General features: G+C 47.0%; 2 protein-coding genes across 2 annotated transcripts in view; both read left to right on the top strand.

Moving 5' to 3' along the window:
- The window catches only part of LOC119456208 (methanethiol oxidase), a 162,729-nt gene extending 154,799 nt beyond the window's left edge, over positions 1 to 7,930 (top strand). The window contains exons 10-11 of the mRNA XM_037717837.2: positions 7,196 to 7,341; positions 7,458 to 7,930. Coding sequence (XP_037573765.1) covers positions 7,196 to 7,341; positions 7,458 to 7,620 — 309 coding nt within the window. The 3' untranslated portion in view covers positions 7,621 to 7,930. The remainder of the gene's footprint in view (positions 1 to 7,195; positions 7,342 to 7,457) is intronic.
- Positions 7,931 to 14,721: 6,791 nt separating this feature from the next.
- On the top strand, positions 14,722 to 66,321 carry LOC119456207 (methanethiol oxidase). Its single transcript, XM_037717836.2, has 11 exons — positions 14,722 to 14,900; positions 25,953 to 26,119; positions 28,624 to 28,809; positions 32,244 to 32,361; positions 34,567 to 34,749; positions 36,582 to 36,763; positions 40,268 to 40,346; positions 45,632 to 45,753; positions 47,104 to 47,169; positions 57,881 to 58,026; positions 65,238 to 66,321. Exons 1-11 carry the CDS (start codon positions 14,894 to 14,896, stop codon positions 65,398 to 65,400), a joined length of 1,419 nt encoding a protein of 472 aa, XP_037573764.1. The 5' UTR covers positions 14,722 to 14,893; the 3' UTR covers positions 65,401 to 66,321.
- The last annotated feature ends 5,768 nt before the right edge of the window (positions 66,322 to 72,089 follow it).

The following is a 72,089-nucleotide window of genomic DNA, read 5'->3' as shown; positions in this document are numbered from 1 at the left end:
AAGTGCCGCATTACTGTATAACTGCGATGTCACATAATGTACTACCATCGCTGGAAACTTCAGTGCCAACAGCAGTGCCATAACACAAAGCGTATAGTCGGCGGAGGAAACAGTTTTCACTAGCACACACGGAGATTTTGTGTCTGCAAATTCACCGCTCATCTTGAGACACGTGTGTCCATTCTTCTGACCTGACTGTGCACTGATGGCCATGCACAGAGCTTGGCTGGACACATCGGGCTCAGGCGAACGCTGATGCCGGCGCGCGTCTGCTATCACTCAGAATGGCATGTCAGTCATGATTTTTCTTCTCTTTCTCTGTCGTGCGGTGTCAGCATATTTTAGTTTCATACTCAAACGGCCACAGTGCCTCCCAGCCAGCGCGAGTTCTCCAAAGCGACGAAGCACGGGGAACCAGCAGTGTGTCGCAAAAAGAAAAGAGAGAGAGAGAGAGAGAAAGAAAAAGAAAACGTAAGGAAAGCAGCGTACGCGTCATATTAAGTCTGGACTATAGAAGAAATACCGAAGGAGAAACCTTTCTCTTCTCTGCATAGGCTATTTTCGTCCGACAGAACACTCCACTGTTTTATAGCGATCGAAGAGCGCAGCTGGCGCATGGGCGGATAATGAAACCAATGGATCACTTTCGCTATGTGTAAAAAAGAATGCTGTTGGCTTTACGCACCTTTGAAGCTTGCACGATTTGCTTCCTGACCGATGATTAATTACGTTCAGCGCATGATCAGTGTCTGACGTCCATAACAGTGCAACATGAATCAGACAAAAGAAAGGTATTTCGCCTGACAGGTGCAATACCTTTACGGTCTGCGGGCAATTGTGTTTAGAAGGCCTAATATCTGGCCGCTTTAGGATGACTTGGCGTATATGGCAACGGTTCTGAACCGGATCTGTGGCGACGTTCACACATTACCAAGCATTCTTAACGCATATGAGCAGCAAGACATCGAAATCAAAACACTAAACCCCACCAATGTAATTAGTTTGTTTTTGTAACAGCGCATTCCTTAAATTGTATTGTTTATATCATTATGTTTTCACTAAGCATAGAACTACGATGCCATTTGTCTTCTCTTGCTTTATTATGTACGAAAATGATGCTATATCTACTATTAATATTTTTTCGTACTAGTGTATAATAATTATGTTTTCGCTTGTGTGTTTATCCTGCTACTTTATTTATTCACTTTTGCTTGTATAATTATTCGCTTTTTGCTTGTATATTAACCCTGTCATTGCTCCTACAGGGTGGACGGTGCTTAGTCAAGCTGCAGTATCCGCAGCTTTTTCGCCGTCTCCCCCTTTTCACCGATGTTTTTGTTTTGGTGAAATAAACAATGACAATCAATCATCAAAGAGCTTCGGTGGCACCACGTATAGTTGCTTGTTACGTACAAGTAGGCGGAGCATCCTTGCAGCATCTGTCCTTAGACAGCGGGATCGATAGGCGGTTGTCTTCTTCATGAGCTGAACGAGCAGCTTGATCGGCACGTTCATTGAAAATGATTCTACAGTGACTTGGTAGTCACTGAAAGATGATTTCATGTCCTTTCTCAGTCAGGTGGTGTATGGCCTCTGTGATGTCGAAAACCAACTGTTCCTGCGGACCACGCCGTAAGGCTGACAGTAAACTGTGTAGTCAAACTCAGAGTGGAATAAACCACATTTTATGCACGCCCGATCATACACCTTGGATCCAACCTTAAGTTTTCGACTTCCACCAAGACTTCCCCGAAGAGACGCGACCCTTCTGTATAGGCTATGGTTGGGCGTCGCGTTTACCAATGCCTACGCGTTCCGCATAGGGATGGCTGACAGCGCAGCATGTGGCGATTGTGGGGACACGGAAAGGATTCGTGATGTTTTTTGTCAGTGGCCACAATACAGTGAACACGCCGCGGTGGCTCAGTCAGCTGAGGCCTTGCGCCGCTGAGCACGAGATCGCGGGATCGAATCCCGGCTGCGGCGGCCGCATTTCTATGGAGGCGAAATGCAAAAATGCCCGTGTGCTTGCATTGTAGTGCACGTTAAAGAACCCCAGGTGGTCAAAATTAATCCGGAGCCATCCACTATACGGTGTGCCTCATAATCAGAACTGGTTTTGGCACGTAAAATTCCAGAAAGAAGAACAATACAGTGGGCAGAGACAATCGCTTTCCATCGTGCTGGACCAGTTGGACGATCAGCCTCTATCGGAAGAAATAATTCTGCAACATCGACGCAACATCGCATCAGAAGGCCGTGCAAGTGCTACTGCGCTTCTTGAAATCGACCGGCCTGTGTGCACGTCTGTGGTCGGAACGCCTTTTGTGTGAGCTATTCCTGTGGGATTTTTTTTCTCGCTCTCTCTCTTTGCCCTCTTTGCAACCCCTATAGCCCCCACCCCAGTGCAGGGTAGCAAACCGGTAACTCGCTTGTGGTTAACTTCCCTGCATCCCCCCCTCTCTCTCGTTACGTAGCTATGTTTATTAAATATTGAAGAGAGCGCTTAGCGCAGCACAGCGATGGCAACATGTTGCAGAGCGTTTAGTATACGCATCCTGGGCGCCAAGGAAATTTCTCACCAGCCAGCTCGGAAAAAAGAAAACGCGAAAGAGGAAAAGAACTGCAAACATTAATAAAACGTTGTCGAGAAGCGCGTTCCGACTAAAAAAGTAGGCCTCCTCGGAATTAGAAAATCCGTGAGTTGTAAAAAATATCCAAGAGCACGTGCGCATCTGAAAAAAAAAGAAAGAAAACGTTCTGCATTGATATTTTATCTAACGTAGTTTTACTTTGCATGATCTACAGCTTGTTCTTTTTTCCCTCCTTAAGGTGTTCAAAAGATGGCACGTATCACTTCCCACGTGTCATTCTACCTCGTCATTCATAGCAACGATATTGAACGCAGTGCACAACAGTAAAATTTGGAGATGAAACTTACTTTCTATACAACAAAGAGGATCCTCAAACATAAATGGCCACTCACTCAATAAATATATTTTTGTCAACCGATACTATCGAAGATCCAAAGGGTAGAGAAATGAAGACACTCTGACGGTGCGTAAATCCACAAAGAAACGCAGGCCGAGCTATAGAACACGCCGCGATAGTAGGCAGTTTCATGTCGCGAGTTAACGTATGCCTACGCCATTTATACGCCACGCCACGAGCACATCGTGCGAGGGCCCCGCCGTGCCTGATAAGCGCATTATAACAGCTTCGGCAGCTGCTTACTGAACGCCTGTAACTAAAAAAGAAAAAAAAAAGATGGCTTGAAGCACAGGAGAGAGGCGGGGAGGGAGCTGTCGAGTTATGCCATAAACTAAGCCACATGCGCTTAACCTCCTCCGAGGTCTCCTTGCCTCATTGAACACATCTGGCTTCACTGCATCCGCAGATGCAAATTCCGGCCATTTGTTTTTCCCGCTTGTGGCCTGCCCGCATTCAAACTCTTGCGGCAGACGCATTAATCTTCTCTGCGCGAAAAAAAAAAAAAAAAGACAAATAGCAAGACCAAACAAGCTTGGAGAACCGAAACGCGATGGCCATATATAGTTCTCGTGTGGTCGGCCCCTTTCCCCCCGCCAACTCTTTCCCACCGAAAGCAGTGAGTTCCGCTGCGGAATACTCCTAACGACCGCGCGCCTTTCCCGCCCGCGCATTCCAAGAGACGCGAGCTTAATCGGCCCGCTACTGTTTGAAACTAACCGCATTGCTGCTCGCCGACGCGGCTGCCGTTGTTGCGGGAAAGTTTTCCTTGGTAGAAACCGCCACTGCCGCGCACGTTTCGTACGTGAATGTCTAGAAAAAAGTGCGGAATAAACCGCCGACTTTCCGAAGAGAACGCTTTGCGAAACTGCGGAGAGGAAACGTTGCGGCTAAGAGCATGCATCCTGCTTTGCCGTCGTGATTTGACAATCGCATTGCGAGTATGTGTGCGCCCAACTTGCGTAACAAAACGTCGTGGCCCGCATACGCAAAAGTTCGCTTTCGCAAGAACGTTTCCACTTTGGCCGCCGGCATTCGAATTTCTGTCATTCACGACGGTGATCAGCGTGATAACGGGACATATCTGCATGGGTGCAACTTATGTAAAAGACGTTAGCCAGGCCTTTTCGAAAAACTCGCATAATCAATCCAGAGGATCTGTGTCGACGTTAATGCGATTAGCAATTAAACAATGCAGCCGACAAATGGTATTGCTGAAAACATCTTTATTTGCAATCTGTGGTAGAGGAAGTATAGGGTGCATTAATCGCATTAATAAACGCATGCGCTACAACTCCAGAACAGACGACAGCGTGTACACCTTCGCATGAAACATAGAAATCCTTACAAAACGCGCCCTCCCAACCGCATCCAGTATTGTCCCGCTGGCGCTGTAGAATTAGGGTTCAGCATATATGTGACTTCGAATCAACTACGGCGCGATTGCACAGGAGTCTATTTCTGGCGTAAAAACTTATTCATTGTGATCTAGAAGAGCCGGCGTTCTAAGTTTTGTCAATCGAACATGCACATGTGCAGTGCACTCACAGCAAGTCGAAAGAGGTTAGAACGAAGTATACAAGTAAGCCCTCCGTTCTTACAGGCGGTCATTTGCGGCGCATCGCGCTAGAACGTTAGGTTGCTATGCTTAAGGAACACGGGCCCGTGTGACGCGGTTTCGATTAAGTATTTTATTTTTTAAGGGAAGGTCGCGCAACACGATTAGACACGGGCTAGACAGACACGGACGCGCCGACCGGAAAGTGGGCGAAGTGTCCCAAGAATTTTAATCGCATTAAACAACGAACAAGCGTGCATGCGGCGTGACCACGGTATACTCAGCCAACCAGAAGCCGCCCTACAATAGTTCATCGCATTTAGACGCTGTCAGCGTAAACTACAGCCTGGCGACAAAAAATGCGACTGGCGACATCACCAAAATGTTCATTCTTTCACGCTCGTGGTGATATGAAACATTAACAGCTGAGGGAGAGAGAGAGATAGAGAGAGAGAGAGAAAGGCTGCGGGTTAAATGATAGACTAGCAGGACTTAGCCCGGTTGGCCACCCTGCACCTGTGATATAGAAAAACGGAGGAAAAGATTAAGAGACAAAGTTGGGAGTTGTTGTGCACTGAATCCCCGACGTATGCAAATTACCAGCACTGTGTCACAGGCAGTCGTTTCGTACGGTTGACTTCAGGAATCGCATCAACGCTCTTGTGACGTTCCGCAGCTGCGCTGCGCATGACCACACTCCCAAGATTGCTCAAAATTGATTGCAAGGCACATGTGCATACTAGTTAAATAACAGAGCGGTTGCGTGCGCTAACATGGACGACATAGTCTTCCCGCAGGGACGCAATATTTTCTGAAAGGAGATGTTCTATTTCCTCCTGAAGTTTCTTAGTGACACCAATTTACTCAGCGAGTGTTGACGCTTGGCATCATAGTCTCTAAACTGTCGCCAGTGACTCGATGTAGTTGTAGCGCTCAGCCGGTACCAAGTGGTCTTGGTGGAGGGGCTGGCGTCCTACCTCTGCTTCGTCTGGTCTACATCACGACTCCTTCCCTTACTGATTTCTCTAGGCAGCAGCAGGCAATTCCTGTCGTATTCACGCCACATATGTATAACATTGCGGCAAGTTTTGCCCAACCCATGTTGAACGGAGACGCTCGGTGGAGCAATTGCCGGCATGCCTCTGCAAGGCTATAGCTCCGCCTGCAGTTAACGTCACTCTTCACCTCTTCTTCATGCTTAAAACCACCAAACTCAAGGTATAATTCTCGCTACGCTGTGTTTTATATGCAAAATATTTGATTTAAACGCGGATAAATTTAGGGTTAAGCCCATAGTAGCGTTTTTGATGCGCTGGACCGAGTTTTTAGTTGGAGGTAGTTCAGTAAACGAATTACTAAATCAACAATTCCTATCGTACATTTCGTTTACTTAATTAACATTTCGTAGTTTCTCGCACTAATGCGCTCTCCATGGCCAGAAATAAAGATAAACGTGTTGGTCTTATCTTTCTTGATGTGGAATTGTGTTTGGGCATTGTCAAGGTTAAAGGTTGGTGTGCTTACAATCTTGCTGATTTACCAAACTTCCTCTTTGGTCTGTCTTGTTCCCTGTAAATGACACTAAGCACAAGCACTTGCAAAATCCCGGGAGATCTTCTTTTTCTTCTTTAGCGCAAACTTTGTCCACAAGAGACCTCGTTCCCCTGCATGCATGGTTGTCTGAATGCGTCGGGCCATTGCATGGGGCCACCATCATAGCGGTCGCGGCATTTCAAAAAGTCTACTCCCGGAGCGCACATTTTGCGACTAAGGATTAAGGTCTATATGGGACCGCCACTTCCCCGAGTCCACCCGAAGCTATGGAGCTCCAAGCAATGACGTGGAGCGGCGCGTCCTCATAGTCATCGTCCTGCTCGGCGAAGCGTACGCCACCGATGGCTCCCCCGAGGTGCCACTGCGCGCTCCGCTTATGAGCGGGTTTGGCCAGCGCCATTTTCTTCGCGCCCGGCACTCTCAGCCCCGCAGTTAGGGCAGTGCTTCCATTAGTGTCGTCGCCTCTGGTGGCTCCCAATTAATCGAGCGGCCAGCTCTCGGCGCGTGCCCAAAGCAGCATTTCGCCGGCGCGTCGGGGCGGAACAGAGGGGCCGACGCTGACGCCTACCAGCTATCATCGCAGTTACAAACCACGAAGCAACAAATGTAGCTTTGTTTGTCTGCGCGAAGCAAAAATAAGAGTGAGAATTGTCGCGCTTCAATTGGCGTCTAGGAATACGTCTTGAAACCGTGCATAGGCCATCTTAATCGCTGTACTTATAATCCGATCATAAAATTATAATACTAACTTGAGATACAGCTGATTAGACAGTGCGCAGTTATCTTTCCGTGACTTCAATGACTATAATTGTGCACGACGTCATATCGGCTGACCAAAACGTCAATTACACACTATATGCACTAGATTCTTTCAATTCCCGCCTTCGTCCGTTTCGAACACGATCATAGTTTGTTTTGGGAAAGACGCTACCACGCCGTCATCAACTCAATGAGCACCGCTGTCGCCATTGGAAGCATTATCACTACAACTACCGCAACGCGTTCAACAGTTAATCACAAATCGATTCGACAGCAGCGATAAGTATAGACCTGTACAGCTCCTGTAACAGGTTTTTCCCTCTCATACCGCCGCAGAGCCAGCCCGCACGTTGCACCATACAGGGCAAGCCTGTGCGGGGAGCCGCTCAGATGCTGCAACTGAGCTTGGACGGCAAGCGTTTGTACGCCAGCACGACCTTGTACGGACCGTGGGACAAGCAGTTCTACCCCGAGATGTGGGAGTAAGTAAACGGCGGTGCTCGACACAGCGTCCATTTACGTCGGATTGAGGCGATACGTGGCAACTAGTATACTGTTTTGTATGACTTATGAGTAAGTATTGACCTTCTTGTTGCAGGGAAGGCGGCATGGTGATACGCATGCACGCGGACACAGTCAAGGGAGGCCTGACCATCGACCAAAGCTTCCTGGTAGACTTCGCCGACGAGCCCGACGGACCGTCGCTTGGCCACGAGATACGATTGCCTGGGGGCGATTCAACGTCCGACATATGGACGTGACAGGCTATGCGTTCACAGCATCCGGTCCTTGTGCACATAATATAGATATGGTTTCGTGTTTTCCCCTACAACAGAAATGCAGAGATTAAAAAAAAGTACGCCGAAGTAGGTGCTTTCAGAAATTTGGTTTCTGCTGAAAATATCACTATGGCCAGGGATTTAGGTCAGAAAAAAAATAAAGGGAGGATCACACTCTGGAGTTCGATCATTAAACGGTTTGAACGCGTGAGTAGTCCAGAATTGGCACAAAATTGGTTCTAATTTATTTGAAATAAAGTGGAACGTGGATTAGCGCTCATTATACTTAGATACACTGATTTTACAGCAAGTTTTGCTACGCCACTGTCACGACTCAGAGTCGATGCGTTAGCTCCTCCTGAGAAGTGACATAAGGGGGTGGAGTCTGGTGCCTGGCTTTCGCCAATGGCCGCCGTGAATGAGACGGAGGCCGGATAAAACAAGGAAAGAGCAGTAATTTTATATGATGGCTCAACAACAATGCAAACTGGCGTAATTAAGTAGTAGCTGTGAAGAGGTTACAGATAACAGTAGAAAAGCGGCAATGGTAAAGAACAATTGTAACAATATAGGACATTTACGATGTATAATTGTAACATAAACAAATGAATTATATATGTATCTCGGTACAAGCTAAACTTGAAACAGTAATCGGGAAATACAAGATTTAGAGTCCACAGAATCAAAAGTGACATACAGTAAGCGCACTGACGGGGGGGTTCGGGGGTTGTAACCCCCCCCCCCCCCCCCCCCCCCCCTGAGGCCGAGTTAACCCCCTTTTTTTGAGTGCTGCAACTAAGATGTAAGACGCGCAATCTTCTGCACACTCGCAAACTTGCGCAAAAAGCGCATTTTTTTGACAATTTCCCGTGAAGAAATTGAAATTTGCGTACTGCGTACTGCGGTATACAGAGACGAAGCTTTAAGAGGATCAGCATGCCGGAGCGGTATGCTAAGCAGGTCACATCTTGTCAATCTAGGCACCCTCAGTCGAGTGCTGTGAAATGATGTGCCACCGCTTCCCATTTTTCCTGAGAGGTTTACTTTGCTACAAACGTCGCCGTGCACTGCGGTGCTTGTTTAGAAGTTTAGAATGCGATGACTTGGGGCAGTGTGATGTTTAGGTTAGAAACAGCAATGGTTTGCTTTATTTTGTCTTGTTTTACTCTCTGCGCTGCTTTTAATTTCGTGACGTGCGTGTTCTTCACTTTAGCATCCATAAATAACTACGTGTGGGAGAATGATAGAGCGAGGAACGCTTATATACGGCGTGAACTTCAGAGCGAATTTTTCCAAATACCAGTTTTCCGACTTGAAAAAAAAAAATTGCCCTGAAGAAAATAAAAGTAATTATGAAAAGAGAAGCCAATACCAAATGCATTTTTTATAACGCGATTTTCTCGAATATTGCTCGCTCGAGCTCTGATCGCTTACCTATTATATTCGCACCAAGCAGCAAGCCCGACAGCTGGCGTTGATTGCTACGTATGTAAGCTTAGTACGCAGTGAATGAGGAAGTGGGCCTGGCAGGGCTTTACCGCGTGACCACAGATATGTTCTAGTTTCCTTCGTCGAAAGCAATGCCGGCTCGGACATATACATAAAGAATAGGGTTAGGCATGTGCTGACACGAAGAACTCTGCACTGAACGTAAATATTCCAAAGGCACGAAACGTTCAGGTTAGATGTGTACAGGTTCATCGGGGCGAATCGAACGAACGATATGAATAACTAATAAAACGGGCCCGATCCAGCGGTTCAACTGCTGCTAACACACAGGGTCGCGAGGTGTTATCTGGCTTGCTCCTAATCTGATCTATTATTTCGCCTAAGGAGTAATGAACGTTCGACTAGATGCGCCCACGTGGCTGTAGTGGAAAGAGAGCCGCCTGACGCGGCCTCTCGGTTACGATGACTTCCATGCCAGTTCGGTCGCTCCCTGTGATACAGAAGTTCACGGTTGGTACTTGCTGTAAGTTGGTCCCTTGTGGGTACACAAATCCGCGGACGTGTGGCTGGTTTCATCGTATAGGAAGGTTTATCTATCTATCTATCTATCTATCTATCTATCTATCTATCTATCTATCTATCTATCTATCTATCTATCTATCTATCTATCTATCTATCTATCTATCTATCTATCTATCTATCTATCTATCTATCTATCTATCTATCTATCTATCTATCTATCTATCTATCTATCTATCTATCTATCTATCTATCTATCTATCTATCTATCTATCTATCTATCTATCTATCTATCTATCTATCTATCTATCTATCTATCTATCTATCTATCTATCTATCTATCTATCTATCTATCTATCTATCTATCTATCTATCTATCTATCTATCTATCTAATATTTTTCTGATGCCTCACAGAAAAAGGCTGTATAGTAGAAGTTCGTAATGCAGAGTAGGAGACGTCGGTGAAAAAACATATTTACATAAAACCAACCGAGCAAGCTAAAATAGCAGATTCAGAAAAAAAGAAAAGAAAAAGTGAAAAAAAAAATGCAGACATGGACAAAAGAGCAGCCATGCAGCGAATATCAAAGCGTGTTTTAAACAGGGAATGCATTTTTGGATGACTGCGAACGTTGGTCCACTAGAAATTCAGGCTTTACGATGCACTGCGTCGACTACGGATTCTAAAAAAAAAAAAAAACATTCAAAAAATAAATTTCAGGGTGTTACGTGCCGAAAAAAATATCATTATGAGGTGCACCACAATGGGGTACTCCAGATTAATTTTGCATTTCCTGTTTGATACGTGGTCGCAGTGGTTTCAGTCTGTCGAACCATCTCCTTCGAATGCGTGAAGTTGCCGCAGTCGAAAGAAAGAAACTTATGAATATTTATAAGAGATTAGACATTTCTAGGAGAAAATGTTTCGTGTCCCGCTCCACTCAGTCGTACGGGGGCGCGACAGCGCATGCGCAACACTATCAGCCGTAAAAATGGTTCCGTGAACGTGGCTTTCGCTCGCAGGCTCACCCCACCCTTAGGCAGCCTTTTATTAGTGACATGTCTGACGCGAAAAGATGCTCAGGTGGAGAAATTGCCAGCCAAGTCCGACAGGCTAACCCCGCCTGCAGCAACACCAACACCACTTGGTACAATGTGCACATAAGTGTCCATCAACATACAATGCTGAAGTATCTTCACACGTAAGGGATTCGTTTTATCTGACGGCTACGAAGTGCAACCACGACAAAAACTAGTCCCAGCGTATCACAACGCACCGAAGATAGAATAGAGGTATTCTCTCGATAGCTGGATTTACTACACCTCGTAAATTCCCCAAGCTCATTTACATCTCCATGCCAATGAGCCATCCGCCCAAATATCAGCATCAAATTTTCGCGAAACGAGATTCTTGATTTAGCCTGCAGGTGGAGACACGAGCGGCGACCACCCCGACAAAGATCCCCACGTCCTAAAACGGTTATCGCGCAACTCTCCTGACTGCAGCAATATTCGCGCACCATGTCACCCATGCCCAAAGCATACAACCAATACAACTGTCCCGAATTCCTCTCTGGTGCGTCAGCTGCAAGAAAATGCGACGAAACAGGACAATACGCTGCGCTATCTAGCTTCTGAATACGAAAGCTCGATGCATGTGACACCAACTCTAAACAATGGGCCCTCTTGCTAACACAGCTATTGCTACAACGAAACAGTCGTGTTAATCAGCGTGATTCAGGTCTCTGACGTCGTGGTCGAGCTTAGTCTGCAACACGGTGTAAGATATATACTGTTTAGATGAGGACTTCGCGAGACGCGATTGACCACATACAGTAGCAGTGGCGCGCGTCCGCCGGCCCGGTGACGGCAGCGGATACCTGTCAGCAGGACGACGCAACTTCAAGACAGAAAAGGTTTTTATTGGTTTAATATCCCGTTGGTATAGCAACTGGCGCTTCGCGGGAAATTTGAAATGATTGAGTGAGCGCGATAGTGAGTCACCGTGGTGACCCACCCACTATATAGGCGAAAGCGTGGGGGAGAGGGCATGCGCGCGTTCCTTGTCCGCGCAAGCTCTCGCCTGCATTCTAACTGAAGTTGCCTCGTTCGGCCGATAGGTATCCGCGGCCGTCACTGGGCCCATAGACGCGCGCCGTTGCTACTTTATCTGGTCTATAGCGTCTCGCAAGCAGGCCGAGAAGTGTCCCCACCTAAAGAGCATATATCTTGCACCGTGCCCTATTCTTTACCTCTCTTGTTTCTAAACGCGTCCTGACTGCGCACGCACACGCACACTACGCACTCGCGACGAACGTGTGAGTGCGTAGAAAAAATGTGTCGTGGTTGAAAGCCGGCTAAACCAAGTTTGTCGAGCGATAGCACAGTGTTGCTTGCTTTGGGAAATGACACAGACGCTGCTCGGCGCCGTCAGCAACTACCGCATCTACAATACACCACAAGACAACACACAGACGCTGCTCTGCGCACATTCATGCTGCGTCTCGCTTCAACGCGAACTAAGCGTCGAAAGTGCAGCGCATTCGAAGCTGCCAGCCCTCGGCGCACTTTGTCCACATCGCAGATCGCTTTGAACATGAGGCCCGCGCAACCGCGCACTTTGTCCACATCCCAGATCGATTTCAAGATATGGGCGCACACGCGGCGTACGCAGCAGCCGCCGGTAGTGGCAGGCTAAGTCCCAGTTTGACCTTGGCTGTGGGCTTGAAGGTCAGATTTACGAAACCATGCGTTTGATGGGTTTGTACCTGGAGTAGTAGAGCTATAGCTGTACAAAATCTTGGCTGTCTTAGTTGTCGGGAGCCAGGAAGCAGGAAAGAAGATAAAGTTTATTTCCTTCCTCCATGGTTGGGAGCACGGTCGGAAGTGCGTCAACAAACTCTAGAGCAACCGTCCCGGTGGCGCAGTCTACTTCGATTATACTAGAAGTATATTAGACTTAATAATGTCTTTTATTTCTTGATTATTAAATACAGTTTTTTTAGTCTGCAATGTTTTATATCGCTACATTGCAGTGCCGCAGTTACAAAAAAAAGAAAAGAAAAAAAAAGGGTCCGTACGATAATTCAGTTGTAAATGTGAGAATTTGCGTTTACAACTCCATTCGCCTATAAGTCTCGGAAGACTAGTATGTTTCAACTGGGTGTGTGCGAATATTAGAAATTTCGAATGCGAATGGAATAGTCCTTGCCCTACTATTCGTACTGCATTCGAGAATTCACTACTCAAATCTGTCGAATGTTCGTTTCGTTCGATTACTATAAGGGACAACAACAGTTCTTGCAGTGTACAGGTGAGAATGAATGACGCAAATGGAGAGTCTCTCGATGATTCTTGTTTATCACTATACCGCAGTAGTTGTGCAGTTGTTGTGAAGCCTGCGCGTGTGCCACGCGGAGAAGCCGATAGCACAGGTGGTGGTGGGGGCGGGTTGTAGCAACAGGCGGGTTTAGCCTGGCGATCAAGGCCGGCAATAGCGCCGCCCGACAGTCTCTTACAATATCACTGCGATGTTTCACCACATGTCCATCAAACCAGTCTCTCTTAAGAAACCGATAAGGAGCCGTGAAGTTTCTTGCGTGCTATAACTGACCATTCGGGGAACACAAGCTGTTGCAGGATAGCATTGTGCAGCGTGTCTCCATAGGGCGGGATAAAGTTCACTGTGCCAAACTGGTTTGCGAACCGTTATAAAATTTTATTTCTCCGAACCGGAACAGAACCGGAACGAAATCGAAGCGCACTGAACCCTAACCCGAACTCAACTGGTAATCCTTTCGGTTCGACACCCTGGTTTTAAGGGAGTTATTTCGCATTGCATATTTCGCATTGAATAAAGCTTTACGTGTGCGATATAGAGCATAATTCGCTTTACAATTGGGTTCGTTAACCAGGTTTGACTGTGCTTATCTTTAATGTTAAACAAAACTAACGCACTCACACACCCAGAGAGAGATAGACGCGCGCCTCTAACCTTCCAGCCACCGAAGTCGAAGCAATGCCATCGGGAAGCCAATTTCGGTCACTTGAGAACTGTATCAGGAAGGCGACGCCGCGGCCAGAGGACGCCCCGGTCCCTCCCTCACCTAGAGACGTCCCAGACCGGCCGGCCAGACGCACGACTAACGAGGAGAGAGAGGAGAGGGGCGTAGAACTCGATGCCCCTTTCCTGCCTACGGAGGAATGTGGTAACGCGGGATGGTCGCCACGGAACGTTACTGCACGCTTTCTAAGCAATTCTGGGCAGCGCTATAGTTGGGTAGCACAGCCGCCGTCGGACGTAACCTGAGCGATGAAGAGACATCTAATAGGCGGGGCTTCAGGTTACCAAACACTAAGGAGAAAACATTCGATGCTTTGGATGAAGGACGCATTAAGCTAGCACCATATGAGACACCCCAATCAGAAATATCCAACACATTCCGCAAGAGAACCAAACGCCACTTTTACAGCTTGATTCAAAGTTATCTTCCAGCTTTAAACAAAGTTTTCTTGCTCTTTTCCGGTGCAATGACAGCTTTTATTATTATTATTTTTTTTTCATAAGGCATGTTCGGACTAAGTGTGACAGTGACTGAACGTGTGAGCACGCACTCGCGCGCAACAACATGGCTGATCTACTGGCGAGTCCCATCAGCGACGGTGGCCTATTCACTGTCAGGAAATTCAGACGCACAATATTCAAAGTTTATAGGGCGAAATACCCGAGCCGGAATAAGAACCGTACGGTATATGGCATGGCCGGATTTAAGTTGGGGTATGATTCTCCTGATATCGCGTAGAAAGATGGGGAACCTCTTGCGATTCCAGAAGTGTAGTTCATGCTTGAACATGGAAAGTTTTGCTACGTTCAAGCACATTTAGCTCTTCCGAAAGCGTTGTTTGATACCACGGAGGCCTACTGCACGGAAATAACATAACGTGAGTGCAGCTGTCTCCTCCGTTGAGTAGGACTGCGCGTGCGTCGCCTATTCGCAGCTGCCGGGCCACTTCTCGTTGTTTTATCTCCCTCTCCACCCGACCTTCGTTCTCGCTTGCGCGAGGACGGGTAACGGCCAGGCCACGTGGTTGGGCGCTATCAAACAATCCGGCGGCGCTGCAGCTGCGTTTTGGCGCGCTCTTAAGGTGGCAGACACTGACGCCGATAGGAAGCGTTGCAGACAGGCAATATTTATTCCTGCGCGCTCTCGTTCGACTCGTCAGTCTTGTGTGGGGCATTCGAGCGCTGCCATTTGAAGACTTCAATAGCACCTACACGGAAGCATTATGGCAGGTGAGATGGGTTTCCCGACTACTGTTTTCTTTTCTTTGCGATGGAAAACAGGCTTTTTTTTTAAAACTGCACGACGACGACGACGACTAGCGCAGTTAAACTTGGAGCTGTAATAAATGTACCTCGACTGCGAAACACGACGCAGTCCCATTCCTGCTTTCCTGCGTGCTGGCGTGTCTTGTGTCGTGCATGGTGGGGCAGCCGCTTGTGAACAAGGTGTAGGAGCCCCGCCCCTTTTTTCGCGGGAGCGTTGCGGCGGTGAGAGTGTTCGCGTGCACGAATTGTGTTTTACGCGCGTTCAGAAGCTTAGGTTCGCGGAAATGCTCTTGCCGTGGCCTCCAGGAATCCATCGCGAATTGTCTCACGCTGCAATTATTTCGCTCGTAAAACGTCGTTCGCGTGTTCTTGGCCATTTTGTAGGGTTTAGGATAAATTTAGCAGTGCGAACCCATCCTCAGTTCACGGCGGTTAACTCTCCTTCGCCTGCTCTGTCAGAGAGAGAACTGTTGCGTTAAAGTGCCGTACTTTGTACACCTGACGCTTCCAGTTGACTGAAATGCCTGGAGCGAGCGTCGGAAGCGACTATTAATGCTTAAGCGGCACGGCTGCGCCGACATTGAGGGCGTATTGCTTTAAGCGAAGGCCTTTTCCTTGCTGTCACGGCTGAGTAAAAGTTTCCTGGTGCAGCCCACGCCTTGCAGTTTGCGACTCAAAGCGATAATTACCTCTAGACAGGAAGCATGTGATTAATGTGGCCTGCTCGTGGTCATGCTTGCGCCAATGCGTGCGTGCACCGGCAAAGAAACACGATTATGACTGATGTCTCTGTCTTCGTCGGCTCTTATCGCATCGTTCGTTCACTTTCACACACAGAATGGGACAGTTGCGTCAGTTGCTGCTTCGACAGCACCCTCCAGTGAGTCGCTTTTTCGCCGGTGCGCTCCCGCGGGATGTATACACTGACATCTATAGAGTAGGATGCACCGGATGATATTCCGTGTTTCTGTTAGGTGCCGAGTTCTTACGGATATTTCGGCAGCCAATGCACAGAAAACTTCACAGCCTTGTTGGAGTTTTGTCTGCCTTACTTTAACTTGGCAAGCAGTTAATGCGTCCAAGGATGACCGGGATGAAGCCATACCCACCACTGATTCGTGACATTATTTCGACATCGCATGACCGCCCCCTCCGAAGAGCAAAAGCTGCACGAGTCTCCTCCCTTGAACAATAATTTTACCGTGCGACACAATTATCGCTCCGTTTGCTTCCATGCTTGTCTTCAGCTTTCTCCTGTTTTCACTTGTGACTGCCACGTAACCGCAGCGTACTCTTGTGAAAATGTGTTTGCTTAGCCTAGCTACTGATGAGGGACCATGGCAACCTCCGCTTAACATCTCAGTCGTTACTGGTATGTTAAGCAAAGGCCAACTGGAAAGCAGATGCACGATTCGTGGTCTCTTCAGAACATTACCGACTTTTTATATTTGATTGACCTAGAGAGGCTCATGCTTCTAGGCGGATCACGATGTGTGACGGACATGCAGGTAAGCACAACTGCTTCGTGAAACTGTCATATGTCCGTTGTGTGTATGCGGTGAAATAGAAACCTTCTGACCAGAGACGTTTGTGAAGTCCGCGTGTATTTTTTTTCCCGACTTAGTGGTATTATGCATTGTGTTGCGTTTTACACACGATAAAGAAAGTCGTTTCGCCCGAAAGGCAAATCATGAACGATAGCGAAGTATTCGACAACTATCCAAATTACGGCTCGTAGTTTTATTGGCCATATATAAATTGCAGTAAACGTACCCTTACTAATAAAATTACCTAACATGTTGTCACGCGTCCGCAGGCAACCATGAACAATTCTCACCCGATGACAGCGATCACTCGCTGTCACAGCTCTGCCGTGTTGAAGGGAGCGAATGCTGCCTGAGCCACCTCGTTTCAGCCCGTCTCCGACACTTCAGATTACGCGACCTCAAACATTATCGGCACACGGAAAGAACAGCGCGCATGAAGCCACCAACCATCCTTAACTTTTGCCCCCGCCGTAGATTACCTCCAAGCCAGGCGCATACACATATGCGCGCTGAACTCGCAAAAGGCAGTGTACGTTAACGTAGACTGGGTTCTCACGCACGTGTATATAGGCACACCTGGAAATGAACGTACCCACGAACTCACTACTGCGCAGTCAAGAAAGGAAACAATACTGCACGCAGATCAAAGCAACGAAAAAGTCCATCACACGTTTTACCTTCAATTGTATACCCCTAATTCCACCGTGCTCCGTCACCATCCCACCTCACCTGCCGAGAAAGAAGTCATTTTACAGCGCCTCCAACTTGGAGTCATACCACACATCGTGGATCATTGGCGAGAGCGTCCCCAGAACTCCCAGAAACAAGAGGAAAGGCAACAGCACAGAAGCGGCCGATGCGGCACATCTCCTTTCGAAGTGCACTGCCACAGAAGACATTCGAAGAAGGCACCTTCATCGACGCCTACTATCACCTGTTGACCCGGAGGGCCTCCGGGCATGAGTTCATGGCCCCCATTTTAATTCACTGGTCCCCTATATCGGTGATTCCGGTCTGGATTGACTGATATAGCAGATGCGAAACCAACCTAGACCCGGATGCCAATATTTGATTATTAAAGTAAAGACGTTTTCACAAGATACTCCGCGCGGACAGCCATCCGCAGCCACTACCCAGCTATACGGAAGACGCATACTATATTGCCCCATAGCGTACCCTTGCTCTCGTTACCTCCAGTATTCGGCGCACATCAAGCCATCCTTTTCAGCTCACCGTCGCACAATCTTATCGCAATTGGGATTTACACGGACCATGATAACGACGGCGAAACTTTGCCGGTAGTGTCCATACAATTGCTAATGCAATTAATCCACGATTAAGATACTCCCTAACGCGCAATTTGAGCGCAGCTGTATGCGTGCTTTCATTTCGCGATATATTGGCTGGCGCGGACAATCTGTCCCGTGCGGCACGTTGCAAACGGAGCGAAGTGTGACGCGACGGCCTCGCTAATCGCGAGATCGCGAGAGGAGGCGCGTGGGTGACGCGTGGGCTTGATTCACAGCAGCAGCCGCCGCAGACAACCTCCGCTCATGCAGCGCTTTGTTTCCATACAAACAACGCGCGCTACTCTGGCGCCATATCGTACCAGCGCCGCAAAGCCCCTCGTGCGCGGCACTGCGCTTTTTTTCTCACGCTCTCGCCATACCCTCCTCCGCCTCATGGATCCTCCTCCTGGCGCTCTGTTCGCTCTCGCCGTTTTCTTCCTCCCCCTGCGCTCCACGTTCGCTCTTATCTGTGGCTGTGTTCGTTCGCGCGGTTACGCCTACGCTCGCCGCAGCAACGGGAACTTAAGAGCTGTCGTGTCATGGTTGGAGTGTCAATTTCCAGAAAGGACAAATTAACAAAAGTTGTTTGCTCCTCCTCCAGAAAGTCAAGTCCCGTGTATTGACATTTACAATGCTTTTCTTCGACTTTCTCAATCTTCATCAAGACAACGCGAATGATGATGGTTCTTATTGCGGACAGAACACGGCAACATAGGTTTGAGTCTTTCCGCTGCAGAGAAACTCATTGGGTTACGTTCAAAGGTTGTTTGTAGATTCCTAACCTTGTCACCGCACTTTGCCCAGTTACGTGTACTCCTACATTTTCTTTCTCAAAGATAAGCTGTTCGAAAACAGGCAGGCTGACGGGGACACCATGTACTCCTATGCGGACGCGACTACACCGATCGATTCTCGTACACAACTACCAGAGACAACCACAATTACCGATTTCATGGTAGAACGATGACCGAAGTCTGGCTTCCACATAGCCCCGTCTTCCATATACGCCGACATGCATCGGTGTTCGCTGTCTGCGTCTGCAATGTTTCCCGCAGCGAAAGCGCGTGCAATTGCAGAAGGGCCATCAACGGCTCGTTAAGCGTAGCGCGGCCAAAGGAAGAGCGATGATGATAATAGCCGGTTGCTATACTGTGAAAAAAATTCCCGACCGGAGCCTGTAGCCACCACACGTATTTCGTCCAGGCTATCAACGAGCGTGCGCCGTCGCGTCGCAGCTAGGGGCACAGTGGCGATGATTACCAGTCACTAAATTTTGGGATGCTGGAGTCGCCACTAATGTTCGGGATATTGCAGTCGCCACTAATTCCGGTGTGTTCTCCGGAGTGGCTGCTGGCACAACCCAATTGCTTCGCCACCTCTACATACCGACTAGAATAAATTTCACCTCTTGTGCTTTCGGCTTGCATTTGTTTCTTACAAAAAGTACTAGAGGGAGCTTTTGGCGCTTATGTACACGGAACCTGCAAGTATATAGCGGCTCAGCGGCTGTCCAGACGACCACTGCGTTGAAGACCCAGCCTTTAGCACATAGCTTCACTAGCCGTGCTTTTGAAGCATGGCTGGTAAAATTGAGCCAGTAAAACACCACCGATGTAGGTAAATTTAAAAGCCAGTAATGAAAAGATCGAAACCTTCGTTATTTGTTGCTGCGGGCTTCATCCACAAATATTAGAACAATATATGCTGGTCATTGATAATGTAGCGCCTTAAAATGGAGACTGAGATTAAAACCAGGTTGACCTGAACACAACGCAAGTAGTACAGCAGTATGGACAACATATAACTAAAGAAAGGCCCGGCTACATTGCGCTATGCCGCACTCAATTATTGCAGTAACGCCATAAGTTCCACTAGAGGGGCTGTGTGGTCTACCAACAATTGCTATGATAGGGATCACGAGTGATGTGCTTCTAAACGAAACTAACACAAGCACGGGATGGGACGATGAACCTTATTCAGAAACGGAACAGGGATACTTTAGACCTTTTGCTTTCCAAGTCATTAGGAACCATAACGCAGAGAGCGAAGTGTAGCGAACGCAAGAACCAAGCCTGATGCAAGAGCCCCCCCCCCCCCCCCCCCCCCCCCCCCAGGCATCTATCGGCCCTCCTCAAGTGATTCCAATGAAATCATGTCTGCCTAATGGAATCGAAAAGCATAATACATAGTCCAGTGTTAGTACGTAGAGTGCGACGAACTGTTCAATGAACCCTTGCATATCATAGCCGCTTTCCATTTGTGGGGAGCTTCACTGGGCGCCGTCTGATGACGGGTGTCATCAGAGCAAGGCTGATGAGACGGCAGCACGTCAACTGTTTAGTTTGCATTAGTTTATTTGGTCAGACGGGGGTAGGCGCACGGAGCGCTCTTGCGGGGCCTTTATCCGATCACTGCACAGAGAATGAATGGCCAAGCAAGATTCAGTTGGAGCTCGCATCCCACGTAATTTTACCGTGGTCTCCGCCTGTATTTCACATGACGCAATACCATCCCTCAATGCCATAAAATCCCGTTAACACCTTGTTATATATGCTCTACAATAACATGAATTCAGAATGCGATATGCTATGACGGATTATTTGATGACGATTTTTTTGATATGCTACATTGTAGGCAACGCTGAACTGTGTTCCATGCGCTCTCATATAGGTGACGACTATACAGGCGAATAAATTCCTTTCTAATCGAATATGGCGCGTTGCAGTAGTGTAAAACAATTTTCTGCGTAGAATATCTCGCACGACAGGTCTGCTCAACTGCCTTTTTAAATATCATGCTAAGAGCCCAGGAACATGACGGGCACCGACAGTGATTTCAATTGTTATGTATTTGCACAAAAGAGGCAGCTGGTTTAACGGCAAATTTTTAATCGTTTCAAGACTGTACCCCACCGGGTTTGCCTCACACATGAGGTCAGCGGGAGTCCCCTGAAAAGATTCACGTAAGCGCTATTTTCGCTCATGGAAAAAAAAAAAAAAACATTCAGATAATTGAACCATGTAGAGCGTGGGTACAAATGGGTGTGAAATGGGCAGACCATTGATCACGGAGTAAAGCCTCCACAAGACCTACGAATGGAGGTTGCTTTCACGAATCTAAGGGCAACGCTAAGTCCGCTGTAGATTTTCACGATTTTCTGTATTTGTTCTCAAACGCTGAATACTAACGGCATCATGCAGTGCAAAGTATCCCTTTAGGAATCTCGCGTTGACATCTCAGCGCCAGTGCTAGTTTAAAGTAATGAAATTCAAAAGTATTTTCACGTGTTTGGGCAGTTATTGTACCGAAAAGATTTCTGGAAGACTAGCTATAGGATGAGCCTCTGCATTTTCTAGAATGTAATGTACTCATCGATTACTGGTAATCTAGTCCCGGACAAACGATGTTACAATTCCTCATGTTCACGGTGAGCTAGGTGCGGGAGCTTCAGTACGCTGTGACGTTACAACTCTCCTTACAATTCTTTTTCAAGGCTTATCAAGCTTCATTGCACCATAATGAAACATGCATATGCAAACACCGACCAAACTAGACTTAGTACCGCAAATGTTTTCGCCGTTCATTGTTGCAAATGTTCACTTTCAAGCCGAACTTGTTGCTGTTCCGAAAGTGTCGTTTACCACTCAAGCTGAGTTAATCTTCCTATTGTCTTCGTTGAAATTGGCAGCGCGCGTATCGCAGTAACGCGAGAGAAACCGCGAACCGATTTGAAGGTAACGGAAAAGATAGCAAGCTAAACAGAATTGCGTCTGGTTTTCCACTCTGACGGCTAAGCGGAAAGTCTGTTCGACGTGCTTGGGAGATACTACGCATCCTGTCACAGCCTGAGGGACCGGTGGCCCGTGCTGCGCAGCTTGCGCGTGCCTCGAACCAAAAGAGGTAAACAATGTATTGCAGACTAAGCTCGACCACGGCGTCAGAGACGTGAATCACGCTGATTACCACGACGGTTCCTTAGCGAGAGGGCCCATTGTTTAGAGCTGTGGCACATGCATCGAGCTTTCGCAGTCAGCGGCTAGATAGTGCAGCGTGTTGTCCTGTTTCGCCGCATTTTCTTGCAGCTTGCGCACCAGACAGGAATTCGGGACAGTTGTATGCTTTGGCCATGAGTGACATGGTGCGCGAATATTGCTGTAGTAAGGAGAGTGGCGCGATAATCGTTTTGGACGTGGGGGTCTTTCTCGGGTTGGTCGCCGCTCGTGTCTCCACCTGTAGGCTAAATTGGGTATCTAGTTTCGCGAAGGTTTTATGGTGATTGATGGTTTATTTGGGCAACTGGCTCATTGGCATGGGGTGTAATGAGTTTGGGAAATTTACGAGGTGTAGTAAAACGAGTTATCGAGAGAACCTCTTTTGTATTCGGTGCGTTGCGAGACGCTCGGCCTAGTTCTTGCCGTGGTGTTCTGTAGCCCTTCGTAGCCATCAGATAAAACGAATCCTTCTCGTGTGAAAATACTTGAGTTGTATGTTGATGAGCACTTGCGTGCACATTGTACCAAGTGTTGGTGGGGATGCTACAGGCGGGGTTAGCCTGGCAGACTTGGCCGGCAACTTCTCCGCCTGAGCATCTTTCCGCGTCGTAATATCAAGTCGATCCGTCCAGTCCCTCGCAGAAATGTGAGCCGGATTCGTGACACCCTCTTGCGCACTGTTTGCCGTCATTCTGGGACAGCTAAATGTTCACGTTAGTGAGGAAACCGAAGTTTTCTCGTGCGGTCCAGAATCCTCTTCCAAACAGGAGCGCTTGCAGAACGAGGTGATGTACTCTATCGCCCACTTCGTTGCAGTCAGTGGAGGAGCAATTAAGGAGCACGGTGCAGGACAATAACTATTTGTCGAGCCCACTACACTACTCATCGACTGAAGTGTATCAACGCTAGAGCTCGTGTGTGCGTGTCTGCGCTCGTTTGCTCACTTCCTGATGAAAGTGTGGAAATCGGACGACGAATATTGCCTACGTATTGGATATCTTAAAATGAAAGAATACATTATTGAATGAATCAAATCAATGACCCTAGCTGATTCAATTCACTTTTTGCGAACTTAAAGGGGCACAGACGATTTGTCGTCAAAATCGGCATTCGTGGTTGAAAGTGACTGCCATTTCGAAGTGCTGGTTATTACGCAGCCTGTTTGGTTGATTGCCATGGATACACTTGTTCTTCAGCTGAAATATGCCAGTGAAGACTGCAACTGCCATGCAATATACCGGTCCTTAATTAAAATTTTTGTGGTTCCATCGCAGTGTAAATTGCGCTCGTCATTGAAATTTAACGGAGTAAATGGTATGGGGTTGACGGATGTGATGTTCCACCTGCTTATGATATACAAGTGTAATTTGTATTCATGCAACTTCTTGTTTTGAAGCTTTGACCCTAATTTCTGGGAATTATTTCCCGCTGCGCTTTCGAGTATGCTTTCAAGAAATCTTTATGGCTGGTGGTGAATTCGGCAAAGAATGACACTCGGTTTCAAATAAGAACTCAAATTAGGTACACATATTGACATAACCCTTAGATCTAGGAATTGCTCACTTTCAGAGTGTACTTAAGTTACGCTAAGTGAATAAACCTTGTTAAATAGCGCACCAAAGATCTAGTTCTGCCACAACTTAAAAAAAAAATTGGCGCTGTTTCGCACTAGTGGCGCAAAGACTGGGCAAACAGCGATGCTGGCAGTCCCACCTAGCTTCGTCGGGAAACGCTTCTCGTGCGATCCGCACCGCAGTCTCTCGCTTTTCGCAGTCGCGCACGAAGCTAAGCGTAGACAAGTTCGTGTCCAACCCGACTATCACACACTCGGCAACTGTGTCCAAACTCACTGTTCAGAAACTCGCGGGCAAACCGTCCATCGGCACCTCCCGTGGCTCTTCCGCACTTGCCGCTGGAAATCATCACTTTGGCGACGATTCTGGTTACTCAAACGGGTTTGCTAGCTATCGCAGGATCGAAACTCTGGATCGTCTGCCATTCGCTGTCGTTTAGTCGCCGCTTCGCCGGCGCGATGCTCCGAATCGGCCCGAAGTCGTTTCACCCGCTCTCAAGTTAGTGGCGCGCTCTTTCGCGCCGCGCTTCCTCTTCCTCGGGAGTGAAGGTCTTCGGTAGCCCCATTTCCCTCCGCAGCGATGTCGACGCGACGGCGACGCCGAGCTATATACAGGGTGTTTCAGCGAACACTTTCAAAAATTATTCAAGGTTGCCTGTGGCAGATAGCACAATTCTAGTTCATGAGCTGGTCTACTCGAAGAGGCGGACATTACTTGCACAAGAAATTGAAATGCATAATCGAATAATTAACATAAATTCACTAAATAAGTTAACTAATTACCTGATGGTTCATATTGCAATTTACAAATTGTAGCCGTGGAGTTCGCAAGGCGGATCCACTTGGAACGAATTCTCGGTATGACAGCAGTTTCGAGGTATCAATTCCCAAACTTTGCGGAGAAATGCATTGGCGTTTCAGTTAATTTCTTAACAAAACGTTGCTTTATGCATTCACACACAGAATTAACTGGAACGCCAATGCATTTCTCCGCAAAGTTCGTGAATTATTATCTCGAAACTGGTGTCATCCTGAGAATTAATTCCAAGTGGATACGCTTTGCGAACTCCACGGCTACAATTTGTAAATTGCAATATGGGCCCTCAGGTAATCAGTTAAAAACTTAATTAGTAAATTTTTTTATTAGTTGATTAGGCATTTCAATTTTATGTGCAAGTAACGTCCCCTTCTTCGAGTAGACCAGCTCATTAACTAGAATTGGGCTATCTTCCACCGGCAACCTTAAATAAATTTTGAAAGTGTTCGCTGAAACACCCTATATATATATGTAATTACATACCCCACGGGAACCTGACGCCACGGCGCCGACCAATCCGCATGGCGTGCATGGTGACGTCATGGCTAGGCAGAGCTAAGGCGAAGTGGTGCGGCGCGCGCGATGACGTCATGGCTTGGCTCCCGCAGCTGTTGCGAGGCTCGGCGCAGCTGGTGCGAGGCGTTGCTAGGTGACGCACGTGACGTAATCACTCGGCGAGGGTTTTTCGGCGTACACCTAACGGCGCAACCACCGGTTTAAACAGCCACGGTGGCCGCATTTCGATGTGGGCGAAATGCGAAAACACCCGTGTACTTCGATTTAGGTGCACGTTAAAGAACCTCAGGTGGTCAAAATTATTCCGGAGTCCCCCCCACTACGGCGTGCCTCATAATCAGATCATGGTTTTGGCACGCAAAACCCCATATTTAATTTTTAACCGGCTTAAGCAGCTTCGCTGTTAAAATAAGTGACTAAATGTTTATTTTAAAAAATGCGGAGGGTCAGACGCAAAAAGAGACCAAAGAAATAGGCAAGGAATTGATGTTTGCCCTGCCACATCATTTTAAGATAGGCACACATCTGCTGCATATATAATTAAAACCTCTCGCACCGCGTACATCAAAAACACGCAAGAAACAAAGCCGGCAGATCCCACGCCCTGTGGGAATCGATGTTATATGAAGCAGTGTGCGGGGAACCTACCAAGTTAAGGAAACGACCATAAGGTCACAAAGAAGTAGGCGGCTCTTTCATGACCTAGATGATACGCATGTCATGACATGTCATGAGTCCTCAGGAGTCCCTTTAGCTACATCTAAGAGACCTTAAGGCGAAAGCCTTAGTCATGTTTATGAATGATTTCTACCATCATCATTTAGTGCTTACTTCACTTAGTGCCCACATCCGAACCTATTCCAGTGGTTTTTAAGTGTTAATCTTTTTCTCTGGGTCATTGTCATGACCTACATGACACGCATGTCGTGACATTTGTCATGACCTATCACCTGTGTTCGTCATATACTCTGTCTAGTATGCCAACTTTGCTACATACCAAGTTTCCGACACGACCATGAGAGAACAAAGACGTAGGCTGCTAGATACTGTCAAAGTAGCAAATGTTCGCCAAGAAATGCTTCGCATTTAATAACCAGCTGGTACTAGTCAAGATCTCTGTAGCCGACTTTCAGCACGTCCACTTTCAAACTAGACGCTCATTTGGCTTCTCTTAGTGCGTGTGGTCAGAAAGTCCACGTTGTCTGCCGCCCCGTGAGTTTCAGTATTGTTCGCTATCGAAACAACTTCAAAACCCGCTGACCAGTGTTTGGCACAAATGCAGGCTGCTGTGACGATGAGTGTCCCGTGGGCTACGCCTCTCCTCTGGAGGCCGCCAAGAAGGGCCATCGTGAGAAGATTGTCTACGTGCCTTGCATCGTGCCCTCCAAAGAGAAACCCGACTACCTTGCAGTCGTGTGTGTCGACCACCACTCGCCCGACTTTTGCAAGGTAAGTGGGATACCATTTCGGATACCGAAAAAAAAATTAAGCGGATTCCACGGATTGTGGGAATCGGTGTTATGCGAAGCATTCTGCATCGAGCTTCGATTGAGATTCCGCAAGATGTTAGAAAGGGCATGATCGACTAAAGGAACCCTGCGCTAAAGCTTTTGCAGAGTGGAAAGCGGCGCCAGAACACACAGCCTAACGAGTGGTGGAAGCAAAAATGGACGGAGGCTGCATACGTTCGCCGTGACAATTTCGATCGCTTATCATGGGGCAAGAGTGTCGGAGTTGTGAAAACGTCGAAAGGGCGCAGGGCATAACACTCAGACGAGCGACGAAATGACCGCTATCGTTTGGAATGGCGTACTATTTTCATCACCTCTCTAGCGGCCAGTGTCGGTGACGCTGGGGTGAAAAATGAAAAACATCGTAGCGCCCTCTGGACAGGGCAGGGTGTTCTTAAGTCTCCGGATAGTCGTAAGGTGACGAAACGCTACGACCCGCGTCGACGTCACCACGGTAAACAGGGGTCCACATCGAATGACGTGTGATGTCAGATAGTGGCTAAAAGCCCTCTACTGTAGAAACCTGGACCCCTTTTCTCTTAGGGTTGACCGATTTTTACTTTTTAGACTGACGCCCATTCATTGACACTGCTCCACAACGTAAATTCTTTCGCAACTCTTGGTCCATACATGCACTGCCAAAGCTTTCTATAGCGATCGTTATAGCCAGTTGGTTCTGTGCATATCAGGATATGATTGAGGAGATCGCCAATTGCGTACGTTATAACAAGTTAAAAGTGGCGTTTTCATTTCTGTAACACTTCCTCAAACATCAAGTGCATTTACGTAAAAGCCTTTCCTTATTTCCTTCTCGCATTCGCCAGCAAGCGTGCTGCAAGACAAGCGCGATCTTTTATGACATAAATTTTAAAACAAGAACAAAGATAAAGGAATCGCAAACAAAAAGGTTCCATATGGTAGTCATTTCAGTTTCAAGCAAGTGGCAATTTTTTGCACAGCGCATTTGGCTAGACCACGCCAGCTGTGGCTTTTAACCGGCAAAAGGCGTTTCAGAGAAGTTCTTGCGGGCGGACTCTGGTTAGACGCACGTACCGAGCGCGTGTAGTCATCTCCAAAACTAGCCATCAGTTTTCTTTCCAGAATGGCTATCGTCTTTCCACGCTCTTGAGAGGCGATTCAATAAGGCTTTGTTTTACGCTCAAGCTTTCAGAAAGCTTGCGCACAACTTACTAGGAAGGCAAGACAGCTCGCTATTCTGCCTCGTTCTCAACCGCGGTCGCCGTAGGCCGGGCCATGCACGCAGAAAAGCCTAATTTGTCGCGCGGACGCAGTTTGTCGGTGGTTGGTTCGTGCTCCCGGTTTCGAGGAACTCAGCGCGTTCACTTAAATGAAGTTCCAGTTTTGCTTTAAAATTTTTGTTTAGAAATAAGAGCGACAGCGTAAGCTCTGCGCAAATTAGATTCCCACAGATCTGCTGCTTTATTTTAGTACCTGAAGAACGTACCCGAATTCTTACTTAGCCACTGTTCCGTATACGTCAGGTGGTTGGTGTGGCGTTATTATTACGGTGATACTGTTAAGGGCGCACTTCGACCAACTTTCATGACTGTCAGTGACTGGTGCTTATCATGCTTATACCCGCCGCAGTGGCTCAGTGGCTACGGCTTCGAGCTGTTGAGCGCTGGGTTACGTGTTCGATTCCCAGCCGCTGCGACCACATTTTAGTGCGCATGAATTGCAAAACACGCTCATGTATCATGCTTTGGGCGTACGTTAAGGAACACCAGCTGGTCTAAATTCATATGTAGCCTTCCGCTATACGGAATTACTCAACAGATCGTGGTTTTGGCTCGTGAAACTAGTAAAGTTAATAAAACAGATTGGGTGGATGGATATTGATGCACACACCGAAGACGGCACGAATGGAGGACTGGAATGATCTCTTTAGCGCTCATGCTGCAAACTATATTTATGCACACTGCAAATATGCAAACTATTTTAAACGATCAATTCACTTCCACGCTCAGCGAGGCCCGTATTCTTGTTTCACCTTTCGAGCTTTTGTTGCTTGAGGGCAACTGGCCCTGCGTGAACGCCTTTGCCTTAGTGGCGCCCTCCGCGCGAATTCACCGTCTTTCTTTCTCTCTAGTTCCCCTTCTCCCGTCCTCAAGCGTAGCGTAGCCAACCAGACATTTTTTCTGGTTACCATCCCTTCCCTCCTTTCCCCCCGTGCTCCCTTTCTTTCGTCCTCCTTCCTTTCCAGTTTTATCCGCAACGCTATAGTTCCCAGCGAGAAAAATAAAATTCACCTGTTCGCTGCGACCCACGCACCTCATCTCGTGTACGTAATTTACCGTTGAAAGATCTCGGTGATTAGTAGTCGTACGCGGCACAGCTCCTTAGTACCGTTGGTGATGGGCTTCCAGCAAGCTCACCAGGAAGTGCTCAAACAAGAGGCTGGCTTTCACGTCGCGTGCGCAGGTCATCTACCGTCTGTCGATGCCGCACAAGGGAGACGAGCTGCACCACATGAACTGGAACACGTGCAGCAGCTGCTACGGCAAGCCCAACAAGCGGCGCAACCGGCTCATCCTGCCGTGCCTGAACAGCGACCGCGTATACGTCGTAGACCTCAGCCACAACATCAGGAAGCCCACTCTGCTCAAGGTGCGTACTAGTGCTGGCGTACTAGTGCTCAAGGTGTGTACGGTGGGTGAGTCACCCAACCGCAGCGGTGGCGAAGTGATGCAATCTGATGGTGAGCAGGAGGTCGCAGGTTCGGTTCCTCATTTCGATATGGGCGAAATCCTAAAGCGCTTGTGACTAAATGAAACCAGCGCTGTATACCAGGCGGGACACAAGGAGCACACAGACGTGGCACTGTCTGAGTCGGCGCTCCGTTTGGGTGAGACAATTCTAGCTAAAACGCTCGTATACTTGGATTTAGATGTACTTTAAGAAATCCCAGCGCAGGTGGTCAAAATTTATCGAGACTTCTCTAGTACGGTGTCTCACAACCAAAGTATTGCTTTGCGATTCCAAATTGGATCACGCGCTTGCTTGCTTGCTTGCTTGATCAATCAATCAATCTATTGCTCACCCTGCAGCCAAGGAGGCTCATCAGTGCCGTTTTAGATCCTTCAATTTCGGGGGGGAAAAAAGCTAGAATTCTATCTCGTCATCCACACATCTTTCGCTCAGAAGTGGAGCACTTCTATCATGCTTGCACCGCTACTGATACCCGCTGGTTGAAAGCGGCTTTCTTCTGAACGCGTGCTATGCCTGAGCTACAGGCCGAGCTATGGCATCTTTCGCATACCCGTCGGTGCGTCATGTTTTACCACTACGTTGTCATACAATTGTATTATCGGGAGCTATAAACACATGACTCGAGAAAGCAGTTGCTGCTTTGAAAAAGTGGGCGGAAATTGCATGTTTGCGTGAATTAACGTGCTTTTTGTTTTGGAACTTTCCACCTTTCCAGAAACAAACATTGGCCTTTCAATTCGTATAGCTGCTACAATGAATCGCGAAACGGGTCGCAAAGCCAAACTTCGCGCGGAACCGTACTGTGGAAATACAACTCTCTGGGAACCATCAATGCACGGTACCTTTTCCTCTCCGTATACGTTTTTCTCCCTTCTGCGAAGGCCGCCTTGGGCGTGTGTCGGAAAACGTTTCTGGAGAGAAGGGTGTCTTTATTACTGGGCTGTCCATAAATCTTTTCAAGTGCTTCTGCCAGTGAGCCCGAATCATTGAATGGCTTCAGCAGCACGGTTTGCACCGGGTGTCCTAGTTTCTCGAGCGGCTGCAACTTCCAGGCTGCTATTTGTCTCTCCGGTCTCGATCGCTTTTCCGATTGTACAGGTCATCTGTCGGCTCGGCCGCTTCGCGGCGCTGCGGCTTCATTTAAATGGTCGAACTCTCGCTGGGATTCTGCGGCTGTGAGGTCAATGTGCGTCTGTGAGGTCAATGTGCGTCTGTCTAAGCGAAACTAATTTCGGTTTTCGATTAGTTACAGGCGTGCTTTTAGAAGCGTGGTGCAGTTTGCTCATTTATCCTCGCATGCATCCGCCACGGTTGCTCAATTGCTATGCTGTTTGGCTGCTGAGCAATAGGTCGCTGGTTCGTTTTCTGGTCACGGTGGCCACATTTCGATGAGGACGAGATGCAGAATACGGTGATGTAGTTGAGGTGCACGTTAGCCCTGTAATGCTAAAGGCCGTTCCCCCTACAAGATAATTACAGCTTGTTCACCTTTATTTCTGCCAATGCGGAGTATATCTGTACAAAATGTTATTGGTTTTATAACTCAATTAGTGCAGAAATTAATTCGTGGTCTGCTAAACTATCCGCAACTTAAGATCTACTGTGTTTCAAAGATCCTACTATAGTAGATGCACACTGTAAATGAATTTGCACCCTTCAGGGTACTTTGTTGTTTAACTAACGCCCTTTACGGGTGTAAGGGAGTTGCAGAGTGATTTGCACCATTCAGGGTGTAAATCGGCTTACAGTGAGTTTATTTTCCTGTGCTTAAATAGGCGTTCTGAGGTTTTACAACAGCACAGCATGTGATGCGTCTGGAATTAGTGTTAATGAAAGCCATGTGGTCAAATTTAATCCGGAACCTTCTACTGAGGAGTCTCTCATTGCCCCACAGTTGCTTTGGGTGCTTAATATCAATCTTAATATGTAGATCTGCTAGAATACACTAAAGCTCGACTTTTCACCTAGGCTTAACCCCCACTCCTTGAAGAAATAAGCACCGTTTCACAATGTCTGCTACGCTCAACCACCTTTGTGACAGTTGTCATGACACCGGCATTGCAATTAAACGCTGAGATGTTGGTCTAGGGAGTGGGCGGATAGGCTGGAAAACGTTTTGATAGCTGCTATTGGCCCTACATTTAGGTTTCTCACAGGGCCAACTCTATAAGAAAAAAAAAATACCATGGTATTGGTCTGATGGGAGCGAACTAGCTCACTCGCCAAGCTCACAATCTTCAACCGTTTTTGCACTACTCAAATCCAATATTGTGTGGCACCCATTGTTCAGACCGTCATGTTTCAAGAGGACGAGAAAAAAAAAAGCACGCATCGCAGGATAAAGAAGCCGCCTGTGTACGATCTTATACCAGCTGAACTGCACGATAAGTGTTCTCGGAAACATCGTAGGCCTTTTTTTTCCCCCCTTGACATCTCTCTGGTATCTCTTTCCGTTTCTTTCTACTTGCTAATTCATATCTTTCAAAGTATGTTGGTTCTTGCTCAAAAGGCTACGACTGCTGTAGCAAGAATTATAACTCAAGCAGAAGTAGGAAGGCACTGTTTGTCACACACGGCTTGTTCTGCTTTACACGCTTAGTCACATACCTTACCGTTTAGTCTTACCAGTTCTTTCAATAACGCTCAGACAGCACTTTCTTTGATTGCTAAAGAGATCGAACTCCGCTAAAAGGTTTTATCTACTGCCTAAAGTGCTAGTAGCCTTACCGTTAGAGAAGCCAGTAACTGTTCACTGGATGAGTTGGGCGCTTTGACAGATGCATCGTTGTATTCTTAAGTTATCCGGGTAAGTTGTGGTTACATCCATCAGAACGAGCGACTTTGCTTCTCCAGATAGTGCGGAACTCTTGAAATTTCCATTGATAAGATAGGTAAGGCAAAAGATAAACCCGCCATGAAGTGACATGACAACCTGGGCTAGTATATCGTGATTCGTAATCGGGGCGAACGGCAGAAGCCTAGCACGCTGTCTTCTGTTCCTATCGACTCTTCAAAGTTCCGACCATGTCGCTAATTTGCCAAGTGCCTACACCATAATGAAGGTACTTCGTTTTCTTGTGATTATTCTATGGCCAGAGAGAGAGAAAGATGTTTATTCTCTCTCTCTCTCTCTCTCTCTCTCTCTATGGCCACGCTTACTGTGGTATTACTACGAGTGCTGTCCAATGCTCCTCTTTCCAAGCTTGTCCGCCACACTCCTTGATTCCTGCAGTGCACTTGACGTTTTACAGTTACTTGTACGCTCAGTTGCGGAAAGCTTGTGAGAAGCTGCCAGCTGCGACGAAATTTCTAAAGCGAAAGTTCTTGCGCAGGTTGTGGAACCCGAAGAGATGCACGCTCTTGGTCTAGCTACGCCTCACACTCCTCACTGCCTTGCCGATGGCAACGTCATGATCAGCACTATGGGAAATCCTGACGGCAGCGCCAAAGGTGAGCGCAAATTCGCTTCGAAAACGCTAAACATTGTTCTCAACGCATGTACAGTGCAATAAATTTGAACTGGTTCAAGATATGCTTAGTCTACGCTGTGTCGATGTCGAATACCAGTCCCTTCAGATTAGTGAATTCGCGCGCGCACGCAAGGGGAATATAATTGCTATACTGCGGAGAATTTCAGGAGGCTACGAATAATATACGAAGGGATGGGTTCATGGAAGTGTACGTGGCACGCATACTTAACAAACTCATCAGACATGCACAACACTTCGAACTTGTAATACCATTCCAATGAAACGCCAGTATTTCAGTGTATTAAGATATTTCATCCGTGTGCGTCTACGCGAGAAAAGTAAGACAATAGAAGAAAAAGAAAAGGCTTTGCATCAGAAGAGTGATCTGGCTGCCACGATATTGCGCGCTGAATTCTTGTGCGTAAGATTGTGCGTAAAAATTCTTTTTACCCCGCTGTGCGCCTCTTGTTCGCCTGTCTCGTGCGGCGCTTCTGAATAATGCACTGAACTGAATGCTCATAAATTTCGCGTTTATTAAGCTCTGCTAGTAGGCGACGCTCGGGCATATAAAGTACTGGTAATTCTCGTTAGGCTGCATTCGCCTACGTTAAACCACCTCCTTTTTTACATGGAATTAGAACTTTGTTTGCAAACCACTCGACGTGGAAATTCATACATCGGCACTGGCTAGTCGTTGTTTTTGCCAGCGACGTTAATAAAATTGGACGTCCTGAATTGTTTGTGAACCACATGGTGACGTGCTCGCATGCAGTTATTGCTTAGCCGCTTTGTGGCTAGAAGTAGCAAGACCTGCGCATTAACCATGGGGCGCTGTGGAATCGCACCCTTTCGTTCTGGACTACTGTTGTGCTGTGTCAAGGATGGCATGCTTCGGGTGTTATACATCGCGGTTTGACTTCGTTTAACTTGAAGGTAGGAACATGGGTGCCTTATATACCTGGTGTTTTTTTTTTCTTTTTTTGAGGTCGTACAGATTTTTAGAGATCACCTATGGCAGATGGCATAACTCGTCATTGATCTAAATTACTCGTAGGCGGACGCTATTTGCACGAGAAATTGAAATGCATCATCAACTGATTAACAAATTCATTAGTCACTTCTCTAATTACATTATCGCACATATTGCAAGTTACTAATTGTAGTCGGTGAGGTCGCAAGACGTATCCGCTTGGAACGAATTTTCAGGATGGCACCAGTATTGAGACGTTATTTTCCTAAGTATGCGACGATATACATGAACGTCCCAGTTACTTTCGTGCTTCAGTGCGTAAAACGGCGGTTTGTTAAGAAAAAATGCAACAATAGTGCATTTCTACCGCACGTATCACGGCGCATATCGTTCCTAGTGAATATCGTTCGAAAACGTCGTTCTAAGTATGTATGCCTTGCCAACTCGCCAGCTAATAATCAGTTGACGCAATTATTGCAATTGACGAATGAGTTCAATACGTTTGTTAATTCGGTTATTATGCATTTTGATACTGTCTGCTGCTTCGAGTAATCCACCTCCGACTACAATTACACGCTATCCCCCACATTCAGTGCAAACATTCTTTAGTCTAACAAAAAAGCACCTCGTATTTCACGTCCCACCTACGAGCCACACATGGACAGGAGACTAATCGGGTCAAAGCGCCGAATAAGATGTAAAAGTTTTGCACATCGTGGAAAATAACTGCAGGGACCATGTTTGACGCCTGACTTTGGGAAGGTGAAACCCGTACTTCCCGAGCACACGCATATCGCCTCTAAAAGCCGAGCCAAGAGCCTGAAAAGCGACATTTATCATCTCGGTTGAGATTTGTTTCTCTGCTCTTTCATCTTTGTCGCTGGTACTTTCGTACTTCAAGATTGGCTTCCGTACGGTATTTATTATGCATATTTCGACAAGGTATGCGCGTTTAACTTCCTCCTATTGCACTTCAGTCAAGCTTCCTTGAATATTCATTCTTGAACCTCAACGGCCTGACCAGTTTGCGCGCTGCCTAGTCGGCCTGTCATATTTCCTACTTGCACATTAATCATCCTTGCTTTGTCAGTGCTTCGTCATCACTGCGCGCGTGTAGCTGACATCTGCGCCGTTTTTCATCATGAATCTCAACCAGCTCGCCACGTTGCCGCCTTGTTTGGTTACTCGTCTCTTCTTGAACACTAACCTTCCCAGGCTGCTTCTTCGTGCTTGACGGCAGTACGCTGACGCTTCGCAATGTGTGCGCGCCGCCGTGCAAATGTGCGGCCTTCGGCTACGACTACTGGTACCAGCCTCGGCACAACGTCATGATCAGCAGCCAGTGGGGAGCCCCGTCTGCCTTCAAGAAGGGCTTTGACATGAAAGACGTGGAAGATGGTGAGTACGGCTTGCAGTGAAATATTGAGTTCTTTTACTCTCTAAAATCTCGGAAACGCGTGCTTGGTAAAAAAAAAAAAAACTTTTTGATCGAACTTGTGCGAGGCACGCATTCCATGCTGAGTTGTGCTTTCACGTTTTTTTTTCTTTTACTGTGGATAAAGTTAGTAAGCACGGCGGACAAACACGACACTAAGTGCGTGTTGACGCCACCGCAAGGAGGCGCGAAAAGGACGTGCCCACTACAGAATAAGGGAGAGCCACTTAGAACTTGCGTCGCACGTAGTTTCTGTGCGTGTGCTCCGCTTTACCTTCCATCTTTGTCTCCCCTTTCGCCTGCAGGGTGTAAAGTAGTAGACCGGATGTTTATCTTTCGGTTAAGCTCCCTGCATTTCGCTTCTCGCTTCTCCGTAATTTTGGCATGCACTTATGTGTCGCCCGTCCTCGTGCGCAGCAAGAATCTTGAGTCACCGTTCCCCAGAGCACTGGGTTGACTGACGGCATAGTGCAGACCTGCGCTATTATACGCGGAACCAGCTCAGAGATGAGTTTTGTGGCACTTTCGCGGATTACGTGATTTCTTCCTTCACAGACTCCACTATCAATAACTTATTTGCACTCACAGCCAAGGCTTGTATGCTTTCTCCGGAAAAAAAATTAAAGCTTAAGCGGTTAGCCAGAATATTATCTAGTAGTCGACATTATTGGGAGGGGATCAATGTATGAAAAGATCAAAGGGCGCCATAAAAAAAAAAAAAAAAAAACTCTCGGCTACAATGACGAAGCCTTCAAGGTAGCTCAGCGTCATCGTTGTGTTGGTGTGTTTCGTCGTGCTGTGTGGGGGATGCGTTGGCGCGCTGTACGTGCACATTGCTCAAAGTGGCGTAGCATGTCGCTTCTATGTGGGAGCAGGCAGCTAATGCAGCGTCTGACGCTGTTCCCCGGCTAGGGAATAGAAAGGCAGTCTCCTTCGGTAAAAGGAAGCATATGGCAGGTTTAGATAAGGTTAGCAGGATGTCCACGAAAATGACGTGCGCCAAGTTTGTAGGACACAGGCTCTAGCGTACGAGGATACCAACTTTGCTAGGGAGTGAAGAAATTGTTCTCATTTCCTTCTGCGCGTGAGGACGGGGAACTGGTGCATTGCTCAGCCCCGAAATGTTTGAGTTGGTCCTGCGCATGACTCAGCTTGTTTCACTTCAAATAGTCCGCGTGATTAGGATACCGGTGCCACAATTCCGGGAAGGGCATCTCCGTCTTCATTATGCGTTATGAAAGTCGCGTTGCTGCTATGTACGATGTGGAGTCGGCTTTCTCCACTATATAGAAAATGGGCATACAAGCCCGTGCTCTAAGTGCGTCTAACATTTCTTCCCTAGATGTGCGCAAGTTTTGTACTTTAACGAAATACAGGGTTGCTCTTGCTTGCGCCGTTCAGTGCCGCTCTCCGTTAAGTTTCCCGGCTTGAGAATACACAGGCCAAGTCTCCTTCGGCAAAAGGAAGCATATGGCAGGTTTGGATAAGGTTTAGATAAATGCACGCCTGTCCGTCAGTCCGGACAGGCGATCATTTTTTTATTTTTTACAACATACAATGCATTCCTATACAAACCAAAATTACAGCGCGGATGCAGGCGTTTATGTGGAAGTCAATTCAGTGACCTCAAGGTTACCTTGTTTGCCACATCATTGTGCAAAAACTGTAAAAAATAGCCTACGACACAGACCTAATTGATAAGTACAGTCCAGTATATTTCTGAACATCTCTGCCTTGTCTCATTCTACTGGGCTGAACAGAGTTGACACGGTATTGCTGCATCGTTTCTTCTCAGGAAAGTATGGCACTCATATTGATGTCTGGGACTGGCCGGGAGTGGTTCTTCAGAAGAGCTTAGACCTGGGCCCCGAAGGCTTGATGCCCCTGGAGGTGCGATTCCTGCATAATCCGGAAGCCAGCGAGGGCTACGTCGGCTGCGCTCTGGGAAGCACTGTCTGGAGGTTCTTCAAGGACCAGGTGTGAATTTCGCGATTTCTGTCGGCGGGTGCAATGCAGCCCTAAAGCTCTTGCATAGCGGAGCAGAACTGAACTTTAACCCTCCAGCTTTCCGCAGCGGGATGAACTATAGTGTGGACAATGATTAAAACCCGGAGGAATGCTCGGAATGCTAAGTGTGAAAGACAAGAAGGTAGAAACACAAGGTAGCTGTCGTCTTTAACGTTTCTACTTTTTTGTGTGTGGTTACCTCTAGCACAAAATATGCCATTCAAAAACGCCGACTTGGCGAAGAGAGCTCTAGCGAAGCGCATAAATGGTTCTCCAAAGTATTGCTCAGAGCTTCCATGGAGGTCGCAGTAGTGTGCACTTCACTTCTTCCCTTCTTCCACTTCTTCTCCACTGCAGTGTAGCAGACCGGACACTCTGACCTGCTTCTAGTTAACATCCTAATCCCTCTAGTTGGGTGGAGGTGTGTAGGTAGGCAGGTGATCGTCGCAGTTGTTTTGAAGCTACCGACCAGCCGTACTGTAGGTGCATGCAAGAACTGTGGGTTTCTTTATGGGTTGGCCGGGCAGTATCAACGACTAGTAATATGGGGTTACTTAGACTGTGGACGTGATCCGAGACCTTGCGTGTTCACTGCTAATGCTTCCCTCCCCTTTATTTGCATTGCTTAGCCCCTTTTCACCGTGTAGGGTAGCAACTGGACGCGCGTCTGGTGCACCTCCTTGCCTCTCCTTCACCTGCAAGAAGAAATGATCACCATGTCGTCGTGATGGCATTCTATGATAGGACCTTCAAATTTGATAACTGACGATCCAGCAACTGCGCCACAACATATCGACGAAGCGCGAGCACTAAAAGCAGGGGTCTCACTTGGCACCCACAGCGGTTCTCGCCACCGTGTGCTGTAGCTGAAACTGCCGTTCGAATCGCACTAAAGCACCGCCCTGGGTAGGAACAAGTTGTGTGTTAAACTATTTTCTTCAAAATTTTCTCGTGGATGATGACGTGACTGTTGTAGACTGATAGTTTCTACTGGGACACGACCAGGGTGCATGTGCTTTCTGCATATGTCAATCTGATGCGTTGAGACTACAAGTTGTTATACAATTTGCTTTTATGCCATGGAAGCCTCCCGACAAATTCTCCCCCCCCCCCCAAAAAAAAAATAAATAAATAAAAAGCTAGGCAGAATATTTTGCATTTGGTGACATTGTGGGCACTTTTTTTTGTCATGTACTGGAATATACGCCCATCCTAAGAATATCTTTTGTCGAGTTGAATAAACATTGCTACTAAAGGGATGAGTGCCAAGAAAAACAAGTTATATGTGAGCCCAGACGACGAAGCTTTTTCTGTCGATCGTTTTTACGATTGCAAGACGGCATGCACTCGTGCTTTCTGTGTAGGATTATCTGGCCCTCGGATCCCATGCTTAGCAATTAATCGCCCAAGAGCCCATTCATCCTGCATCTATAATTTAAGTACGCGCTTTTCTCCTTAGGTATTCTAAGCGCCGATAATTCGAGAGGATTACAATCGAGGCGCGTGGCAGCCAGAAACCCGGTGCTTGTGAATGCAGGTTTTCGATTATAGCGTGAACGTATGAGCTGACCACGCCGATCATTACGTTAAAGCCTCTTCTGATTGATGGCGTGCCAGCACTTTCCTTGAAATATAACTGCAGCACGTTTAGTGAGATTGCACCCGGGGAATAAAGCACAATAACGACTTGAGAAAATAAAACGCAGTACATAACGTTTAAACAGCGGTGCTGTTCAAGCTTTTCGATTCCCCGCGTAGCGTTCGCAAAAACTCGCCTAGCGATGACGTCACTGCGCACAGCTGCACCTCGCTTCACCTAGCGATAGCCAACCAATAGGCAATCGATCAATAATCAATAAATTCCGAAAAAGCATAACCCGTAAGGCCAGGACCAGCTAAGTGCCGATCAGCTCCGCTGTTTCTTTAACCTTGCGCCACTAGTGCAAGCTACGCTATTTTTTTTAACACGAAAGTGTTTTATGCCGGGGTCCACCAAGACTTCACTGACGTATTTCCGTCACGGAAATACGTCATAGAACATAATACAAAGAAAGAAACCAGAAGAAAAAGTTCCACAAACGTGCAAAATTTGGAAATCGAACCCACGACCTCTCGGTCCGCGACGATAGATCGCCGAGCGTTTAACCCATTGCGCCACAAACGCATTTGCAGAGAGCTACACAGACGCGCCTTATATATCTAACACTCCTCCGTGTACCCGCGCTCTTGCTCGGGGCGGTGCCGCCGCCTACGAGCAGAAAAGAGAAGTACTGCATTATGACACTAACGCGCACCGACAGTGAACGCTTCGGTGGTCTCAGCACTACGACGCCTCGATGCCAGCATTCGAAGGGACGCTGGCATCAAGAAGCACTACCAACGCCACCTAGGTGGCGTTGGTAGTGGCGTTCACCGTACTCAGCACAGCGGAGCGTGGCCTCCGCAATTAGCTCTGAAAATGTTTCTGAAGTTGATCGCGGAGGCTGCAATTACGACGCGCTGATTTGACTCGGTGACGATTCAGTTACGTGCTTTGTCTTGCGCGTTGTATTAGTGTGTCAGTTACGTGCTTCGTCTTTCGCGTTGTGCTAGCGTGTGCAGCGTAGTGCAGCTTCCATATGCACGACGGTTGCTCATGGTCATCGACGTTGGTAGTCGTGATGGAGGAGACGTGCCACCAGGCGTCAGCGTGGGTGCATCAACGCCTAAGGGCGCTTTAGCCACAAAACACCAATAGACATTATATATCAATGTGCAATAAACATTACACTACTTCTGTGAAGACACGTTTCACTTTCGTGTTCTATACCGATTCCTATATAAGAGGGATCAACCACATTTTTTGTAAGCTGCCAGCCCCTCAGTTTCTCTAAAAGAATGCTCCCTAACAGTAAAGAATTCCGACGCTGCTCGACGAGTTTCCGTTCTGATCTCGTCGAAAACCCCGAGCCGCCCCCAGAGGCCCTGGCAATAGTCACCAACGCCGCGCACGTTCGCTGCGAACGCGGGCAAAACGGCGACGGCGTCAACAGTTCTGCGCATTGCTGGTGCTGCTGCATGTCCAAGTTTATACAGCTGATAAAACTCTTTACTCCGTGTAGCTCTCTACTGAGTTGCTATCGCAATTGATGCGTCGCCTTTCGGGTGAAACTACATTTTTGTTTCTGGGTTGCAGCTTTTAGGTTATTTTCCCCTTGGAGCGCATACTGCTTGTTTATTTTGTGTTCGTGTTTAGTAGAGCATCGACATTTCTAACGAACATGTGCATCAACTCTATCATCCTTTTAGTGAATATGAAGTGCTGTGTATTTTTCTTCGCAAAGTTACTTCCACCCTTTTGGAGAACTGACGACGACGAGCAGGTTTACAGCGGGTTGTGCTAGTTATATGGTGCATGCGCGTGTCTACAAAATTTCTTGCCTGCTTTTGCAATCCATCTCGAGAAAAAATCTGTTCAATTTTCTGATTTTGTAGGAAGGTTCCTGGAGTGTTGAAAAAGTCATCACTATCCCAACAAAGAAGGTGAAGGGCTGGATTCTCGAAGACATGCCAGGTAAAGTCATTCGTAACGTTTTTTTCTCACTTGGCGTGCGCGCGCGTGCACGTCCTTCAGCATAAACTTTAAGCAGGCAACAAAAACTATTCAAGTTTCAAAGATGTGTCTGATATAAAACGGCACACCTTTCTGCATCTCCTGGTTAGATTATGGCTATAATTTTTCAGAGTTTAGCATTTGCGAAGATTGCTGAAATGCTGTGAAGGACCGAATTAGATTCTCTAATTGCTTATACAGAACAGGGCCTTAGTACTTAAAAAGAAAAAAAAAACAGAACGTTTACTTTTATCGTATGGGATTGGCCGATAGCCCGACGTGCGACTCCTGTAGGTGCGATTAAACCATCGAGCACCAGTTGTGTATCTGTTCTCTCGGCGACGTCCAACGCCTCTCTCTCTCTCCAGGCAACTTTAAACCGACTGGACTCGAGACCTTTCTCCGAGTACGATACCCGGACCGTGGCCCCATCCGTCACTGGCAGAAGCGATTCGTGCAGTACTAGAAGTGCACCGGCCTGAGAGACCGCTTATAGTGCATCCTCCCACGTGCACTCGGTGCTCACTCTCCCTCTTTCTATTCCCCCTTTCCCTTACTCCCAGTGTAGGATAGCGAACCTGACGCTCGTCTCATTGACCTCCCTGCCTTTCCTCACCCTGCATTTTTTCTCGCGTCACTTTTGCACGTCGGCGTTCTCATTACAAAGTGAGAATGTGGAAGTGTCAAGCGTAACCTCTTGTCAGCGTCTCCGTTTGAGCGGATTGGCTCTTTCCAAGTATGACCTCGGTCATCTGCGGAGCAAACCCTCGTTTAATCTAGATGGTGCAGCTCCATTGATTTGCACAGCATTCAAAGGCTTACGACGATCTTTGAAGTAAATAGGCAAGATTCTTTTACCCCTAACATAGGCGCACCACAGTGGTGCTCTTTAAATTACCCACGTTCCCTCACATTACCGCGCACTGGTGCTTAATTCTTCCTCGTCAGTTCATTTTCATCCCGTTTTCTTATGCATTTGTTACATCTAATGAGACAAGTGCCTTGAAGGTGTATGCAAGGCCAATTCTTGTAACCACTCTTGGGACCATTTGGCAAAGCAGCTAACACTACCAAGCTGTTCGAGTCTAGCCAAGGTCAGCAAATTTAGTTCTGGGATCTCACGTGGGGTTGACGGATAAACACTCCAAGCAGTGTGGCCATAGCGAGAACGATGCTTTGTGTATCACGTGCGTTTCGCTGGTGGAGAGACGGCGCGCCTAATTTCATACCCTGGGTGCGCGCTCCATCAGGTACTTCAACTTGGGCAAGTTCGTGCTACGCGATCGAGATGTGAAATAGCGTGAAAACCGCACAGACGCGCATACGGGTAGGACTGATACAGTGGGCACAGATTACTGTGAACAAGATTGGCGCTGTACGAGTAGCACCTGTCCTGTGTGAATGTGTTTCAAACTTGGTTTTTTCGTAATGTTTCACCTCAACCATGCACGCGCGCCATTCCGCACCCGAGTTGACGGCGGTGGTTGCGTCAGCGTTAGTGCGGGGTCAGTCGTTTGCTGCATTGCCATGTGTTATTGAATAGCGCAGAGCCGCCGATATAAGAATGTCGTTTCGACGAGTATTTAAGGCGTAGAAAAGATCAACGTCGCGCTCACTGGCCGTAAACATTAGGAATCCTTAATACTCACACGCGCCCAAGCTGCGTAGGCATGCGTATAGACTCCAGTTAACGCCTTGCAAGTCTGGTTGCTGTAATGCGGAAGATATCTTCGAAATCGCGTCGTGTTTCCGCCTAGTTTTCAAACTCCCTATAAATGTCTGACTTGGAGCTCATCGGGCGGGCTTTATGCTTCGCTTTTGGCGTTAACTGATACTCGATACACTTCTCGTTGCTCTTGTCACTAAACGTGGATGCGCACATCTGTTGAATGTCGGCTAGCTTATCTCAAATTACGGAATGTTCAAGGTTCCGGCCTTGTTTGACTACGCGGTCTTTCTGCAGCGACTTCTGGTCTCAAAGCTACCTCAGTTCGTTGCGGCAATAAACTGCGACCTTAAATACTTTGGTCTGTGGGCAAGAAGATCCTGCGTACTGCTTGTAATGAATGCGCCTAGAGACGTTCTTATTGCCACAGGCAATTTGCCGAAAAACGTTTCGGTCGTATGCGCTCGCGTGCGCGCGAGAATGTCCGATACCTGTGCTTTGCACATATTTCAAGCTCCGTCTGGAGTGGCATACCAAACCTTTCACAGGACGAACATCTTTTCTTTTTCGTGGTTGAGTCTTTCTTAGGGCAGTTCGTTTTCACTTAGAATGTTGAATGTATGCTCATTACTCGTCTACTTCTGAATGTTGTCTCAAGTTTGCAGACTTCGGAAACTTCCGCATGTTTATCCTGATTTTCGACGCCTAATGGGAACGGTGGCATCTGGACACAGCACCAGCTGCTTCTATCATTCCTTACTTTAATGGAGAGGCAAGTACATAAGCGACCAGAAAAAAAAAAAAAGCTGCTGAATTCACATAGGTGCTGAGAAAGCTGTTGGGGAAACCGTGCTCTCGCCATAACGATGCCGAGGGCACTCCTAATAGTCCTCTATGAGAAACGCGAATGTACACCGCCCGAAAGGTTCCAGAGATCTAAAAAAAAAGATACTGGCCTAAGCCGAGGCACTCTCCATTATCTGGTCTGTTTAGTTGAAGCGGCGCATTTCCCTGGTCACCGTCGACGCCTTTCTACTGCTGCCTTTTGTTACTGTCATGTTTCTCCTCATTCTCGTCCTCTACTGCTGTTTCCGGCAGTCATTTGGCGGTGAAGTAATAAGCCTGCTATTTTCTCACTCTTCCGTTGGCGAAGTTGGTATATATATTTTTTCTTTCGACGTTCACACCGGGCTTTCTCTCCACGTAAATCGATAAATTAAGCAAGCCCGCGCCATACGCAACTCGTAGCTTCATTCTGTAGTCTAGGCACATGGAACATGGTGCGGTTCATTGGAGCATCGAAACATCACTTCTGATGACAATGCACCTGGCACAAAGCTTCCCGAAACCAAGATATTTTTCACGCAGTCAAAAATGCTTATAGGGAATGTCTTCCGAATATTCAGCTCTCTTTGAGCGACGGTTCCATCCTCGCCTATCGCCACGAGAAAACTGATTCGAATGGCCTTTAGGGACCGTAATTTTGACGAAATGCCCGGTTGTAAGGAAGCAGATTGTTTAGCTGAACAGTAAATGCCCCGTTTCGCGAAGGAGCGTTTATTAATAAAATTTCTGCCTACAGCACGAAATGCGAGCGCCAGCAGATAACTCAAACATAGAAGCTACAGTGACGTCGTCGTTGGGTTGTGCACCCAAAATGATGCCAGAAAAATGGAACGATGTGCTTATCAGATCCTACCGCGGCCATTTGTCACAAGCGTGTCCGAGTTTTTCAGCTCTTCAAGCTAGTTTGTGTAAATCCCAGCGGCCAGAAACTCTCCCCATTACAAAAAGTTTGATACACGCCGCGATGGCTCAGAGTGGCTATGTTCGATTCCCCGCCGCAGGGGTCGCCTGTCGATAGGGACGCAATACAAAAAATGCGCCTGCACTGAATATCGGGTATAGGTGTTAAAATAAATCGTGTATAGGTGAAAACTTGTCCGTATAGCCCCTGTGTTCTTTGGAGGCGTTAAAATTTAATCAATCGTGCGACCAATCGAACTGAGCGCAGAATTTCTTCGATTCATGATAACAAGTTTGCTAACGAAGTAAGAAGGCGACATTTTGCGATGTCTCCAGGATGTGCGTTTGCGGAGACATTCACGTCCACCATAACACGATTCAGACCCATTGGACATTTTCAGTTTTGGGCGAAATTTAGGAAGGTTGGGCCAGCTGGTGCTGCATAATTTGTTTCCCCAGCGTAGTCATGGGCAACTTCCTATTCTATTACCGTGTCCAGAGCACTGGGAAAACATCGACTAGGCGAAATGCAGGGGATAAGTTCTTTTCTTTATATAGGATACTGATGTTCCCGCTATCGTCCATTTCGGATGGCGAATTTCATATTTAGTCACGAGGGTCGTAGTCATTCCGAATAGGATGCTACCGTTGGCACTGTTCATAAAGATTATACGGGGATACAACCGATGAATGCAGCTGAACTAGGAAGTTGGGCCAGAACAGTCTAAATTTTTTACGTCAATATTTTCGATAGAGTACAATCAACGAAAGTGGAGCAAGGAATCGGCACATTCCAGTCATATCTAGCAATGCGAGCAACAATGGGACTTGAATCAACTGCGGCGAACAGTCTTTATATTCTGCAGTGATAGGTGCCAGTGCAAGGTATTGCAAACGTATACGATGAAAGAGCGCCGCTGCCTCCTATCACGATATGCTAATAAGAGGTTGCCGACGATCGCAGAGAGGCTAGAGCAGCTGTCCAGCGCCGATAGCACGAGCCGGACGCGAGCGCCTTGATATGCAAATTCCAAATTTGGCCGCCGTCGCTGGACCAGGGCGGAGCGATTTTTAATACTCCCGGTAGACAGAGCAGCTGCTTCGTGCTGATGTCGACAAATGGGCGTTTCGCAGCGCGCCTGGCTTCGCCTATTTTATTCCATGTTTTTGGCGGAGCGCTGCGTCGATGGCTGAAACTGAGTTAAGTCTTTCGAAGTAATCGGAAACAAGGGCCTTTCGTTTCACCGACAAACGAAAGTGGGAAGGAGCGAAATTTTGATTGGAATTGCGAATCGATGAAGCCGACAAAATGAAAGGTTTGGGACTGCTTGACTGCTTACGCGTAAGTTTAGCAACAACCTGACGACTCTGGCTTTTACACTTTTCGTCTTTCGTCCAAATTCGCACTCGATTAGTCTTTCTGTAGTTGCAGTGATCTTACCATACCAAACGCAGAACTACCACTTACAACTTTGAACCATCTGCTGCACTCAAAATTGCAAGCTGAAGCTGCGAGCTTACTGGTCAGCGTACACCGCGTGTACGTGCGCATAAGTGCAGCATAATGGCGCGAACAGTGCACTATTAATTTAGGAAATTCATATTTTCTCCCAGTTATTAGACAAATGTCCCAGTCTCGTGTTTTCTTACCCTAGTGGCGCAAACCGCGGCAGTTTCTTTTTCTCGGGAGCAAGCACCTCATCTTACACTGCGACAATTCTTGCACTCGGTGCAAAACCTTATCGGTATATACGAAACGAAACAAAGGCTCGGAGTGGTGAATTCGTCTGGAAGTGGTGTATCTGATAGCTGCTTCTGTTACTGGTGCGTGCAGCCGTCATCACGGACATCCTCATATCCCTGGACGACCGCTACCTGTACTTCGTCTGCTGGATTCACGGGGACATCCGCCAGTATGACATCACTGACACCCGCCACCCGAAACTTGTCGGTCAGGTGAGGGCTATATACCCGCATTTTGCTGGACCATCTGCACTCAATCCAGATTTCTTCGTGTATTCAACAACCAAGCGGGTCAACTAAGCGTGTTTAGAAGTGGATAAGCACAGGCTTGCATCGCGAACGTTTCTCACAAAGCAGAAATATTGCGAACTTCTGACTTCTTGATATTTTATTTTTATTCCTTGTATATCATTCCCCCTCACCAACTGCAGGGTAGCCAACCGGGCACATCCTTGGTTCGCATCCGTACCATTCCCTCTTCGTCTCTTTCTCTCTCTCTCTCTCATACACGCAGTGGACACATTTAGAAGTTAAATGCACTTCGCAAAGTACACTCGCAATCGTTTAAGACTTCGTAATCGGCAAACTGAGTCCCTGATCTAGTGGTTAGAGCTTCTATGCTGGGGGACCAGGGTTCGGGCGAAACAGACCATCGGGCATGTTCGTGAATTTTTTTATTTCCAGCGCAGCTAGTGACATCTAGTGTCCCAAGTTGGCTTCAAACGGTCAGAAACAAACCGCTACGCGGGTAGAACCAAAGCAAGCTATTCCTTTAAAATAAAATGCTAGCATAGTTCAACAATGCTTCAGTTCCGCAACGTGGGATGGTTTCAATAGGCTGGATTTGCTGAACAGGTGCATGTAGACTGCCCCATTTGAATACAGTAAGCTTGACCAGGCTGCAAAGAAAGTTATTTCATGGCACCATATAGGTCTCGGCTTTTGCTGACCATTTGCATGCTTGTACAGTCGGAACCACACTTGTCTAAGCGGTCGAGTGACCGGCTACGGATGGTGGCAGCGTCCGTGGCTACTACCTCGCGGTAGCTGCAGGGTTGTAAATGTTTCTCCTATAAGAGCAATGACGTGTCATGCTCGGTCTAATTGCGGCGTCAGTCTGCGCTTTCTTTTTTTCAAATATTGCGGCGAACTCAGCCGATTGAGCAACCTCTAAACAAGTGCGATTTCGGCTGTAGTTCAAGTCATAAGGGGCACTAATCCAAGGCCACTTGTTTCCTCCATCAGTTAAATTTGCATAAGTAAAACTAAACCCAACTACATGTAGTTTTCAGGTATTCACTCTTGTGTGTTACCTTTTTTCTTGAAGCCCCGAAGTTCTTGTTGCGTTCTCATGTCGAACCTATTTTCCGGAAAACGAGCGATTTCTTTAGTTCTCGTCTGCTTTTCTTGTGTGAATGAAGAAAATTTAGCTGCATATGTATCGCGCATTCTACCTAAGCCAGGACAACATGAATATCGCATAATTCAAGGCGGATGTACGAAAAGCAACCGCGAAGAATAAAAAAAAAAAAAAACCCTGATGGAATCGCTGTTCTTGCCCAGGTTTTCACTGGTGGATGCATCTACAGAGGCGGTCCAGTGACTGTGCTTCACGACGAGGAACTCAAGGTAAGTCCTTTAATCGCTGAGCGATAACTTTGCATTGATATCACGGCTGGCAAGGCTTAGAGTTCCTGATCATTACGGATCACCGAATACAGCGGTCTGAAGGAAATGTATAAACGTATATCGGAAGGGCTAACTGTGACATTCGGTGAAGATCGCACAACAGGATTAGTGAACGTAATTGCCATAACCGCACGAGACCATTCAAAGCTAGAGTACACGTACGGTCATGACCAGACTGTACCCCAATGCACGCGCGCCGAATTGAATCAACGCACCGAACTGGCGCGGCGGCACTTAGTGTCGACTAGCGTCGATACCCGCGCTAGCTTGTGCATGCCATACTACCTGCTGGCATGACGGTTCGCTCTTTCCGATGCATCGAGCTATATTTGCACGTGTTCTCCGCGAGATGCCGCTTTTCGCCAAGTATGGCTTAGCGTTGGCAGTGTTACTTCATCGCTGGCGCTTCAAGTGAAACCAAAATAACTTGTTCTTGGGCAAGTTGGCGCTTAGACTTTTCAAACATATTGTTCCTGGTGTGAAGTAAAACATGAAACACGGTAAAGACGCGCCAGATACAGATAGTGCTTTTGTTTTCTATCTTTTCCTGTTCCCCTGCTTCATGGTCTACTTTGCGCCAGGAGATATGTTTAGCAAGCAAGTGACACCATTTGTCATGCCCGCTGCCTTGATCACTGCGGATCTGAGCCGGGAAATGGCGCGTGCCGTAATCCTAAAGTCGTAGTAAACAGCACAGTACGTTAAGCATGGCATTCTTTAACGAACTATGCTATTTATTAAAACGTGCGTATATCGTTGAAGGAAGGGCTCGTTGTCGGCGATAATCAGCATAGTTGGTCGCTGTCGAATTGAATGTGATCTCACGCATGCGGGCAGCTATTCAAAGGCGACGCCGTACGTTGCGAAATCGGGCGTTTGAATATTTGCAGAAGTTTCCATTTAAATCGCAATGGACGTGATAACATGTGGAGCGCAATCACAATAGCATTGCGACAGCAGAAACAGGATAATGTACAGTCGCCCACAGAACCTTGCGGCACAGAGCATTAGCCGAAAACCTCAATTCCCGCGAAACCTGAGCGCATAGCATCGCATTTAAACTCTGTATCTTTTTTTTTAGACTGACCGTAACCCATCAAATTACAAGCGGTACGCCTTAATAGATCAGAAATTCTTGTCCTGGAACATGTCTCCTGTAAACTTCTGTGGGGCGCCCACATTTCACTCTCAGCACTATAGGGATACAAGCGAATGCAATACAGAGAGCGCTGTCTTGACAGGTTAATTGATACATTTCACGCGCAGTTAACACAAAATACTAAATCTAGAAAGTTTTCTATTATCCACAAACTTCCTTACGAAGACAAGTAGCGCTTGTCTACGAAGTATAATACACTTAACCGCTTTGAAGAAAATGCATTTTTTTAAAAGCACTACGTTCTTCGCAATCGTAATAAAACACCGAAATCACAACAAAAGGCTTGAACGGGTTTAGTAGTACCGCTGCTCGTGCTTTCCAATTAATCCTTCCGAAGCTTAGCAACAAAATCGGGTGCAACAACGAAGGGCCGAGCAAGTTTACCGAGCGCCCCATCGTAAACGTCCCAGCCTCTTAGCGCGTTGCAAAAACAGCGCGAGGGCTTATTGGGTCGATGCATCGCGCAGTAAATATCCGGGGACGTTCGTTACCGCTTCATTATGGGCAGACCAATTCGCGGGAGCGTTGTAGGCTCCCCTAATTGAAGTCATTCATCCAGTGGGCGAGCGGCCGTCCGAGTAAAGTATTGACATTATAAGTGTTTTCGTAAAGCTTCAGGAAAATGGCGTATGCATACTATCGAGATAAAACGGATATCTCGGCGCAGCCGGGAACCAACAGCCGCGTGACAGCGCGCATGGCTTATAATGACACGAACTTGACGAATCGGAGCCTTGTACAGTTTCGCAAACTCGCTGGTAAGCCACTCGAAACTCAGTCGCTTTTACCAACCTATTAATGTGAGTTCGAGTTAGTGTTTGAGAAGCAGTGGACGCGAGTATGACTGTATTAGTTGCAGAGTTTGAGCGTGTGAATCTGAGGGAATTCAATTCTAAATCGTATTTTAGACTATGGGACTACTTCTCGCAAGTTGTTCAGAACTCAGTTAAGACTTCATGAATCCTAGTGAGCCCCAGTGATTGCGATTAGGCGTCAATGTGAGCCTGAAACTTATGAATACTTAGATGAACACAATTTATCTAATGCACTCTAATGCACATAACTCTAAATGACAGACCGCGGGAAAAACGCTGATTGCGACCGCTACAATGTGCCAGAGACGCTATTGCAAATGTTTTGTCTGCCCGACATGCAAAAAGCGGCGAAAAAAACCTCTCTAAAAAACTTAGACGCCAGGCAATTCTAAGATTGCTTTATTTTGGGTCCTTGACCCCGCCCGAGATTTTAGTACGGGTCATACAATTTTTACACGACACATGACTAGCTCCGAGACTCGGAAAATAAATATTGTAAGCATTTATGCGCACTTTATCTTTCCTTGGAATAAAGCGTCTCGACCGTGGTACGTCAGTATACTCGGTTCAAAGCCCTGGTTAGCGACATAGTCTGATTCGAGTCCGAGTGGAACCGTGATCCCACTAGTCCGAGAGGATGCAAGCTTGTCATTTCGAGAGCCTGTGAGCCAATCAGTTGGAACCCTTGATACTGTGGGTCTGAGCTCGCGGTTTTGCGAGTTCTAGTGATCCCACGTATATAGTACGAGCCCGTGCGTAGGAATAAGCCTGTAATTGGGCTTATTTTAGTGAATGTGAGAAATCTTTCAGCTACAAACGATGGTTTGAGTGAGTCTATTTCGCCGACTATGACGTGCGACACAATGCGGCTACTAGTGAGGCTCGTATACCAAGTATGTGTTTAAACGCACGTGCAAATTGTTTCATTGTGCTTGACGGTGGAATCGGTGAGGCTCAACATGCAAATGGACACGAGGTTGCTATTTAGGTTTACGACTCGCGATTAATCAACTATTCTTGGCACTGATCTCGTTCATATCCCAACAGTGGGATGAGGCTAGCCATACGCGGCCACAAATGAAAGCATGGTCGTCAGACAAAGGATCCGCATAAGGTGTTACAAACTAGGATCTCAATGTTCACATGACAATGCTGCTACTCTACCATTTATTGCTTTGTTGTGCAAATTCCGTGCGGCATCATTGACATGCGCATTCATTACGAAGACTCGCGTATGCAGCATACGGAAACAGGTGCGTTGTTTACTCGCACCCAACTGGTATTTTAGTATAGCCAGCTCGTGTTTGCGGCTCATTTGCATGCCACGTGCCGCCTCGCGCTTGCGGGTTTGTGCGTAGAAGCTACTTAGTTTTTTTTTTCAATGCCCAGTCTCTCACCTCGCCATTGAGATAAGATGCGCTGTTTGACTATGTACAGTCCCATCACGGCTCTGCAGGTAAGTTGAGGCCGATAGTCACACCGTAATGGCCACTCATTGATGCATGCACAGATGCTGACCGAGTTCATTTGCTTGACTGAAACATCGCATTGTTACAGCCCCGGTTACGGAGAACACGCCGACGGCCTGTTTTGGCAAAACGAAAGCGCTGATGAAGCGTCGCCATCCGCGAAATTGAACCTGGCAGTCTTGCATATCCGTGTGGTTGAGCATATATAGCTGAGCGCACTCTCTACCCCAGCAGCTGCCGCCGCCAGCCGTCGCCCGCATACATACACCAGAGCTTGAAGTCTTTACCAGAGCTGGCTGCTCGGGTGTTTTATGCGCCAGTGAGCATGTATGTACGTGAGCAGCATAATACGGTTCGATGTGAAGTCCCTATATAAGAAAAGTACCGCCATCCTTTGATAAACGCCGCTTCTCTCTCTCCTGCATCTCCGATTGGACGACAATAGCGCGCGCTTTTCACTTTATATTCTTTTTTCCGCCTCAGAGCCATGTTGAAAGTCCTCTGCGCAGCCGCAGTCGGCGGCGGCGGCGCGCGCCTGGCCTGAAAGCTTCAACGTGGACTTTCTAGGTGCGCCACCGTCGACTTGGCTTTCGCAAGCAAAAAGTAAAGAAAAAAGCAAGCGCTTTAGGAGAGGAGGCGGCGGAGGAAAGAGTAGATGGCGGTACTTTTCTTATATAGGGACTTTAGTTCGATGCGCTGGTTCATCGCATCACGGCATATGTGTGCGAGCCGTGACGTTATCAAGTCGCATGACTTAAACGACGCTCCATGCCCTCTTAGGGTAGAATAGTAAAATTACAATAAGTTCTTGTTCCTTTCATTGATGTTACTGCACAAAACTGGCATGCTCGATGCTTCGCACGAGACCACGACTAGACGACGTTACGGCCGTCTGAGCAAGCACCGTTGCTTCTTCGGAGCGGGAGCCTTTCGTCAATTTAGGCCGTGCTTTGCCGTGCTGCGGCCCGAAGCACGGAAAGTACCTCGTGAAGAAATGAAAACACAAAACAGATGCATTGAAAAAACAATAGAAAACGCATGAATTGCAGAGGCGCATAACGACAGGTTATAGGCTACTTCTCGCGTGTTTTATGTAACCCAGGGTTACATAAAGTTTTCATATCCCCGTTTCTCTATTTTCCTTGCCATATCTCGCGCTGTCGACAAATTAAGATCAGAGATACATGGATATGTCGTATCCATAGCAACCCATTATTACACTGGTGCCTACGTTTCACAATTTCCGGGCTACGTTTCTTTTCACCGGTCGCGAGAAATCGAGCGTCATAGGCGCATGGACCACGATCGACTCTATGCGGTATTTTCAGTTATCCTAGCTAAAACACCTAGCCACCAGGGTAACGTAGATATAGACTTCGCTAGTCATAGCGGTAGTCTAAGAGGCTAATTGCTATGGCGTTCTGCTGCTAATCCCGGTTGTGGCTGTTATATCCGGATATGGTGGCCGCATTCATCGCTCCACCGCGTCAAAAAAAAAAAAAAAAAAAAAAAAGAAACGCTAACCTGAAGTTCAGTGATGTGGAAAGTTGGGCGAGTTGGTGACCAATCGTACACCGTGTGGGTGGAGCAGCGCACTGAACAGGACAAAGCGGAGAGAACGCAAGGAAACGTGACATTCAGCCGCACTCGCAGCAAATTTATTCCAGAACAAAAACTGGATGAATGGATGCTATGAGCGTCCCCTTGAAACGGCGTAGTGGGTTGCGCCACCAAGTTATTTTGTCTAATTTCCTACCTTTATTTTTGAGAAACGCACAAATACAAAGAATTCCAAGCATCAACCTCTTTAAACCATTGCTGGGAAATCTGCTTCTGTACGTCTCCGTTGTTTGTGGTCTCCCTACCTTTCTGCCACCACACCTCCAACCGCCTCTTGCTAATCTCTGTAGCAGACATGTTTACTTTGCCCCTGCTATCCCTCAACCCAAGGGCTTCAAGGAGGTCGGAGGAGCCTAGACCTGCAGCCGGGTAGATCTCTTCCCATTCTAATAAAACCTTATCACAGCAAGCACATGCGTCTTCGTCCTTCGTGTACCTCGCTTTATAACTACGCGTTCTAAAGCATCCTGATCTCGCTTCGAAAAGTAAGGAGCTTCCCTTTGAGTTATCATAAATTGTTTCTTTCCTGATCTCGCTTTTTTTCCTTTGAGGTACTTAGTCATAGCAGGTTTATTTTCCATTGCCGCCACCCATAACCTTGCCTCAGCCTCTCCTCACTTTGCGTTTGACGTTCTTTGTTGCCGTGTTGCTGGCCATACGGGTCACATATTTGCTGGTAAACTTCCTAGTTCTGTTCCTCCACTGTGAGCCATTGTTTTGCCTGTACAAATACCTGAACACTCTTGCATCCCATCTACGTTCTTCTATTTTGCTCAATCGTTCTTCAAAATCAATTTTGCTCATAGCCTCCCTTACGTCAAAATTTGTCCAGCCCATATCACCCTGCACAGCTTCATTCGTAGTCTTCCCGTGGGCGCTCAACGCGAGGCGTCCCACTGACGTTTGGTTGCCATCGAGTCCTGATTGCACCCCTGACTTCGAGCAAACAACCGCATTTCCAAATGTAAGCCCTGAAACCATATCACCTTTCCACATACCCCGGAGCACCTCGTACCTATTGTATCCCCATAGCGCTGTGTTTCATTATGGCCGCATGTCTCTTCCCTTATGCTATTTTTTCCTGCGTCTCCAGACATCTCTCGCCTTCGTTTATCCATATACCAAGGTATTTGTATTCTTTTACCCGAGGTATTTCCTGGCCCTGTATCAACACTGTCCGTTTCCTGTTTTCATTGAATACGATAAAACCTGATTTTTTAACGCTAAATTTTAATGCTAAGTTCTCGGTCTTCTCCACAGATATCAGCCAGACGTTGCATATCCATTTGCTTGTTAGCAAGAAAAACAATGCCGTCCGCATAAAATAAATCTGGAAGCTGCTGCCGAACTATTGTTCCGGCTTGTTTGTATGAGAGGTTAAACCCGATATTGATTCCTTCTAGCGCCCTTTCTATCCTTACCACGTACATCATAAACAGCAGCGTGGACAAAGGGCAACCCTGTCTCAGTACCTTGCTGATGTCGGCTTTATCCTCGCTCGTCATCCCTTATTATTCAACGCAAACGGTATTTTCTCGGTAAATCTCCCTCAATAGCTGCACATCTACCTACCCGCGCACTCTCGGGCGTCAGAGACAAAACAAGATTAAAAGCAAGTACGAGTCGCGTTAGTACGAACGCTAGTACGAGCCGCTTTAAGCTTCCCGCTCTTTAGTCGGCATTGAGCTATCAAACTCATCCTGGCATATATGATACGTAAGGCTTTGTAGGGTTCAATTTGTATTCGCTGACATAATTCCCTTCTCTTTCCTGTCCTGCTATATCCTCTTCCATCCAGTGTGGAGCATCACACAGGCCAGTCACACCCTCTTCGGGCCCATATCTGCGCCCTGATTTCCCCATTTCCCTATTAAAATATGCAGAACCGTTAATGGACAGGTGATTGAAGGCGCTGTTCACCGGGATACTTATGCGGAACAAAGAAAAAGAACCCTGTACAATCAGTTTCACGATCTCCTGCATGCGGTGTAGCAGCGAAATCTGCGTGCTTCATGACTAATTAGGCTGACGCAGCCCAAAGGCTTGTCTCTCTTCCGCTGCTATCCTTCCGTGCGCTGCACTGGCTGAACGGGAGGATCACCGATGGATTAGCGGCACGTAATGAGTGAGCTTTTCTTTATTTTTGAGAAATGCAGCGGGGTTTTCTCTTGCCGGTCGGTTGACGGCGTGCGCAGCTTTCGCTGCAGTCCACTGGGTTGGTGCGACGTGTAGTCGTATTTCTTTAATGAAGCTGATGGGAGACGGGAAAAAAATGTGCCGTCGACAGGCCAGCTAATACACAAACGTAAAAAATAAATCTAGCGATTAATTAATGTAACGAAAAAGAATTCAGAATGCAAAAACGCCGTTGAGCGATACGGAGCCACGCTGACAACCTTCTGCCAAGACTCAAGATGGGGACGTCCCGATCGCATTCAGTCAGTATGCAGTTGGCGGAAGCACGGCAACATAGTTAGAGGGCAGGGCTATGCGAAAATAAGATCTGGTGTGGAGAAACAGGGCTGGGAGAGGCGAGAGCGCAGCGGTTTTAGCGCTCACGTTGTCTGTTTGCTGAATACGTGTTGATGAGTCTCGCCCAGCGTTCGGGGTCTCGCAGACGAGGGCTTTCGCGCTGCTCCCAGTAATTGCCCTGTCAGTGACAGCACCGCGTGAATGCGCTATGACGGAACACGTTCGCCAGTAATCGCGCCCTGTAGAGTGTGGCATGAGCGGCAAGGTATGAGCGGCGCGAACGTAGTTTGGAGTTTGTGCCGTTTGTAGGCAGGTGTATGGCGATCGTGTAGCCTGGGATGAGATTTTACGAATTTTTTTTTCGTTACCGAGCTTAAAGAAATTGATCAATTTGATCGACAGTTTTTCAACATGTTTTGATCCATTTATGTTGTAATTCTTATACTAGCAACATCACGCACCGTCTGAAATGGCGACTGAACGTGAACTGTTTGTCGGAATTGACCAATTTTGGCCGATTAGGGAGTATGGAAAATGAAACTACGACTGGAAGTATCTTCGAAGCTAGCCTTCAGTGCTCCCTGCACTTCCTCAATAAAACGACCCAAATCTGCGCTTTGGTCGACTCGGCAACATTCTTTAAATGACAGCAGCAGTCAAGACACAGAAGCTTCTCTCAGGTTGTCTAATTTTCCGATCTGATGTCTAGCCTGTTTTAACGATGTCTCAAAAATATGGTGGATGCTCATGTGTGGGCGTTATTTTGATAAGTGTGTTCGACTAATATCAAGTGTAACGTTATTTTAGGGGCGAAGCTCCTTATAGCGGCACCCGTTCGTCCCCGTCGTAGTCGTCGTAGTGGTAGTGTGTAACCAGTCTGAGAAAAATGAGAAAAAAAATTCCGATGTTGTGTCCGTAGCGCGGAATCGAACCAGGGACCCCTCGCTTCCGAGCGCGCGGCGTTAGCCCACTACGCCACGAACCGGACATGGACACACGCACCACGATGGCAATAAATACCCAACATTAAGGAAAGGCCGCGTTTCTAGCGCGTTTCTAACGCGTTTGTGCTAGCGCGTTACGGCCCGTGTAAGAAGCTGGTGTAAGACGCTGTGGCCTCTCCGCCTTACCTTCAACGCGTTTCGAACGCGCTGCCCAAAGCGGTGGCAAGTCAAGTTCAAGTCGAGGAGCGTTTATGAATACGGGGGGTACTCTCTCAGCAGTCATGTGATGGCGTCGGCAAACGCGGTGCACGTTCCGGCATGTGTAAATGGCTGCGTAAGACGCTGTGGCCGCTCCCCCTTACTAGAGAGTACTGCACGTTTCTAACGCGTTTGTGCTAGCGTCCCCTTAAGCGGGAGATCCGATGATTCCCTCCGGAGATTCGCCCACTCATCATCATTCACCCCGTGGATATGCTGTGAATTTTTTCTACTTGTGTTACTTTTGCCCATCAGCGTTTCGACAGCGCATGTACAAATTATTGTTCCCGTCGGGTGGTGTTTTCACTAACACATGGGCACAATTATGTATCACAGGATAGGTTGCGACTTCTGTCTTGAAATAGTATGTTAAAACTTAACAGAAGCATAAATGAGCACATTTCTAGCAGTGACGAAACGGTTACGAGTGCACTTGTGTAGGCTAACGTGACAAAATGACAAAACTGGTTTTCTATAACTGTTTGTCGGTTGCTGCTGTCAGCGCGAATGCTGGGTCATGTATCGATGGCGTCCGCAGTTCATCCGATTGCTAGTTTTTGCTGACCATCCTTCACACCTTCGCCAATGCACAAGTGAGACCTGGCGATGTATTACAGGATCTACTTGCACATGCCAATAGACATGTATATATATGTATATATATGTATGTATATGTATGTATATGTATGTATATGTATAGCAGCGGACACATGTTTATTAGTTTCCGCTCAGTGAAATATAAAGTGGCAGAATAGATATCCTTAAGGCGCACAAAAGAAACGACACAATTCTAAGCAGGGGAAACCTAATAGTACCCGATAGTGGCAATTCCTTACAACTTTTGGACAACGTAAAACCAAATTTATATTTTATTTCGCTACGTGTTCAGATCATTAGAGGAGCTTTCATTGCCCGCGGTAGACACCACGATACCTTGAGTTTGTGCAATGCTACGATATGACTCCCCTGTTCTCTCCGTTACCTGGTTAATTTAAATATTTCAAAGGCCTACTGGCCTGAATAATCAGCTTTGAGAACTTGCTTGTGCACCCATGGGTTCAGGGAACCACCTTTCTATCCCTTCCTCCTCTTTCCCTGTGCAGGGTAGAAGAGCGGATGTTTTTCCAGTTTGCCTCCTGGGCACTGTTCCGCGCTTTGGCTCAAAACGACAACATGGCATAATTCGTCAATCAGAGGCTGTAGCAGCCCTGCTGAACTAACGAAACGGCAACCTGGGGTCTAGAATAGCACCCCGGGTTGCGCGTTATATCTCCATCTCTATCTAGCCTGCTGTTCGGCAAAACCGGCATTTACGTAGCTTTAAAAGTGCTGCCGGCGATTGCTAAGCCTCGGCATCATATGAAAACATTTAACTGCGCGTGCGTCGGCCGCGTGCCTCATTCTTGAGCCGCGAGGGTTCAGTCGGCGTGCATTGTCCTCACTGTGCCCTATCTAATTGCAACATGGTGCGAAATATGGCGCGCTTTCTACTTGTGTGTCCATCTTCTGAAGACCAGTGTAGTATGTTCGTGCGGAGACTGGGATCATTATATATGCATTCCCATTTGATCAATTTCGGAGATGCGATCAGTTTCGTGAGATATGGCGCGGCTCGATCGCCACTGAACGCGTCAACGCCTGTGGCCGTGAGCTTCCCTCACAATGCATAGGCATGCATGCGCGCTGCCTCGGCAAAGTACCAGGAAGACTATTACCCGTAGACGCCGACGTGTCCGGTGCCGAGCCATGTGAGACGTCGTGCAAATCGTATCTCCGAAAGCGATCGACTGAGTACGCCACCCCTGTCATTGCCTTTAGCGGCATTGAAACTGTTTTCTTTCCTTGGTGTGAGAACTATGATAGGCGTTGGTCAACAAGCGTTCTGGCTCCGATACACCTGTTATCACCCGACAGGAACAGCCCGAGCGGTGCGTGATCAAGGGCAAGGCTGTCCGAGGTGCCGCCCAGATGCTGCAACTCAGCTTGGACGGCAAGAGACTGTACGCCACAACGTCGCTGTACAGCGCCTGGGACAAGCAGTTCTACCCGGAGCTATACGAGTAAGACTGGCTATGAATCGCTGCGCTTTTTCTGTGGCTTTATGGTGGAGCAAATTACTTTATTTTGTTGCGAAATCATTGGCATCGCTTTTAGTATTGCTTGCACCTGTTATACATATCTGGCTTGAGCTACGCGCAGAGATAGCCGGAAGACGAAGTTTCTGGACGAAGATGACCACTTCCTGTGGTTTAAAGGGGGCTTAGATGCTGCTGCATGTTTTTAAGTTGAAACTCTCTACCCCGCTATTAGATTTTCCTGATGCATTATAATATGCTTTCACTGGCCTCTCTAGCAGACATGCTTGCAACTGATTGAATTGTAAGTATACGCCCTTACACATCAGTGTAAATGTAGGAGACCTTTGGAATAAATTGCACAGCTTCTTTAGGTGCTTGCAACTTTGAGCCGCAATGAAGTCTCCTAAATGGTATGAGCAGCTGCGAGTTTCCAGAATGCCCTCTTTGATTCATAAACTAATTAGCCAGATACTTTTTTTTCTTAGCGTTGCAGCCATAAAAAGCCTTCCAACATAAGCTTGCCCGGATGTATCGAATAGTGCACACTCTGCACCAAGGTCTGGATATTGTGAAGCTGAGTTCTGAGCAGCAAAATGTGCGTCGAACCTGATGTAAAAAATACAAAAAACATTAAGGTATTGTCGTGATTTGTGTTTAGAAAGCGTCGTGTAGTAACCTGTACGTGCATATAGTTAGCCAAAAGTTTGAACGCCACTCCGTGCGTTAGCGAAGGTGCATCCTGTCTGTGGACTATAGAGCCCCCGCGGAAATATTGCATGTCGTAAATGCTGACCTCGTGCTCCTTGCTGCTGTCGCGTGAACGTATCTTTGACTTAGCTTAGAAATCGGGTGAAACATGTGGACACGTTTAAAGACACTTTGCATTAAGTTCACGCTATCCTTCTGAAACGCAACTAATGAGTGGCAGGACCTTCTCGCAATGAGGTGACGAGGAATCGAACGTGCTTTTGTCGGTTAATTTTGGGCGACGAGTCCCGAGACCACTGCAGCGCCTGCTGTTGCTGCGGTATACAAATGGGTAGCCCACGCCGAGATCCTCCGTTTTCTGCGCTTATCGCCCAATACAAAACCCAGCCTTAATATGACCTTCTGACCGCCAGGTGATTGTTTTGGATTTGCGTTGCTATTTTTTTTCGCCTTGCATTGGCTGTGCCACGACGTGTCGCTTTGCCAGGTATAACGGGGCCTCGTCATCACTTATCCGTGCTGAAAATTAATCGCACTGCAGCGTGGTGGACAATGGGTCACCAAACATTTGGCAGAGAAATTTCACGAGTTGCATAAGTTATTGCGTGACTTCATAGCATAAACTGCTATCCAGTTTGGATAAAAATGAAACGGGTATCTCCGGAGGCACTTTCGTCAACTAGCCTAATACGTTTCTTCAACGCTCAAATCTCTCGTATCTTGAGCTGTGAGCCTTTTCCGGGCCTTTACAAAGCCATTTTTATCTCTGGGCACGTACTCATCACCATGGTTTATATCATGGCGCGCCGAACTATTTGCGGAAAGCAGTGCTTGCCTCCGCACCAGTTTTCCCGATTTCTGACGCCGCCCGTTGCGTATGTGTAAGTGAAATCCTGTGGTGACTGTGAAAAAAAAAAGAAACTTAAAAAAAAAAAACTTTATTCCGGGCTTTAATCAAGCACCGTTTGAACCTAGCAAGTTTTGCTTAAGGGTGAAGCAAAAATACAGCCCTATGTCACATTTGCGATGCATTAGTTACCGTCGCGGGATTCCCGCGACGCCATCGCGACTAAATGGCCTTTCATGTGGGTGTAACCTTAACCGGCGTCATAAAACACATTTTAGGCCTATAATAGCGTGGTCACCGCGTGACATGCAGCTACATGTAGCGTAGCTCAAAATTGAATATATATTTTCTTCGGTTGCCGTTTATAGCTTCTCGGTATCGCTAACATCCCCAGGAAAGCCGCTCGCAAAAATACTTTTGGCAGAATTTGAAGGAACGAGGACAGAAAAAAAGACGGGACAGCTCCAAAAAAAAAAATATTGCACGTCTTTTGTTCGTTGAGCGCTAAAACACATATGTTATGCAGTGAACCTGTAATCATTTCACTTCGTAGCGAACCTGTACTCAACTATGCTTTGTAAATTATGCTACGGAATGGCCCACAGACGTAGTACAGGAGGCCGTCTAAGAATCTCACCCCCACCCCCCTTGCCGAAACTATTCACCTAAAGGAGCACAAAAGTGAGAATGTTCTCTTTCAATGAATTCAGTAAAAATGTGCCCATTTTAACAACGAAGCTGTTTAAGCTGGCCGTAATTTGTGGTGCGTATCAAGAAACTACCAAGAAAGAAAATAAAATAACTTTCCTGCAGAGGCATGATTCGAACCCGCGTACTCCCGGTCCCAAAGCGAGCGTCGTAACCACTAGGCTATACAGCCACTTTTTTTTTGTTTTTCATGGTACTTATTACGAATATAAAACGTACATGCGTAAGATATTTTCATAGCGGCGAAAACAATCTTAGCCGCGTCTACATGCACAAAAAAAAAAAAAACGCTTCACAGCACAATTATTACAGTAAGTAGTTCTCTTTTTCAAAGAGGCAAACGGATGCACTGCATCAACAATAGATACCAGTCTGGTTGGGAGTCTCTGAGCATAAGTATTTCAGTTGTGAAATCATCCGAATGAAATGTGACTTCGAGGATACAATTGGTTCTGCATTCCGGTCTAGCATGCAGAGTTTTCCATAAACTCTGCAACGCCATAAGTAGGAGCATGTCAAAAGGCACATCTTCACATTTAGGTGGTATCAGATATCGTATCGTATAAGGATTTATATCAAGATCCCTTTTTATTCCTTTGGAGAACGTCCCAAAACAATATGGCGTCCTTGCAATCAATAAAGCGGTGTTCTATAGTTTCCGGTACATTACAGAGACGACAGTTAATCGAAGATACAAAGATGCCTTTCCTATTTAACCAGGTTTTAACAGGAGGCGTTTCAGTGCGCACTTTGAAGAAGAATGTTTTGGTGTGTGGAGGAATAGGCATTTTACAGACCCGTGCAAGGACGTCATCTCCAGGTAAGCCGATGTACAGCGATCGGTATAACAGTCGTAACCACTAGGCTATACAGCCACTCTTTTTTTTTTTTTTAGGCTATACAGCCACGCTTGCAGAAAATACATTTATGTGAACCATATGATTGCGTTCGAGCGTCGTCGTCTTTGTCCACAGCTGGCGCTTTTCGTACGCTCATGCTCTGCGAGGTGAAGAGGTTTTCCGCGCTATGAGAGCGAAAGAGACGCATTCACGGAGCGGGTCTCCTGGAACGCGGTGTCGGCATTGGAACGCGGTGTTGGTGTTGCGAGCTGCGCTATGCAACGCGCAGTGACGGCCGTAAGTCCGAGATGCGCGAAAAGAAATGAGTAATAAGATGAAAAGTTCGCGCGCACTTCCGGAAAATGCCGGGCTATGATCGTCCTAGCTTCGCTGTTTCAAGCGTTGCGCTGCCGAGTGCAAGGTTAAGCGCTTTTCTTTGTTTCCTTAATAACATATACTGTGACGGATCAAGGTTGAACATAGCCTATTCCCACACGTTCTTCCCTCAACCCACCTTCCCATTCGCTTTGTGTGGCTGCGCCGACTCTCAAGCCGCTGCCCACGTCTTTTGGCTTTCGCTACTAGCTTTCCTGATCTCCTGCACAAGCTCAGTCTACTAGAACAAACTTTCTAGAGTGACTTCACGGAAGTAGACGCCCGTCTTTGGCTCGGATTTTGTCTACCTTTAGGCTCGCGGTGTCTTTAGCCTGGATCGCTGTTGAGAATCTACGGTGCTTTGCAATTCCTCTCGCATAGAGGCTATGCCTTTCAGCCTCGCGAAAGAGCTTTGAAAGATCTTTTCGTGACCGGGAAATTCTGCGCGAAGGCGGTCTTTCTGCTTTCAGCGACAACTAATCCGGGCGCTTACTCACTGTCCAACCGCCCACGACACTGCAGCTCTACGCTCCTAGTTCGAGTCCGTGCGCCTACGCACAACCCTTACTGTGGGAAAGCTCAAGCTGAAACCGTTGGTTTTGGCGTGTATGTGTTCCCTTCTCCCACTCAGTAGGAAATAAGTGCTCTGCGTTGTGCACCGGTGACAGTATAATTTCGCTGAAGCCTCTAGGAGTTCGAGATTGCATTATTGCTCTTGCATTATGACCTTTTGCTCAGGTCGAATAAAGCCGAAGTCTTGGTATAGGAAGTCCGAATAGGTTTCTCGGAAGTTTCCAGTGCTGGTTTCGCTTCGTGAATGAAACCCTTGTCCTTTTTTATAACGAAAATTGTCGGCAAGTATGGTACGGGCAGGTGCCCTTTATTATTTCTGCGCAGTTCGAGGATTGGACAGTGGGCGGAGAACGTTTTGCAATTAGAACGGAGACTGTGGTCCCGTGAAAAGCATCGAGTGTAATCAGCTACAAACAAGCACTGCCACAAGCCATATCAAATAAACAGACAGAACAGATGAAATTTCCTGCTATTTCTTCATAGGGAATCTCTAAATTTTAAAGAAAAGAGAAATGAAAGTGGACGAAAAGCAACTTGATTCTGGTTGGCGCCGAACCTACATCTTTCGCATTGCACGTGCGGCTGCTTTACCACATTCAGATACCGTGTTGGTGGACCTCGTGTCAACTTTCTTGGGTATTTGTGCACGTGTGCTGTACAGCTAGCCCTGGTAGTGTTAAACAGTGCCGCTCATGGCCTTCGCGGCAGATTTCAGCATCCTTTCAACCGCAGGCGTCGCGTATAGTGCGTGGGATCAGCAGACAAGTGGTGTTAGTTGCTTATTCAGCATTTCAATTAAAAATTACAATTTCAGCTAGATGTTCCCAGGCTTCATTGTCGGATTGCTTCTTATAGCTGTGATTACCAAAAAAAAAAAAAATGGAGCTCCTAAGTTCGCTCCGTCTTCTAGGTCACAAGCATCGTAAATATTCTTGTGGCGGTGTCTCTACAGCTGGCGCTACCGGTTCCGACCTTGATTCCTTTATGGATCATGGGACTTGCACTTTAGGTCGGAAATCACGTTAGTATGCTATCGTTTCGGCCATTGACTGATCGATGTGCCCCGATGCTATTTTGAATGTAACAATATTTTGGCATGCTTCTGAGAGGAAAAGTACAGTTTGCGTAGTAATATCGCGAAAGCTCGCGAGAAAATGGAGCTTTAGCATGGAAACATCTGATGTACTTCGTTCAAAAAAAAAAAAGCAAGAAATCGCACGACATTGGCTGTATTTGTGGCGAGTTCATTTTCTTGCCAGTAGCTAACATTATTCTTTAAAATTTTTGGCCCTCAATTTTTTTCAATCCGCCTGTTTTCTTTCCTTCGTGTTTTCCCTCTGTCATTTCTTGCTTTCCTTTCCTTCTTAGCGTTTTCTGGCCCAGCCAGCAAGCGTCTTTTCTCTGCCTCCAGTTTGCATTTTATTGTTTCACGTGCCTCTTCTCCACACGCATTACCTAAGCTATTCTCAATATCGAGGTATTATCAGCGTTCCGACAACGGTTTATACCACTGCATACTTAGCGCAAAGCAGTGTAAACAGCTTGAGTACTGCCAGCGCACGGCACAAAGCCCCCGAGAGTATACGGCTGCAATATATACGAGGCACTGATATCCCGTACGGGGGGCCTCGTTCTCTCCGTGTTTACTTATACGTGCCTTCGGGCCGTCAGATTTATTGCCGAGAGCTGCGGCTATACTCAGCGCCTGTTTGAAGAGAGCGCGGTCAGCCGAGCTCCGCGTGAAACCCGCCGTCACGTGAGGTAATTTAATGCGTGAAGCAAACGACGGCCGGTCAAACGGTGCGTGAGAAAATTCGTCGGCTAGCGGTTCGTAAGCTCACCAAGCCCCGAGGGCTTTCTCCGGGATGAATACCCCTGCCCGTTCATTTGACATTGGATGTTCGCGTCCTTCTTGGCTTCCTCAAAGTGGTGTTTGTGTTCTGCGTTTTCAGTACACCGTGCTCATACGAAAGCGCTCGTTGTTTTTTTTTATACGTCACGGCAATTCAGAAGTTGCATTCCAACCGCCCCCCTCTCTTCCACTTCCTTTTCTTCTAAACATGCTTTTCTTTATAAAGCGCAAGGCCCATGTGCAATCCACTGCATGGCGAGTGTAAGGTAAGGGTTTCGCAAGCGAGACACGAATTTTCCACATTCGTCTCGGTGCTACAGAAGAATAAAGCAAGCTGCTTGAACTGCATGTAGGATTCCTAAGCATGTTGTTCGAATTCCTTACGTTATTCTAACATTAATGCAATGGCTCGCCCGCTCGCTTCTTAAGCGGGGCCCCGGGCTGAATTCGGACGCATACAACGCGAAGTACACGCGCGCGTATACTGCGATAAGTTTTCGCGATCTAAAACTGAATTCTTCTTTCTGCGTTGGCTTACAGAAGAAAGGATGTTTTTAGGCATTCTTTCGAGTTTTTCTTCAGTTTCACTCATTCCCACTCTAAACGAACGACCGATTTCGGTGAATATGCATCGAAGGCGTTTTGCTGTCGCGTCGCATTTCATCCCGGCGGTATTGCTATTTGGTACAGTTTTCGTGCGAATAGGAGGTGCTACCAAACTTTCAGGTTTCCAGTTTGCTGTCTGTAACGGCCAAGCTTGAATTTGTTAATTAATAGAGGAGCTCAACAAAAAGCCCCGAAAAGCATTTTTGTCAGCGTTGTGAAGAAAGCCGCCAAACGCTGTCACTTGGGAAGATTTTTTTTTCTTTTGCTCAGTGGCAGAGCTCGTCGTCTACACTTCGTAAATGTCGAAACAGGCGTGGCTTCGCAGTTGGCTTGATTAATGCTGTAAAGTACAGTTCCACATGAAGGAATATTAAACCAACTTATTCACGTTTACCTCTTGTCAGAGTACATTTGTACCAAAATCAATGAAATGCTCCTTTAGAAAATATGACATGGTAAATAATTAGTAATTGTTCCGCTGAACTTTTCTCAAGTGGGGGAAACCCATTCCGGCGTATATAAAAAAAAACGCCACTAAAGGCTGTTCGTTAACTATTTCGCGCTTAAATCTCAATCGTTGAAGTATATCAAAGTGTAGCAAAAACTATACGTTAGGCATTATAGGATTTAGTAGCTCTGAATCCTCGTACTCCTGTCAAGTCTGCTTCTCTGTAACGGTGCGCAGGAAAGGAGCCATGATGCTACGAGTGGACGTGGACAACAAAAATGGAGGGCTCTGCATCGACCGCGAGTTCCTGGTCGATTTTGGCGAAGAGCCCGAAGGACCCGTGCTGGCCCACGAGATGCGCTTCCCGGGCGGAGACTCCACTTCTGACATCTGGCTCTGAGGCAACGGATGACGCTTGGACGCTGGCAAACGGCCGGACCCTTCGATCCAACCCTTTCGCCTGCGTGCCTTCGATCCGTTTGTTTCGATTGAAGCTACCGGCGGCTTTGCTTGGCGTGGACAGGAACACACAAAAGCAGAGTTGTCAAGTTGTTCCCAGAAACACCTCATTTCTATTCATTCCAATACATCCACGACATGTGTTCTACATCATAGGTAGAACAGTCGCGGATATATGGCGCGTAACGCAGATACCCGTTAGGCAAGTAATTCTGCCGGCTCTTTAGAGCAGTGGCAAGCTCGCTTTCCCGCAATGCGCAACTGTCCCAGATATGGCGACCAGTACGCTCTTAATCACTGGGAACCTGGCGCATTGTTAGTGTTCTTGTGCTATGTTGTATGAAAAGCGTAATTGCATAAACGTGCGAGCCGCAAGATATTCAGCATCTATGACAGTGTCCGGGCAGTCAAAATTTTGTGCATTGCGGCAAAGCTAACTTTGAAACTTTTCGATTGTTGTTACGGCTGTTCGAATGAACGCTGGAGTATTAAAGTGTTCCCTAATATTTGAGGATGCTGTACGTTGCGCTGCTTACTATGGTTGCGTAACTCACGAACGTTCACGCAAGCTATTAAGCACTCTCCTGTAAAGCCTTTTATCTCTTAAAGCTGAATTTACACAATTTTGATTTAAAACTGCCAAGTTAAAAAAATACACTGTTCCCGTTTAGACCTGGTTTTCATATAAAATGGGTTTTCAGGTGGTCCACAGGTCGTGAGGCACTATACATGCTTATACAGTGTGTTCAAATCCCGGTATACTCCGGCAGTGTAACATTTAAATCTGAGTTTCTTAGGAGTTGTGCTTCTTACACGTATTGTTGGGCGCGTCTGGCGAATTAAACTGTTATGTTACGGTTGATTTTCGTGTTGCCTGATTACTTCTGTTGAATAAAAGACGAGGACCTTCACATAAAGGATAGTGGCACCTTGCCAAAGGGAACACACTATTGTTTAATACTCTCGAACCTCGTTATAACGAAGTTGAAGGGGAAGCCGAAATTACTTATTCATTACTTCGTTACAGCGATTCGGTGAAAGGGAACAGCCAGCAGCACTCTGCGTTGCGAACGAAGCCCGTCGTGTTCGAGCAGCCCGTGGCACGCAACACGGTGCGCCGACTATATACGTACGCAGCTTGGGCGGTATTCTCGGGCTACCTCCTTGACTTTCGGGGAGAGTTTTCAGTTTTGCGAGATTTCGCAAACCCGTCCAAGTAAACGGCCGACAGTGGTTGGAACAGCACCAAATACGTATACGACGCATTCGGCCCTTGAAAGCGAAACTATAGCTGATCCGCCGCTTTCTCATGGTTTCTCGTCACTGCTGTGCGAGCCCGCCGGCTTGGCTTGACCGCCTCGTGCCTGTCTCGCGTTACCTTGGAGGTCACGCCTAGCTGCGCCAGCATAGCGTGGAGCACAGTAGTGAGAGACAAGTGGAGGCAGTGGGTTTTTAGCACGCCGCGCGCAAGCATAATCGATACATGGCGCGGCGCAGCTACAGGCGGGGCCTTTGAGATAGCAATCTCGGAGATTGCGCCTAGCTTCGCCAGCTACGTGCCGCAGGGAGAGATGCGATAAGCAAGAAGTGCTGCTTGTGCGCGGCTATGCGCGGTGGTAACGGCGTATTCGACGCTGGAATATCGAACTGCCGCGCCGAACGAATGCGGAACCCGGCGGAAAGCGATATGCTTAGGGCGCACCGTCGGTATGTGTGGTTTTAGAGACGAATCGAGTTACGTTATGCTTATTGGCAGAACAATTTTACTTCGTCAAAGCGAGATTTTAAATACATAAATCTCGATGCCAATTTCATGGGGAATTGAACTTCGTTATATCCCGTCGTTATGACGAGGTTCAAGTGTACACTGATACTTTCGTTTTAAAGCAAAAATAAGCTTGAAAATCGCGATCTGCACAAACAGCTGTATTTAGTTCCACGGAGAAGAGACCGCTCCCAGCGCCGAACGTGACAATACACAGCACCTCAACGTCACTGCGTCTGCTTTCGTCTCTGCGTTACTCCATTTTCGCAGTTCCGCCAGAGAGGCGAATCATTGATAGTGAAAGCAAAGTATAGGGGAAACTACCCGAAGTAAGGGTCCTCGTTTTATCGGTCGTACAAGTTGCAGTGAGCATTCGCTTACTGGTTACATTAGCAAGCATGGTGACCCGCCCGCACAGGCTAACATGAGCAGATGTCGCTCGATCACCGTGACCACACGCTGTCACAACGCTGGTGAGACGAAGAGCGCAAACAGGAGAACGAACGGTTCTGCTGCCTCTCCCTTCCACAATTCTCCGAAACTTGAGCTTACGTGACCTCCACCACTGGGCGCTCGAGAACACAGAGCACGCGCGGCCGCCACCTACGAATATTTGATCCCACCGCAGATTATCTGCCTCCAAGATGGGGCGCTCAGCCCTCTCCTTGTACCACATAAGTTGACCGAGCAGCCTCCTCGCGTAAACTTTTGTCTGCTCACCGCATTGCTCTGTTTTGAGCCTACCGGCCGTGGTGGCTTAGCGGCTATGGCGTTGACTGCTAAGCGCGAGGCCGCGGGATCAAATCCCCGCCGATGCGGCCTCATTTCGATGGGTACGAAGTTCAAGAACGCCCGTGTGCCGTGCCTCGTAATCAGATCGTGGTTCTGGCACGTAAAACCCCAGAATTAACTTTGAGCCTCTGTTGGCATCTGCGTCTGCTTTACGATGTGGAATTCTTGTAAAATGGTTAAAGGCGAAGGCTTTATTGGCCAGTTACGCTCGCATTTCCGTATCGGGTATCTTTCTAGCCTCTTTCGTGGGTCTATCCCGCCTGCAGTCTAAAAACGCAAGGCCGATATGCGGTATGTGCTCCCGCGGCCACTGGTCACCGTGATTTTCTGGATATATGCATATATACATATATATTTCAATAAAATGAAATTGTCGGACGGCCGGATTGGAACATATGGTCTCTAGCATGGAAGCTCGACAAGGTCGCAAGGACGCGTTTCGCGCACTATGGCGTACCTCATAATCGCATCGTAGTTTTCTCATGTAAACGCTAGAAATTGTTGAAGTTAACATGTTATCATACGTCAAAACTCGGGCCGTGATCTCGGGGATAGTGTAGTCTACAAATTTAAGCATTTCGATGCTCTTACTCTCACGTGAGGCTTGACGCGATAGAGTAACATGCGCAAAGACTCCGCCCCGTTCTCACCCGCAGCTCGTTCAGGAAGACTGACTTTCATCTACCTCAACTGGAGGTTGAATCGCCTTCCAAAATTTTATTATGTCAACGAGCCTGTTCGTTTTACGTATTTACCATAAAGTCAGGCAGCCAATCAGCATTTTTACGTTGTATTGCCGAAGTGGTTGTCTGATGTAGAAATTGTCTTAGGAGCATATAGGCGAGTGGTTTGTGCACCCCGACAACGATCCCGCCCACACAGTACTGAGGTCGCAGCACTTCCTCACAAAAATAGGATGACAACGCGACCTTACCTCATCCCTCTACTCCCCTTAATTTTCCCTTGCATCTTCTTACCTACTAGACTGAAACGATAGCTTCAAGGAAAGCGTTTTCAAGATATGGAGGAGATAAAGAAGACAAAGACTGAGGAACTGAGGATAATCAGCTTGCTAGAGTACACCGCTCTGCGCTACGCAGGGACGCTCTAATAATTTATCGCATATATGTACGTTCGACAGATATTGGAATTTCGGTACGTGCTATTCTCTAGTGGGCCAGAAAACAAAATTCACCCCCTGATTCGGCTAGAACGAGAGGCTCTTCAGAATTGTCTTGGTTTGCCAAAATTTGTTGCTAACAATGTTTTATATCAAGCAGCACGACTGCCTACTTTCCCTTGCGGATTCCTCATTCTAACAGTAAAAAAACAAACATTTTAACATTTACGAATCTTCATTGAGACGATCACAATTTGCATTTATGAAACGAGGGCATTTTTGGATGAGCATTGGTCCCGTTTACATAAACCTCAGGTTTTGTGTGTACTAACTGAGCTATAGATCCATTAAACGCTAATGTACGCGAGAGCACTTGTCCAGACAAACTGTTGCCTAATATAAAGATTGAATTTGATGATGTATTTCCAGCCAATGTCAAATTCGTGCCCACTACATATTTAAATGGCACGTTACAAGATCATTTCACGCAATTGGGAATAGATAATGCGATCGCAACTGATGCGTCAATGAGTGAGGAGAAAGCGGGCGTGGGTATTTTCTCCGAGTCACTATCCTGGTCATATGTATTACGCCTTCCAGATGCTACACCTATATTTATGGCTGAACTATCCGCCAATATTTTAGCTCTTCGAAAACTTCCCTTAAATTTTTCAACAGTTGTTATAGTGACTGATTCACTTTCAGTATGAACATCGCTCACTACATCTTCACACTCCTAAAGTCAATGCATTTCAGTCATTACCCCTCAAAACTTAAGTCTGGTGCGATTGGTATGGCTTCCAGGCCATCGTGGTATATTCTTAAATAAAATGACTGGCACACTTGTGGAGATATCTCTTAATGGACCAGTTGTGTACGTTATGCCTACTTCGGCTTATGTCACTGCGGCTAGGTTTATAAAATTGGTCCTATTAGAAGATCATACAAAATTGAAAATCCCAACGTCCGAATTTAATCATTTCATTTTTCCATGAGACAATAAATGGTGTACCCCGCGTAAGTTAGAAATTTTCATAACAATGACGCTGCTGCATCCCACCATTAAAATTTTACCTGTACAGGTCTGGTCTGTGTTGCATCCCGAATCGGCAGGACGCATTCTTTGGTTGTTTCCATCGAGGCAGGCCCTTTCATCAGTGGGGATATTTCTGGAAATAAATCTGTATTGGTATTGTATCACGTGACGTCACAGATTTTGATAGCGTCTTCTAGGTCTCGGTTAGTTCTTTGGTGGTAAGGGTTCACTACATTGTGTTCTAAAGGAGCCGAAGACTGGATGTGGCAAGTTTCGCGAACGTTTACTGAGCCAACGGGGCCCAAATACGAAAAATTACTTTAGATATCGTGACGTCACACTGAAGTTCTGACGTTGGGGTTCGCGCGCGAAATGTAACTTTCAAGCTTCAATTTATCTTATAATAATTCGCCTATTGAAATGTAATTAACGACAGCATAGTTTTCGAAGAATACTTTATCGGTATAAGTTGATTTATTGTTTTGCTTTAGTGTCCCTTTAAATGCTCAAATTACCCTCTCCTTCGGGGCTTCTTCATTGGGCTTTAGCCACAGCAACAACTGCGTGGCCATTTGCGACTATCTCTGTGACACAAGAAGCCTAACATGTTGATTCTCGATATAAATAATTATATGGCTCATTAAATCACTGATTGTGTGTTCGAAATTATTTCAATAGAAACAAAAATAACACAGAATTCGCTCTTTATGTATAATTGCAGTTATATTTATGTATCTGCTAGGCAAATCCATTTCCGTATTATCATAAACGTTCTACCTCACCCTGACTTACCTTTTCGTTTGAGTTTTCCTCTCTCCCCCTTTCATTTAACCTTTAACCACCGGATTCTTGGCCAATCCACCGTAGTGGGTAAGCGACACAAAACAAGAAAGCATGCAAGTTACGGAGAAGTATTAAAAAGGAATAAAGTGGTGGGACAAATCGATTGTGCCCAAGAGAATGTACTCTAGAGGTGAATAATGTTTCACAATGTTGAAAGAATAATGGCGAATTAAAAAAAAGAAGAAAAAAGAACAAACGTTCTCGTTACTTATGTGTCCCTCCTCCTATGTTAATAAGCAAATTTGTCTGAGATAATGGGTGCTAAAATAAACAACGCGAGCACGTACTTTGAAAATGTATTGGCATAAAGTCCTTTTTATTTTTTTTCTACAATATTTTCCGTGGATTTCACGGGCGTCAAGGATATATGTACGCACTATTGGCTGCAATCTGCAAGGCGCGAATAAATTTTTTGAGGTTTTGAAACGGCATGAAGGGCGCTATCCAGCCGAAATCAGTTCTGAGTGGCTGCTTCTTTATTAATCGCACTTTTCTTGGGGTCTTGCCACGCCACCGACTTGATTTCTCGGCCGTGTGAATCTCCGTTGCCGATAAACGCACTGACAATCTCCCCGAGAACGCGTCACTGCGTCCGGCAAATGTTCGTCGCTCGGGTAGCGCCCGGTAACGTGAAATTGCTCCGCAATAAGTTGCGCAAGCGGTGTTTAGTAGAGCATTACGATTTAAGGAATTGCACAGTATCGGTGTATCGATTTCCGCGACGGCGGGGTGCTTGTCGCAGAAGCAGGACTTGTTCAAGATGGGCATGGCTCTACTGGCACCTTTGAAGCGGGTAATTCGGCCTTTTCCGTTAAGTGCTTTCTTCTGTTAGACGAAGATTCGAATGTGGGACACACATGAACGAAAAAAAAAATGTGTTGATAATTTTTAGGAAAAAGCGCTTTCAATTAGGGAAAGATTCGACTTTTCAAATTAAAGAATTGGTAAATATGTCCTTGCGTTGTGATGTCTTGTGAAGCTGTTTATGTACCGTAAAGGCCTTGTATAGTTAACGGTGTGTTAGCGGTGACAACGAACGTTCATCTCTCTGATTTTTCCCAGTTAGTAAAGCTC

The sequence above is a fragment of the Dermacentor silvarum genome, chromosome 6, assembly GCF_013339745.2.
Source record: "Dermacentor silvarum isolate Dsil-2018 chromosome 6, BIME_Dsil_1.4, whole genome shotgun sequence".
Classification (NCBI taxonomy): Eukaryota; Metazoa; Arthropoda; class Arachnida; order Ixodida; family Ixodidae; genus Dermacentor; species Dermacentor silvarum.
This window is presented reverse-complemented; position numbering and strand designations above follow the sequence as displayed.

Coding starts and splice junctions, on each gene's coding strand:
- LOC119456207 (XM_037717836.2), top strand. Junction 34,750..36,581: donor CATGAAAGACGTGGAAGATG/GTGAGTACGGCT, acceptor GTTTCTTCTCAG/GAAAGTATGGCACTCATATT. Junction 58,027..65,237: donor TTCTACCCGGAGCTATACGA/GTAAGACTGGCT, acceptor AACGGTGCGCAG/GAAAGGAGCCATGATGCTAC.